General features: G+C 49.3%; 4 protein-coding genes across 4 annotated transcripts; 2 read left to right on the forward strand and 2 right to left on the reverse strand.

Moving 5' to 3' along the window:
• Positions 1–5,170: 5,170 nt before the first annotated feature.
• LRRC59 (leucine rich repeat containing 59) lies at positions 5,171–18,639 on the forward strand. Its single transcript, XM_049859867.1, has 7 exons — positions 5,171–5,498; positions 7,284–7,343; positions 9,002–9,160; positions 9,392–9,496; positions 12,674–12,746; positions 15,094–15,267; positions 16,694–18,639. The coding sequence occupies exons 1-7, from the start codon at positions 5,394–5,396 to the stop codon at positions 16,939–16,941; spliced, it is 924 nt and encodes a 307-aa protein (XP_049715824.1). The 5' UTR covers positions 5,171–5,393; the 3' UTR covers positions 16,942–18,639.
• Positions 18,640–18,742: 103 nt separating this feature from the next.
• EME1 (essential meiotic structure-specific endonuclease 1) lies at positions 18,743–26,251 on the reverse strand. The gene is made up of 9 exons (XM_049859866.1): positions 26,070–26,251; positions 23,381–24,180; positions 23,171–23,295; positions 21,263–21,352; positions 21,046–21,167; positions 20,707–20,839; positions 20,370–20,485; positions 19,368–19,557; positions 18,743–19,110 (listed from the first exon to the last, which is right to left on the reverse strand). The coding sequence occupies exons 2-9, from the start codon at positions 24,153–24,155 to the stop codon at positions 18,934–18,936; spliced, it is 1,728 nt and encodes a 575-aa protein (XP_049715823.1). The 5' UTR covers positions 24,156–24,180; positions 26,070–26,251; the 3' UTR covers positions 18,743–18,933.
• Positions 26,144–31,828, forward strand: MRPL27 (mitochondrial ribosomal protein L27). Its single transcript, XM_049859868.1, has 4 exons — positions 26,144–26,215; positions 28,654–28,785; positions 29,192–29,259; positions 31,400–31,828. Exons 1-4 carry the CDS (start codon positions 26,176–26,178, stop codon positions 31,604–31,606), a joined length of 447 nt encoding a protein of 148 aa, XP_049715825.1. The 5' UTR covers positions 26,144–26,175; the 3' UTR covers positions 31,607–31,828.
• A 3,719-nt stretch (positions 31,829–35,547) lies between these two features.
• On the reverse strand, positions 35,548–51,979 carry XYLT2 (xylosyltransferase 2). Its single transcript, XM_049860545.1, has 11 exons — positions 51,789–51,979; positions 45,605–46,097; positions 45,165–45,340; positions 44,673–44,875; positions 43,898–43,978; positions 43,475–43,691; positions 43,208–43,384; positions 42,614–42,876; positions 42,145–42,340; positions 41,255–41,588; positions 35,548–39,727 (listed from the first exon to the last, which is right to left on the reverse strand). The coding sequence occupies exons 1-11, from the start codon at positions 51,921–51,923 to the stop codon at positions 39,405–39,407; spliced, it is 2,598 nt and encodes an 865-aa protein (XP_049716502.1). The 5' UTR covers positions 51,924–51,979; the 3' UTR covers positions 35,548–39,404.
• Positions 51,980–69,245: the final 17,266 nt, after the last annotated feature.

Genomic DNA, 69,245 nt, shown 5'->3' on the forward strand with positions numbered 1-69,245 from the left:
CCTTCCCCTAGAGGCATCCTTGAATTTGGATTTCTAGTCTCCTAAACTGTGAGAAAATAAATTTTGTTTTTTAAAGTCATCCAGTTGTGATATTTCTGTTACAGCAGCACCAGGTAACTAAGACAGTGTTCAAAGTTGAAAGAGGCAAGGTTTAATCCCAAGTTTGTCTCCAACATATGGAGGTTTCATTCATTAATTCAATATCTATTTATATTAAGCTTTTTATATTATAATTTATTACAAAAGTAATACATGCTCCTTGTAACAAGTTTTCAAGATAGACAAAAGTGTGGCTCTCCTTCCATACCTTCTCCTAGGCTGATAAAAACACATAGACACAAATATAGGCATTTCTCTACCCTACTTTATATTTTTACAGAAAAATGAGGTCATGCTGGGCAGCTAATAAGACCTGAATTAAGGCAATGGATAAGATAGAAGTATTGATCAATGTTAATTTGTTGATATGAGATTCCTTGTATTTGGGAAATACACACTCATGTATTTAGGAATAAAAGGGCATCATGTCTGCAACATACCCTTACAAAGTTAAGAAAAAAAGATATGTATGTTTATATGTATACACACACATACACACAGAGAGAGAGAGAGAGAGGGGGGAAAGGATAAAGCAACTGTAGTAAAATGTTAACAGTTGAGCAACCTGGGTGAAAGTGATCCGGGAATTCTTCCTTCTTTTATTGCAACTTTTCTGTAAGTCTGAAATACTGTCATGCCGTACATCTTACTGGGTGACTTGTATTTTTCACTTGATGATATACAGCAAAGCTTTTTTCCAGGACAATACATATAGTTCCTACTCATGCTCTTTAATAGCTGTCTAATGCTCCACAAAGGGAGCCCTGCAGGCACAGTGGTTAAACTCTTGGCTGCTTGACCAAAAGGTTTGAGGTTCAAACCCACCAGCCGCTCCTCGGTAGAAAGATGCCACAGTCTGCTTCCGTACAGCCTTGGAAATCCTATGGGGCAGTTCTACTCTGTCAGATATAGGATCGCTATGAGTTGGAATTCGACTTGATGGCAATGGGTTTAGTTTTTGGTAATGCTCCACAGTTAACGCCCCATTGTAATTTCTCCAACCATTCCCATATTGATGGATTTGACTTTAAATGCAGTCTTAATTATAAATTAAGAACTCCCATACATTTGTATCTGTTTCCACACTCCATTATGATCCATTGATCTATTTGCCTACGATAATGCCATCCTGTAATTGAGCATTATTATAAGGTCTAATATCTGGTTGGGCAGGATCCTCGTTGCTATTCTTTTACTTTACGAAATTTTCATTGCAATTCCTGTACACTTCAGTTATGAACTAGAATTTTTCCTCTACATGCATCTTAAGATCGTTCTTACCTACTTTTTTAAAAAAACAAAAACAAAACAAAGACCTTGCTGGGATTTCTAATTGAAATGTCAAAATTTTACACTGTACCCTGGGAAGGACTGACTTACAGGAACATGGCGTCTATCTCTACATGGGGAGGTATTTAAAGCAAAACTAAATAAATAAATGAACTGTGTAAACAGAGATCATTTGAATTAAAACATACTTTGGGGCCTCCAATCATTAAGACTGTTTGAGTCTCTTTTCAACGCAACTTCTGCTGTGGAGACCAACAGTGAAATGACCCAGCCATCTTCAGATAGGTTGACTCCTGATGTCTGATGTTCTTTGGCTGTCTCATGTGTGTCTGTCTGTGGGTCCTTGGCACCCTTCCCTATATGTTATCCCCATTTGACAAATGGAGAAACAGAGGCTTGGAGAGGTGGAATGACTTCCCACTAGGAAGACACTAGATCTAGCAGTGCAGTGCCAGCCCAAGGTTTTCTTGGGAATCTGCCCCGGTCTGATCTTTGGCTCCTCAAAGGCTGCTGCTACCTTTCTTCTCTTTGGCAGCTCCTTAAGCAACCTTAGACATCCACGCCCATGATGGCACTTGGTTGGGGGATAAGGGGAGAAGAAAATGCTGCCTGGAGGATGGCCAGCTTCACTTTGTCACAAAGTTGTTGAGTTTCCGGTCTTAGGGATCAAAGAAAATCTTCCCCAAAGTGAATACTTGCTGTTAACTCCTCCATCTGCTGCCCTGCTTCCCAGGCTGCATCTCTGCCTGCCTGAATTGGACCCATTCTTCAAAGCCCAACCTAAATGCCGTCTCCTCCAAGGAGCCTGTTCTGATTTCTTTCTTCCTCCCAGGCTCCCTTCCCCCCGCCCCCCAAGCTGAGTATGAGCCCACTTTTTTTCTTTTCTGTTTTTTTAGCTTTATTTTTCCAAATTTTATTTTGTGCCAATTTTGAAAAAGTTAATTTAAATGCCTTCGTTTATTTTTTTTTTTTAGAATGGCTTTTTTGTTTACAGAACCTTTTGAACTCACCTTTCTTGGAAAGAATTCCCCTACTTGTTGTCACTGTCAACATTTGGGCCATCTGGGTGATAAAGTGGCTGGCCTCTAGGAGCCTTTATCTGTAAAACAGAAATATCTACCTCAGAGGGCTGTTGTGAGGACTGAGTTAAACGAAATAATGTATGTAAAGCCCAGTGTTAGGCACACAGAATGCGCTCAACACGTTAGACCAATGTTATCACCCTCAGGCATACACACAGACAGGCCTGTGGGCCCACACACAAATTTTACCTGTATATGTTAAGACACTTCTTCTTTCTACCTTATATAGTTATTATTTGTGTGTACTGTAGCTCCTTGAGATCCCTGGGTTACAGTTTGCTCTTGTCTAGTAACCTAAAGGTTGATGGTTCAAATCCACCCAACAGCATGGTGAAAGAGAGATCCGGCAATCTGCTTCTGTAAAGATCACAGCCAAGAAATCCTCTAGAGCAGTTCTACTTTGTAACACATGGGGTCACCATGAGTCAGAATCAACAGCAGTGGGTTTGTGGGTAGGCTCCTTAGTGGTAGGGAAAATAGGATGCAGTGGAAAGAAACAGGATTTAGAATCAAAAGATCTAGTTGAGCCTCTATCAGTTGTGCGACTGAAGACAAGTTACTTCTCCCTGAGCTTTGGTTTGTTCCTCCATAAAAGGGGGATAACAATAAAACGTGCCTCATAATCTCCTCAGGCACATTAACAAAATAAGATAATGGATGCTTCAGGGCTTTAGAGTTTGCCAAGTGCTAATGTATTATAGCTCAATTGCCCTGTCTATTTCCCAGAAAAAGCAACGAGCGGGAATTTTGCTCCAGTGGTGGTGGTAGGTTCACAAATGCAGATTTGTTAAATGAGTAGCCCATTGCACTGCCTTCATTTGGTCTTCACAGTTTCCCTCTGAGGTAAGCTTTAATATGTTTTGGGTTAAATTATGTCCCCCAAAATACATGCTGTAAACCATCACCTCTATGCCTGTGGTTATAATCCCATTTGGGAATGGGCTGTCTTTATTATGTTAATGAGGCAGGATTAGTGTAGGGTGTCTTGAGTCAATCTCTTTTGTGATATAAAAGAGATTAAACAAGGGGCAGAGGACAGATGGGGTAAAAAGATGTCAAGACTCAGGGAGATCTCCAAGGAACCAGGAGACAGAAGCTGAAGAGACAAGGAAGGACCTTCCTGCAGAGCTGACACAGAGAGAAAGCCTTCCCCTATGAGCTGGCACCCTGAATTCAGACTTCTAGCTTCCTAAACTGTGAGAGAATAAATTTCTGTTTGTTAAAGCCACCTACTTGTGGTATTTCTGTTATAGCAGCACTAGATAACTAAAACAATATACCATTTCAAAGATGAACCAACTGAGGTCTAAAGAGGGGGTAAAATGCTTCATTCATTCATTCAACAGTGATTTATATGATTACTATGTATATCGGACGCTCAGACAAAATCTCTGCTTTCAAGAAATTTGCATTTCAGAGTGGAGGACAGTCACATAAAGGTAAGTATAACACAAAGTGAAACATGAATTAGAGCTAATATTTACTGGGTGCTTACTAAGTGCCAGTCACTGTTATAAGTTCATGTTTTACTCACTCAATCCTCCCAAAAGTTTATGAGCTAGGTACCATTATTATCCACATTTCTCATATATCCACAGATGAGGAAACCAAGGCACGATGATTAATTCGCTCAAGTTTTCATAACTAGCAAGTGGCAGAGGCAGGATTAATACCCAGTGCCACAGGCCCCATTTTAGCACAAGGCTCTAGTATCTCTGATAATAAGGCCACATAGGGCCCTGAAATGAGACATCCAACTTATCCTGGGGTTCATGGTGGTCCGAGGAGGTTTCCTGAAGGACTAGAAATTAGCCAGGCAGAGAATGTGTGTGGGGAAGGCTGGTCATTCCAGGACGGGGTATGGTGTGGAGGCGATCAAGTCCTGGCAGGGCTTGGGCCCTGTGAGGAGGCTGCAGAAGCAAGCCAGGCCCAGCCTCGGAAAGAGTTTGGTTCCTATCCTAGAGGTAACTGGAGAGTTTAAGCAGAGGACTGAGTTGGCCACTCAGATATTTAGAAAGATCGTTCTGACAGCTAGGTGGATAGGAGGGGGGAGGAGGCTCTGAGTAATTCAGACTGGAAAAGGGCTGGGACAGAGGATAGGAGAGAAGAGAAATGTCGGAGGTGGAGTTTTCCAGATGGTGGTGATTTGGGGGGTGTTTTGTAAGAAGGAAGGGGCCCTGGTGGCGCAGTGGTTAAGCGTTTGTCTGCTAACTGAAATGTCGGTGGTCGGAACCCACCAGCAGCACGCGGATGAGAGACGTGGCAGTCGCCTACCGTAAAGATTATAGACTTGTAAATCCTATGAGGCAGTTCTGTTCTGACCTATAGGGTCGCTATGATTCGGAATCGACTCTCCCGCAATGGGTATGGTAAAAAGGAAAGGGGGCGCAATCTTGGAGGACACTCAGTTGCAAGCCCTAATTCAGGGGCGCGAGGGTAATCTGATCAAGTCAATTTTGGATGCGCACCCAGATTTTCTGGCGCCTGGTCCCGTGTGCTTTCATTTCTTCGCTCTCCCAACGACGATGCCAGCTGGAGGCCACCGGGGAACAGGTCTTTCCCGGCGCTCAAGGGAAGTGAGCGCCCCTCGGGCGGTGGCAGCGACGTGCAGTGCGCTATCCCGGGCACCAGAGGGCGCCCCCGAGCATGTTCGGGCCGCTCTGGCCCAGCTCGTTTCGATGGCCGCGGAAGGTGACGTGGACACGGAAGTGGTAGTCGTCGCGGCTGCACCGGTGGGAGCGGGGCGCGGGACTCGGTGTGCGGTCGGCGGGCGGACGGGCTGCGGCGGCCTCGCACTGGCAGCGGCGGAGGTCGCAGGCGCTGTCGGTTGGGTGCGAGTTCGCTGAACAGACGAGCGGCTTCTCAGCCCCTTTTTCTTGCCGGTTAGAGCCCCGGAGCGGGGCCCGCTTAGCCGGCGTCACAATGACCAAGGCCAGTAGCAAGGGCGGGAGCCTCCGCGACAAGCTGGACGGCAACGAGCTAGACCTGAGCCTCAACAACCTCAACGAGGTCCCCGTCAAGGAGCTGGTCAGTACAGCCCCGCGAGTCCCGGGCGCCCACGCGCGCCTGGCGTTGGCCCCTGGGTGGGCCTCGTCCCTTCCCTTCCCATATTTTCCGCGTCTTTAAAACGAAGAGGGTGGTACTAGGTCCCCGGGAAGGCCGCGTCCGTCCCCAGTGTTCTAGTCGGGATGTACACGTGTCACTTTGGCGCAGTTCCAGGAGGGGGAGGGTTTGTCTGTCCAGCACTGGGCTTTTTACGGACCAGGAGCGAGTCTAACCCCATTTGGGGGGCTCCCACAGCACCCAGCTGTGTGCCCGGCCCACGGTAGGTTCCTCTGGAGCGGTTGCTAGATGTATTCGAGAATGAATGACCAAACAAATGAATGAATCGGTCTAGCAAGTAGGCCTCCTGGTACACTCGGGTGTGGCCCAGGACTGATCTTTTCTAGGAAGTCGGCAATCCCTGCTGGCTGCCCCATCCTTGAGCGGCGTCCCTTGAAGAGTGCAGATGTCACTGCTTGGTTGGCAAGGTCTCATCCAAACTGCTGAAATTGGCGGGAATCCTCCGAGGCTGCCGCTGCCCACCCCTACATCCAGCCTCACCCCACCCCTAGGAAACAGACCTGGAGTCCCAGGAATATTATACAACTGGGTCGATGCCAAAGTGAAGCCAAATCCCACATCCCCTGCCCTCTGCTCCCCGCCCTTGGATGACCCAGACTTTTCTCACTGCAATTGGATTTGTCTTCTGCACTTGGCTCAGTCTCCCCTCTACCGTGGCAGTGTTTTATGGTGTTTAGAAAGGGATTCCTGAGTTCAAATCCCAGCAGCATTGCTTAATAGCTGAGTGCCCTTGGCAAGCCTGTTGACCTTTACACCTAGGTTTCCTCCTTTATAAAATATGTGGGTAGTGTTTCCTGACTTACAGGGATGTTGTGAGACTTGACTAAGATTGTACATATAATATGCTTGGCAGGTAGTGAATGCTGGTGCACATAGCTATCAGTATGGTGCTTCTCCCATGGTAACATGTCAAACTTGAAGTGATCAACTTCATTCTTGGCACTTTCTGACACTTGGAAAGTCCAGCTTGGCCTAGAGTCCTTAACTGAATGTTTGTCTCCTTCCCACTCCAGGAGAACGGCCACCCTTGTGTCAGCCTGGCCCTAGGATGGCTGTCTAAAACCTTGGGAAGTCCAGGCAGATGGACGGAGCAGCATTGCCCCTAGGGAGAAAGAAGCTCCGTTTTGCTGAGCCTCCCCAGCCCTGAGCACCACAGGGAGAAGGAGATGGGCCGTGAGGGCCTCATTTTCACTTTGGCACTCGCTCATTTAGTCGTTCATACAGTCATGATTCAGCCAGCACATGTATGGAGTGCCTGCTCTGAGGAAAGCCCTGAACTGGGGGACGTGGGAGTTGCAAAGCTGTAATGTAGGCAGTCCCTGCCGTGAAACCTAATAAGGGGGACGGTCCACACATACAGAATATTAAGTATGAAGTGGTAGGGGCTACTAGAGAAAATGTTTAAAGTGCTGGGGAGAATTTCTAAGAATCTAAGTTCCTTTCTTCCATGTTCCACAGCCTAAACCCCTGTCTGTCGCATCGTTCCCTAGATAGTTGTTGACTGACTCATTTCCCCCCTCTCCTATCCCCAGGAACATTATACAGTACTTTAGTGGCATCCTTTTTTTTTTTTTTTATAAAAGGCCTTTCTTAATCTCGGGAACTTTCTCAGAAAAATGCTTCATTGGCAAATGTCGCTTAATCATTCCAGGTGTTAGTTTGACCTGTTTTTCTTATCATCTTTCCTAGGCTGCTCTCCCAAAGGCCACCATTCTGGATCTGTCCTGCAATAAACTCACTACTCTACCGGTAAGATTGGCAAGCAACTGTGACTCCTTCTGGAGCCCTGGGTGCTGCCTTTTCCTATTTGGGGTTTGTGTCAGAAGGCCTACATTCTGGGTAGGTTGTACCTAAATCCAAGTGGAGGTGGGGTGAGGGGATTGGTCTCAGTGGGAAGAGTAGAGTGGGATCCCGCAGTGAGACACTGTGCCACAGAAAACCCAAGTCAATGGGATGCTAGCTGAGTCACTACTTGGGGTCATGCTATTTCTGCCTTATTTTATTCCTTTGAAAAATATATTACCTCCTTATTACATCGAGGGGACTAGAGATCATTTTGTACGTTGCTCTGCATTTCAGAGAGAAAGCTGTTAGTGAACAGTTTCATTATGCATCTTTTGAAGAGGAACAGGAAGGAATGTGTTTTTTTGGAACTACCTGGTCATTATCCTCCCAAGGAAGGACTTGAATTACTTGAGATTTGCTACTTTTTTCTTCGGCACACTCAGTTTCTGGCCAAATCCTTTTGATTTTGCTTGTATAGCTTCTCCCAGCTCTCCTTTTGCTCCACCTGCGTTGGTCTGGATTCATTCAGCCCCTCAGCCTCTCCTGGGTAGTGGCCAGTCTCTCCTCCACAGCAGTGCTCCGTCACCGTCACGCCCAAAGTGGGCCGTCAGTGTGGCCTTTCCCCTGGCTACTCTGGCCACCTCACTCCTTGCATGTACTCTGGGGTTGCTTCCTCCCAGGCTCTGGTGCAGGGACTGAGTCTCAGAAGTTGGCAGTTTCTTTACTGGCTCATTAGTCCACTCCCTTCTCCGTATCCTCCCGGGCCTCCCTCACTGTTGATCATCAAGGACTGCTTCTGCCATTCAAAAAGTGTCTGAAATCCCACTTCTTCAAGGGAATATTTTGTATGTAATTAAAGGAGAGCGGTTCCCAGCCTCATGCCTGGTGTGCACCTTGCCAGGGGGTCATCCCCCCCCCACCAGCTGTGCGTCTCCATCTGAGTCTGTCCCTTGTCCGCGCCTCCCGTCTGACTCTGCAGTGCAGATCTGCTGGCGTTTGCAGGTCCCCAGGGAGCGTGAACAGTGCCTCATTAGCTGAGAGTGTACCATCACCTGCAGATGGGAACTTAGCAGAGGTTTAATGACAAGGGGGGTGTTTTGGTCTATGCCAACAAGAGCCAGGATATGGGTGGGATGGGCCCCAGGGCATTCAGTCAGTCAGTCAGTCAGAGAACATGCACTGAGCGCCTGTGCTGAGTACTGTGCTAGGTGCTGTGGATAACAAAGAAGACTGGGGACCCAAGGTGTGCCTGGTCTCTAGGAGAATGGAACCCACAGTATGTTTGGACAGATCCTTTGAAAGGTGACCACAGGGTGCTGTGGAACGTCAAAATGGGTCCGTAATCCCTAATCACTCCACTAAAAATGTAGAGGGTGGGTTGCTGGGAGAACAGAGGAGGAAGGAACAAGCACTAGTGCGTACTCTAGGCCACCGTGCTAGGCCCTTTTACATACAGCGTCTTGTCAGTTACCACCAGGTGTGGACACTTGTATATGTTGAGTCATTCATTCAAGTGGCTGGTAAGAGGCAGAGTGAGGACTTAGGGGCCTCTGACTTGAAGGCTTCTGGGCTGTTCTACCAAAGTCAGCCCAAGGCTTAGGTGTTCTCTTTTTGGATCCTAGTCAGAGTTCTGTGGTCTCACGCACCTAGTGAAGTTGGACCTGAGTAAAAACAAGCTGCAGCAGCTGCCAGCAGACTTTGGCCGGCTGGTCAACCTCCAGCACCTGGATCTTCTCAACAACAGGCTGGTCACCCTGCCTGTCAGCTTTGCTCAGCTCAAGGTAACAATTCATGAACCAATGGTTCATGGCCAGGTGTGGCAAAGGGCTTAGGAACTGACGGGGCGTGGCTGTGAGAAAGGCTGCAGAAATACCACCTTGTTTGCAATGCCCCAGGTGGTTATTCCCTGCAGCCGGAATACAGATGGGCTTTCTTCTTCCTCATTTTGTTCCACCTTGAGGGATTGTATCTGTGAAGTCGGGCTTAACCAGCCTCTGTGCCCATCTCTTTAGAGCCTGAAGTGGCTGGACCTGAAGGATAACCCCCTGGATCCTGCCCTGGCCAAAGTGGCAGGTGATTGCCTGGATGAGAAGCAGTGCAAGCAGTGTGCAAACAAGGTAAGCCCAACACTCGCGGGTGTCTCCTTCACACGGTCCCCAGGGCCATCCTCTCCCTCGGCTTGTTTTTCCCTCCCAGGACACTTGTGACTGTGTGTTGATTAACGCACTACAGTCTCAGTGAAAAATGTCCACTGTGAGCATGTCGAGTAAAGAGACCTTTGTTTCTGCATTTACTTCACAAGTTCTAGAACAACAGCCTTCTGCTCTATTGCAGGATCTTGCATGATCCAACACTGTACTGTGTTGACTGCTGTTTTAATGAGACAAGAGGGTTAGGAGCTGAGGCATTTCCGAGTCACAGTTAATGTAGGAATTTTGATAATAAAGCTGATCAGATTTATAGTTAATAGCTGTAAACAGACACATCCTGGGCAGATCCGACATGGGAGTGAGGCACTAAGGTCAGCATGGGAGGCACACATTGGCAGTGGCCAGTTACCCTGAAGATGTCTTAGATCTCTCAGGAGGAACATTACAGTACTGTACCCATCTCTCACTCCAACTGCAGTTATTCTCCCTTCATCTTTGGGATAGATTGCTGCTGCTTCAGCTGAGCACCAGATGACTTACTGGCTTTGTTTAGAGAGCATGTTGAACAAAATGGACTTTAAATGCTAGAATTAATGTAATGTAAGTGTGTATATGATGGGTTTCTACTATGAACGCCAAGAGTAGTGGCTTTCTTACCATTAGCTCAGGGCTTCTTCCGCCAAGTAGCTGAGGCGGCAGTTTAGCCTTAACTGGGAATGGTACAAGTAGTCAGTGAAACCCTGTTTGGAAAACTTGGTGCTTTAGAAGCGATGTCTATGCCGAAGATTAAATAGCTACCATCGATCACTTTTCCTTTGTCCTACACATTTACATGCATCACTTAATAATCCTCATAAGCCTGGAAAGTAGGTATTACTCCCATTTCCCTGACGTGAGAAGCCCTTAGCATGCACATACCTTTCATTCACTCGCTCATTCCTTCATTCAGCAAGTAATATGCTGAACCATAGGAAATTGCTGATACTCCAGTTTTTGACCTACAAAAATACTTTTTTGGATGCAATGCCTTTTGTACTTGAACCTGTCTTCCAGACAACGTTCCTGACAGCACTGTGCATTGTAATGTGGAACCAAAGCCATGGTCCCTGGCACCGAAGCCCCAGAGCCTTAGCTGTTTTCTCAGCCAGTCTTTAGGCATTTTAAAGGGTGGTTTAGGCCAGTCAGAATGAGATCGCTTGGGCCTAGGAGTTGTTTAGGTCTCACCAGCTCTGACCTCGTGGTCAAGTGCATTAGGCATAGTAACTGATTAGCTTGGTGCACAGCAGAGCACCTTCTAAAAACAATTTGTAGTTCAACGGTATTCATCAAGTGCCTGTGTGCTGTGCACTGGATTGGGTCGATAAAAATCTACCCTTGAGGAGTTCATAGTTTAGGATAGTTTTCTCCCATTTCTGAAATGCCTGTGTTTTCAGGTAGTTAACTCCTGATGGTGGCAACTGTAGCAACAAGGTAAAAATGGACATTTCTTAAACACCCTAGCTCTTTAGCCAGCTACACACCCACTAAAACTAACTGAGTGGTTGTTGCGTATTTAATTTTAAAAAGTTCATAGTGAGACAGGGACTTTGCGTTGGGCTGCCTCCTGCCATCGTGCTTAACCTTCCTTCTGATCCTGCCACCCCTTGTTGAGTAGCTGTTTTTGTAGTAAGCTTGCCACCCTTCAGAGAGGTGCCAGCAGGTCAAGGCATACATAGGCTACTCAGGACAGAGCTCCTCGTGGCTGCAAACCAGGCTTTTGAGGGGAGCTGCTTTGCTGTCCTAAGTTAGACTTGTTCAGGTTCTCTTTTTAATTCCATAAAGAAGATAAAAAAATAGAGAACATATAATGCCAAGGATTATGTAAAAGTTATATTATTTAATTTTCACACCAGACCACAGCAGTATATCTTATCTCCATTTTCCAGGTGAGGGACCAGCTCAGAAAGATCAGATAACTTGCCAAGGTCACACACATGTTACAGTCAGGATTCTGTTGGGCTTCAGGCTTATACTCTGTCCCCTACAGCCGAGGAAAAAAGAGGCGTACCCCTAACCATATCCATAGTGAGATCTTTATGGCTGTTTTAGTCAGAAATCCTCATGACTGAGCTGACAAGGACTTGGGGGCTTGGGGTGCCGAGTGCATTTGTGCAGTGTTTGGACCAAATGGCTCTTTCCCTCCTTTCTCTCTGCATGTATCATAGGCCCAGCTGGAGTTAAAAGCAGCTTAGTGTAGTCGAGCAAGCTCTGATCTAGGGACTTCGAAGCCCTGCCTTTGGGTCTTAGCACTGCTACTTTCTAGGCATGTGAAATGGACAAATCACCCTAACAGAGTCTTGGTATTCTTCCTTTTGAAATGAGAAAATCTGTCCAGTCATTCATCAAGCATGTTTTAAGTGCTTCCAATTAGCTAAACTATGAGCTTAGTCACTTGGGATACCTGCCCTTAAGGAATTTAGTCTTATGACTGAGACAGGTTAAGTTGGGAGCAGGGGCCCTAAGGTATCCAAAGGAGGGGAGGTCAGAAAAGTACCTCGGAGGAAGTGCTCTCTGCCTGTCAGAAGGAGCTGCTGACAGGATTATATGAAAAAATGTGTGTAGGAGCGATTGTAAATGGTGGAACAATTCACAGTTGGCATTGTTTCCCAGACTTTCTTCTGACAGCTTTAGTGAACTGGGCTCCTGTGACTCTTCTCCAATAATGTTGGCCCAGCAAGTTAGGACACAGAGGTAGGGTTAACTCCATTAGCTCTGCATTGCCAAAGGGGCCTGTTTTCTAGCAAAGACTCCCCTGAGCAAACGTCAGCTGGGACAACTACTAGGCCGCATTTGAGTTATGATGATATGCACTTAGGACCGTCCGTGGTTGTTTCTTAACGTCTTATCGTTAGTAATATATACTACGTACAGTGTTGTAGTATGTAATTTGCTGATGCTATCATTCTCATGCCAACCCCCAAAGACAATAATGATCAGATTTATAAAGATACTGATAATAAAAGGCAATGATAATGCAAACTAAAAAAAGAGGTACCCGACTTACATGAGAACCGACTTAGGACAGAGTCATTGGAACAGAACCCTGCGTTAAGTCAGGGACTACCTGTTCTTTGAGTCCTTCAGAACCTTCCTCCCCCTTCGCAGGTGTTACAGCATATGAAGGCGGTACAGGCTGACCAGGAGCGCGAGAGGCAGCGGCGGCTGGAGGTTGAACGAGGTAGGTGGCCAACCCTCTTCTAGTCACCTTACAGGCTTTTCACCCAGCCAGCTGATCCTGATGCTTCAGGGGCTAGAATCCATAGAAGAGACTTGAAGAGCGCTGGGAAGCAGTGTGGTAGCAGACGTGCCGTCCTTCTCTGATGGACTGCTGCCTCTAGGCTTGGCTTGTCCACTGACCTCCAGTCATACCAACTGCTTGGCTCTCATCTCCAGATGTTCATAAACCAAACCAAACTTGTTGCCGTCAAGTTGGTTCCAATTCATAGCAACCCTAAAGGACCGAGTAGAACTACCCCACGGGTTTCCACGGCTGTAAGTCTTTACAGAAGCAGACTGCCACATCTTTCTCCCATGGAGTGGCTGATGGGTTTGAACTGCTGACCCTCCGGTTAGCAATTGAGCACTTAACCACTGTGCCACCAGGGTTCCCTGGAAAGTTCATAGGCATCTCAAATTTAACATGGCCCCAACAGTTCCCTATACCCCTTCAGCACCCCCCACCTCAGTGTTCCCTCATAATAGGAAATCACCATCCATACAGGTATTCAAGCCTGAAATCTAAAAGGTGTTCAGTTCCTTTCTTCTGTTCCCATATCCAGTCTGTCAGCAAGTCCTCTATCTAAGCATTTCCACCTCCACTGGCACTGCTGTAGCTAAGCCTTCCTCCTGTGGACGAGCCTGGTGTCTCTAACATGATGTCCTGTCTCCACACACATCCATTCTCCACACAGTAGCTGGGAAGAACTTTTTAAAAACTTAAATAAATGATGATGCTGTTTGCTTAAAACACTAATAGCTTCCCACTGAACTTGGGATGAAATTTAAACTCAGTAACATGGCAGGCAAGTCTCCGTATGACCTAAGGCTGCCTGCTTCTCTGGCCTTGTTCCATGAATAAGGGAAACAGTGCCATAAACTTTAGCCACAGGAGTCTCTCTGCTGTTCCTTACACACACCAAGCACTCTTGCTTTAGGGGCTTTGGTTCCAAGGTTTCTTGTCTCCTCAGATCTTCACTTGGCCGGCTTCTTGTAATCCCACATTTCTTCTCAAATATCAGATTAACCTTAACCCTTTTGAAACTGTCCAGACTAGAATTATCAACCTGCCATCCTCCATCATATCCTCTCTTACTTTGTCTTTGGCACGTATCAACTGTCTTCTGTATTTGTTCACCCGTTTATCATCTGTCTCTCTCTAGAAAGTAAATGACTTAAGAGTAGTTTACCTAGCTTCTTCACTGCTGTATCTCAAACACTGAGAGCAATGCCTGGCACACAGTAGGCAGCCCACTGTCTGGTTGGCTGGCTTCTGAGCCCTCTCACTGTACAGTACTGACTCAGGCAGTCCCTGAGGTCACAACACCTGAGCTACAAATGTCCTGTACACGTACATGGCTGCTGTGGCAAAAGACGCTATGCGTACTCTGAGCACGGCTGCTTTCACTTCTCGAGCACACGTGCTCTCTAGAAGCTGGGTGTAGTGTGTCCTTGGTATTCTTGGTGCTCAGCTGGAACTTGGCTCATGTTTATATAGGGACGCAGTGGAAAGCTACAGTACTCATACTTCGACTATTCAGCTACCTTACGACTTGAATAGGCTTTTAAGCCCTAAAAGGACATCTAACCACCGTTTGTGGCATTCTGGCTTTGGAAAAATGTATTTCAGACTTGCAAATAACTAATGTGGAGATGCATTTTAAGAACCCAGTAATTTTTAAGTTGGGTACTACATGTAAGCATACGTGAGCTATTAAGTAAATCTGAATGTGCTACATATATTCCTGAGTGGAAATCTAGAGATTACTTTCTGACAAACTTGTCTCACCTTTTCGGTGAAACGTGTAGAAAAACATTTCCATTCTCTCTACCCCGAAACTTCAGTGTGTGCTTTCTCTTCTTACTTGCTTGCCCTTGTCATGCCACATTCATTCTTAAGCTTGGGAAGCCAGGAATCCCATAGACTCAACACTTCCATTGTTTCTTCATATCTGAGTCCTACAAGGCTGTCAGTTGCCATGCCTTACGATTATTATCTGATTCTAGAGGAGCACTAGACTTAGCAGCCCTGCCTCAGCCCCCGCTTGTTGTAGGTACTCTGATAGCTCCACTGCTGGTGCAGGAGCCCATTAGTAGGAATCCAGTCAGCAAACTCTGAGAGCAGCTTATTGTGTTTTAGGGAGGGCTTACTTCCTGGAGAGCAGAAAGACAGCTTCTTTCCTTTTAATTTTTCTTATGTGACCCATGGCGTAAGGGAAAAGAAGGCTGAATCCATTCTTTCAATCACTTGGGGAAGCAAACTGGAGGGTGTGTGGGAGAGAAGTCATTTCGGGTGTGTTTTGGTGTAGAGGTGGAGAAGAAGCGTGAAGCGAAGCAGCGAGCCAAGGAAGCTCAGGAACGGGAATTGCGGAAGCGGGAGAAGGCAGAAGAGAAGGAGCGTCGGAGAAAGGAGTACGATGCCCTCAAAGCTGCCAAGCGGGAGCAGGAGAAGAAACCTAAGAAGGAAACAAATCAGGCCCCGAGTAAGTTTTCTGATAAGCATTCCAGCAGCAATACAGTCAAGAGACTTACATTTTCAGGCATAGATGAGTAAACTTGCAAGCCTTAGTCAAAATAGGCTCTTAAAGCTTGGGAATAGCCTGGGAGGGTTTGAAGACCAGGCCCTGGGAGTTTGGGCACTGGAGATGGGGACTCCTAAGGAGCAAGTGGCCGACTGGTTTGTCCCAAGGCCAGACTTGCGTGCAGGTGTTCTGTCAGATGTGGCTCCGAGCAGTCCCAGAACAGTGGCCACACTGTTTCTAAGGGTTAGGTTCTAAAATCACTGAGGAAGGCAGAGATCCCATGTGGTCAGATTACCCTTAACGTCCCTCACGCCAAGGATGGAGTGCACCGTGTGGGTTTTCAGTCTGTGGAACAGTCTCTCGCTAAGGCTAGTGCCGCCTGTGGTTTTTTTTGTGTTGGAACAAATCTATCTGCCTGAACACCAGAAGACTCACTTGGCTGCGTTTAAGAAACCATGTTGTATGAAAAACACAGTTTATGTCTAGTTATGAATATGTCCAGCTGGGTTTGCTTAAATCAAGTGCACGCAGTGATGTGGCTCCCTGTACAAGGGAGGATCGTATGCCCTCCGTGTCAAAAGGGACCGCTGAGGAGAGGCACCCGAGAGGGAAGGAGCTCTGCACAGAGGGTGGAGGCCTGAGTCCCCGGCCCTCCTCGCGCTTACCTCCACCAAGCTGCCTAACTTCACCTCCTTTTTGTTGCCTGTGTAAAGTGAGGACGTAGGTATGCCCACTTGAGGGTAGTGGTAAGGATTACATGAGAAAATCTTACGTGACAAGACCATGCAGTTCTTGGCATTGTGGACACTCAGTCAGGCTTTTAACATTTTTGCCTAAAAATCTCAAAATCAATTTTTCCTAATTTCAAACGTAATATATGTTCATTACAGAGAATTCTGAAGTTACGTAAGAAGGCTTATGTATTTCAGGAAACGGCAATCACCTGTAATTCCCCACTCCCAGCCATAATCACCTTTTTACGGGCATATTATAGTGACGTTCGCAATAACATCCATACGGCTCGAGCCCATTTCTCCAAATTGGCAGCCTGATGCCTCCTGATAGGCCTCTCCCCTGTGCCCTGGAGAGGCCTGGATCGTCACTATGATAGAGAGGAGAACTTGGGGGCCCTGGGGACTGTGTGGAGGAGCCCCAGTTTAGGATGTCCTCCCTTGGGATCTGAGGGAGAAGGTTTTTGTGTTTCAGCCTCAGGATAGTAAAGTTTTTAAGAGAGCAAGTATTCTTACAACAGATTCCTTTCAGGGCTTGGGAGTCTTGTTTGAGAAGAGGGGCGTAAGTGGATGTGCACCAAGGAGACTAGCACAGGTGAACATAATGCAGGTCTCCTCAAACAGACCTTTTTATGTCTCTGGCTTTGTCCCTCCAGAATCAAAGTCTGGCTCCCGCCCCCGCAAGCCACCACCCCGGAAACACATTCGGTCCTGGGCTGTGCTGAAGCTGCTGCTGCTGCTGCTGCTGTTCTGTGTGGCAGGCGGGCTGGTGGCCTGTCGGGTCACAGAGTTGCAGCAGCAGCCCCTCTGCACCAGCGTGAACGCCATATACGACAGTGCGCTCCAGGGTCTGCGCCGCCACGAGATCCTCCAGTGGGTCCTCCAGACCGATTCTCAGCAGTGAGCTTGACCTCGACACTTGCTGCCTCCCCAGCCTTGGAGCTTGGATTCCTATGGAATTGGGTTCTGCTGGACACAACCTCTTTTTAGCGTCAGACCTACCTGCCATCATCAAATGGCTGCCGACTGGTACTTGAGACCTCCTCTTTGTAGGACTTCTTTATTCCTTAGTCAGGGTTCCCTGCTGGAATAAGGAAAAATGGGATGTTGGGGGAGTTACCTGCATGCCTAAAGGAATAGGCCTGGGGGTGGGGAGAGGAAAAACATAGCCTTTTCTAGTTATACAAAGCTGTGTAAAGGCAAGGTTCGTTTCTACTAAATGGTCAGCTGTCACTACATTTATACTTTTGTATGTCACAAACCCTTTCTTTCGCCCCACGTTGGGTACCTGGGCAGGTCAGGAGGCAATGCGTTACTGGGGACCAGGGGGCGTCATCATACTCAGAGCAAATCTGGCCTAAATTGGGGGGAGGGCCTGTGTGCCTGTTAAGGACCTCAGACATTTCTTAGGCATTTAGTGACCTCACAAAATCCCAGGCTGTGAAAGGGACTTCAAGACCATCCAGTCCAAAGTGACACTTTCAGGCAGGGAAACTGACTTGCCTACAGTCTCACAGCTACTTTGAGGCAGAACTGGTTTCTCACTCCAGTACCCTCTTATTCCTTGCCATCATTTTTGCCTCCTTTATAACAACCTGAGAGAAGAGAACTCATCAGAATTGTGTCTCAGCCAAAGTCTGGAATCTTTCATGGTACACATCCGTGACTCACAAATAGAAATCTCATAGCCGTGAGGATCTTGGGCAGCTCCTGTGGAGTCTTGCCACAATTTACGAGGCTTCCATAAAACAGGAATTTTAGAGCATTAACTCCCTGATTGCCAGTAACAAGGAGGCAGGTCCTTGCAAAGCCACATTGTCTATGACATCTCTATTAGTTGGTGTGACTAAATACCTCAGAGGCAGCCTGAAAACCCTGCTTCACAGGGACTGAGAATTGTCTGATTCTAGACGTATAACTATACCTACTCTATGAAGGGAAACAAGTGGCATCCTGGAGCTTAAAAGCGGGACGTTACTGTAACGACTAGCACAAACAAGGGCTGGGCTGACCAGTCTCTGCCAGATTAGGCATTTTCTTGCTCTGTGACCTCCTTTGCCTCTTCTTTTTCACAACAGCTGGATGAAGGGATCAGAAATGACCACGTCATGGTGCTCATTCACTGAAAGTTCCTGACCACCACCTACTTGCCTCTCCTAGAGAGAGCAGGCCCCTGTTACAGTTCACAGAGAAGGCAGGTCCAGCTTCTTAGCCCTAGTGGCCCGTTTGGGTAGGACTGCTACTCATGATTGTCCTGATACCAGAAGAACCAACTTTGTTCTTTTCTCTCCCAAGGATTGCTCTGCTGCCTAGGCCCATGCCTTACCAGAATCACTACACATTCCTTTAGTCTTCCTCCAAGCTCCAGAGCCATTGGTACAAATGCTTTATTGAAACTAAACCACATAGGACTAAGATAATACAGAAGTCGGCATAGTTACAATCCTGCTCCTTTGCTGGTTGAGGCAGCTCAGTGGGTGAGAGGAGGGCTGTGGTACACCCAGCCTAGTCAAGCCAACCCACAGACGTCAGTTCACAACTTCTAGATTTGATGCTGAGGTTCTTTTTGATTTCTACAACTATTAAATGTGTCTGAGCGCTCTGTCTTTGTTCCTCTGTGTTCTCACGGCTGGCTGGGGCATGGATAGGGGTGCTTCCTCATGGCTGTTGATTTTTGCTAGGAGAGGAACATTAAATGCTGGCAGGGGTAAATGCAAACATCCAGTTGGTCCCAAGCTGACGGACTTTCATGGATGGTTACTCCCAGGAAGGACTGCTGTGGGCCTGATCTAGGCTTGTGCTCCTGGAGGTGCTTCTGGCCTGCATTCAGTCATGTAGTTCTGGGTGGGTGAGGTGGAAATCTCCAGCTTTTCGTCCTTGTCCCTGAGGGCAGCAATCAGTCTGCACTGTCTAAAAGGAGATTTGGCTGCAAAGTTGTCATCTGGAGGTAGATACGCCTGGAGACCTCTGGTCCAACACGGCGGGAGGTGGATGTCACACCTACCCCGCGGCGAACCTGTATATCTGCAAGCAAATTCTGGCGTTCTTGCTCCGAAAGACACCGCCGGTAAGCCTGAAATTGTAAATGACCTCTTAGTGCCACACCACCCATGGTCAAACCTCATCCATGTGCAAGGAGGGCAGTAAGCAAAGGTTGGAGGGATAAGAGCCTGCCCTCCCTCCCTGGGTCAGCGCTAACAACTCTCTATCTCGGCAGACCCACCGCTGCTGCCTGACGGCATTCCTGGGCCCTCAGCAATGCTGTCTGTGACAACAGGGCTGAAGAATACCATGGGGCACTGGCGGTGACCTCTAGGGCAGCCAGCATACCTGAGCCAGGAGCTGGGGGGATGGATAGGCATTCACAATAGCACTGGCCATTTCCAGGCCCACTCGGTTCAGCTGCTGAATCTGTCTCCTCCAGACCAGGGCGAGGCCCCTGCCAGAGCAGTCGACCTTCACCCCTCCAGCCCAGTCACTCTCCAGGCAGAAGGAAAAACCAGTTTGATCTCGGAGCTTCCTGCAGACAGCAGAGATGGGCAGCTATGAGTCACTCGTCACTCTCCTGCACCCATACCCTCAACTAGGAAAAGCCCTCCCTGACTTACCTAGAGTGAGGCAGATACAATGTTATATCTGACCTTTTATTGCCTCTGACAATTTGAGTACTCAGCTTGTTCCAAAGTACAATGCTAGTTGCTGATTGCCTTAAAAACCACATCTAGTCCTTTTCACTAGAAAAGAAGGTACTACAAAGCTCAGATTCTCTTGTTTGTGTTAAAATTGGGTTGTACTGACCAGAGAGACAGTGTGGTACAGGATTAAGCACAAGGGACTGGCACCAGGCAGTCTGGAGTCTAGCTCTGGTTGTATCTTGCTGGAAACGTAGACAAGTCAATCTCTTCAGGTCTCAGTTCCTCAAGAATAAAATGAGGGAGTTGGATGGCATTCTCTCTGAGATGCCTTATTAATTTTTAGTTGATTATGAACATTCTTTGAACTAAAAGGGCTAAAAATATGTTTTACTAGGGCTTATTACACTGTGATCTGACCTGTAAAGAATCCTGGTAACTTGGCTAATGGTAACCCAGTACCAGCCTGTAGAACACAGACTTACAGCTAATGGAAAATACTTAAAAAGGGATCGGGCTTTGGGCATTAAGGGGCTCTTCCCAAGAATTCCCAGCATGAGGTCAGCTTCTTCTGCCCCAAGCTTGACAGACCATGGGCTGACCACAGAGTTTAGAGGAAACGGACGTTTTCTCTGGCTTTCAGAACCACTGTAAAGGGCAAGGCTCAGCACTGGAGGCTGGACTTGCTCCCAGCACTCACTTGAAGGGTGCCTCGGCCACAGCCTTTGTGAATGCGCACGCAAAGTCGGCCAGCTCTTTCCAGCTCTGCAGAATTCCAACCTGGGCTTCTGTGTATAACTGCAGCTCCACCAATGCCTAGAAATCCAAAAGTAGGAATGGACTGAACAGTGGGGAGATGTTTCAATCACTGTTCACTGAGGCCACACCCCAGCCCCTTGGCTCCCTAACTGGCCCCTCTCTTGTACTCACTACCGAGGCAGAAAGTGTTCAACAGGCATTTCATTCTTCATCAGTAGCAAATCTGGTCAGATGACCAGTGGGTGTGCAGCTGGGCTCAGGCAACAGGAAGTTCTTACCTCTTCCAAGTCTACCCTGGTCACCAGAGGCATGGGCCCTGTGTTAGCCTCTGGCTGCCTCTGTTTCTTCTTCACCTTGGCCTGTTCTCTATTTGTCCCTCCCTGTTTCCTTCTCCGTGGAGGATTCTGAGCACTGCAGCAGGGGAGGAGATCAAAGAGAGACAGCAGTCCCGTCCTTAACTCAAGCAGAAGAGGAGTGAGGAGACTGGACCAGAGCATTCTACAGGGCTTGTCAGGCATGCTATCTTGTAGAATGACCCTGACCTGGGTCAATGACCTGGCCCTGTTGGTCTATGAGCTGCCCCTTTTAACACTGAAGTCTCAAGAACAAACCCATACCTGAAGCACTTCTTTTGATCCACAATCACCAGGGACAGGGCTTTCCCTGTGGTCTTTGCAGCGATGTCTGTTACAAAGTTCCGAAGTGCCTCCTTCCCCTTCTTGGTGCTGTCCAGACCTCCCTGCATGAAGGGCAGAAACTGCATTAATACTTGCTACCTTGGAAGAGTCAGCCTTGGTTCCATGCCTCAGCCCCCACCCCTCTGGGCCTGCCCACCTGCTTTAAGTTGTTGATCATGGACACAACCGCTTCTGCCAGGAGCAGCACCAAGACCATTGGTTCCTCTGCCCAGTCCTCCCCTCCATCCTGCCAAAGGACCCGGAACACAGCAGAGGGGGTAGGTCAGCAGGTGCTGGGGATCTGTGAGTGACCCAGACCTAGATGAACGAGCTCACCCCCGTCAGCCTAGCCCACCATCCGTTATCCTTTTTCTTCTAGAACGAAGTCACGGTGGCAATAAATAACCTTTGGTCCTGCCCCTCCCCAGCCGTCAATTGTTCAGCCTTGGTGTACTGCATCTAATGGTGCTGAGTAAGAAAAGGAGATCAGCATGTTGAAATGTCCTAAGAAGTAATTGCCATTTTTTCTACACATTTTGAATAGGGATTGAAGTAAAAGCAAGCTCTTTCAAAGGATTTGGTACAAATAAGTAACTCTGGATTTGAAGGTTTTTGTGTGACAAAGACAAGAGAAACTTCAGTCTATGAGAGCACCTTCTCGTCACCATAGATACGGCATAATCAATCCTAAACCAGTGGAGCATTATGGAGTAATTCAGGAGCAGGGCTTTCTCAAAGTTTTCTGATTGGGTTCCTGTAAGCAAAAGCCAAGAACCATGACACAGCAAAAGTTAACGGTGAGAGAAGCCCTGGGTTCAGCCATTACAGTAAGCTGTGATGCTGAGTAAGGTTTTTAACTTCTCTCAGTTTCCCCACCTGTGTTGTGGGGCTAAGCATTGCTGCCACACCTACCTTACAGGACCACCATGACTGAAACACAACAGAAAACATGGAAGTGCCTTGAAAGGATTAGCTACCATGTGAACACAAAGGTTTGCTAATGCCTTCAAATTGAAAAGTGGAATGAGAAAGGCATGAAATCCAAGAGAGGAAAGGCTCTTCACATTTCATGTATAGACTCTTGAAAATGAGGGGTGGAGGATGCTGGATTCACAGAGGAGAGGAGTCAAAGGCACAGGAGCTGTAGTAACCTGGGGAGTGAGGGTAGGGGAAGGAGCACTTATTGTGTGCCTAATACGTGCTCAGTGCTGGGTTATCTCATTTAGTCCCCAAAACAGGGGGCACTGAAAGGGATGCAACAAGTTTCCTCATTTATACATGAGGCAACTGAGGCTCAAAGAGATGAAATAACTTGCTCAGGGTCATAGCTGAGAATCAGAGCTGAAGCTGAGATTGAAATGCAAGCCCAGCCAATCCCAAAGCCCAGTTAGAGAAATGGGGGTCCTGTGCAGATTACCTTCCCTTTGGCCACCCACCCGCTGGCTTCCAGGTGAGTGGCCAGTGAGGAGTCCCAGTAGGAGGTGGGAGGGACCAAGAGTGAATCAGGGTATCTTCTTCCCTGGCTTCCTCTCCATGGGATGGCCTAGGGTTTGCTACACCCTTCTACTGGAGGTTGAAGCTTCTCTTAAGGAATAACGACTCCCTCCCTTCACCCCTTCAAGCTTCGGGATGGCAACAGTTATGCTGTGATTATCAACCAAGGGTGATTCCCCCCTCAAAGGATATTTGGCAATATCTGGACACATCTTTGATTGTCAGGACAGGGAGGGATGCTACTGGCATGTAGCGGTCAGAAGCCAGGGATGCTGCTAAACATCCTGACAAGCAAGGTCAGCATGGTCTGAAATGTCAGCAGTACCAGAGGTTGATAAGCCCTGAGCTATGCCGTTATCACCCTGAGGCACCGCACTGTCCCTCGTTTCCTTGTACCCTGCCTATACCCTGGAAAACAGTCCCTTTATTAAATCCTCCTCAAATTATCCTAAGGTGAGTGTGCCATCTGTTTTCCTCCTGGGGCCTGACTGATAACATAGCCTTCAAAAGGAAAACCACACTTACCCTGGCACTCGCAGGGGAGGAGAGATGTAAGCCGGAAAACACCTACCTCAGACAGCCTAGCCCTTCTCCAGGTGATGCTGCAAGGCACAGCCTGGGCCTCAATCACGCAGCTGCACTCCATGGACTGCAGTGCCCCGAGGAGCTGGCCCCCGCCTTCCATCTGTAAGAGCACTGCAACAGATGGGACAGGGGCTGTCAGTGGATGGCCCGGAAAGCAGAAAACTCAGCACAGGGTGAGGTAAGAGGCAAGGAGGACCTGGATCCAGGACAGCAACGATGTGCTTTAAGCATTCCTCTGGCCTCTGGGCTTTCAGCCTGTTTGCCTGCAAGGCCTTCTTCTTCCTCTCCTGTTGCCTCAGGGTGCTTTCCTTCTGGTTCACTTGTCCCTGATGCCCGTCTTTTGCCCGGGCCTTCTGACTGTGCCTGGTTCTTTTCTGAGGCATGGGGACCTCAGAATATGTTGTTACTGTCGAGCTGTTGTCCTGGACAGGGCAGGTAGATTGGTAGGCTGGAAGCTGACGGGATGGGTTGTCTAAGATAGGATGCTTGTTATTTGAAGCGCTCCTCTCTGAGGTATCATGGAGGGGAACACCAGGGATCTCTGGAAAGGGCTGTTTTTTCCAGTCACATAATGCTCCTTCATTATTGTGGTGATCTAAGACACTTTTAACTGGGGAACTAGAGTCCTCAGGGCTTGGCTGCTGCTTGCGGGTCAAAAATTTACACTTGAGCCTCTCAGCCAGGGGAATAAATTCCTCCTCACCCTCACTTCCACTGCTTAGCACCCTGACTGGCTCTGTTTGTGTGACAGTTTCCCATGTGTCCGAGACAGGTGGTAGATCTTTCATCCCTGGTGATGGAGGGCAGGAGGCCTTAGAATCTGAGGCATTAATCACTACAATCTTCCCCTCCCTCTGAGGCTGCCATCTCTTTGAGGAAGATGGTTTCGTTTTCAGAAAGGCAAATACTGGCAACTCCTCAGAATCACTCTCACTGGAATCCACTAAGAGTGATGTTTTCCCTAGAGCCATCGCTATGTGCTGTCAAGGTAATTACCTTAAAAAAAAAAAAAAAAAAGAGATGAGACAGACTGTGGCATTCAATTTGATCCACTAAATGTGTTCTATGGCCAAGCCTTATGGAAATAAATCTGAGATACAGAGAAACAGAGAAATAGGATGTGGCCCCAACACATTTCAATCTGGAACTCAGAACAGCTATGTCTGTAGTCTGACAGGCCTTGTTATGTGCTGTCAAGTCAATCCTGACTCATGGCGACCCTTTGTGTCAGAGCAGCACTGCCCCACTGGGTCTTCTAGGCTGTAATCTTTTGGGAGCAGATCACCAGGTCTTTGCTCCTGCAGAGTGGCTGGGGGTTTGAACTGCAGGCATTTCAGTTAGCAGCCGAGCACTTGGGCTCCTTAGTCTAACAGGAACCCTCCTCAAATCCCTTCTAGGACAAGGAGTGGGTATAAACAAAGTGGAGGTTACAATTACAAAATTTTAACGGAGGTACTAACAAGACTCAACACCACCCCCTTGTTGATTTCTGCATTTGAGATGGAGATACCAAAAGTCATTTTTTTCTTTTTAGTTGAGATAAAATTCACATACCATAAAATTCATCCTTTTAAAGTGTAGACTTCAGTGCTTTTTAGTATATTCACAAGGCTGTGCAACCATCACCACTATCTAATTCCAGAACATTTTCATCACCCCAAAAAGAAACCCTATGCCCATTAGCAGTTACTCCCCATTCCTCCCTTCCTCCAGCCCCTGGTAACCACTATTTTCGGTCTCTGTGGATTTGCCTGTTCTGGGCATTTCACATAAAGTGGAATCATATAATATATGGTCTTCTGGGACTAGCTACTTTCGCTTAGCATGATGTCTTCAAGGTTCATTCATGTCGGAGCCTGTATCAGTACTTCATTGTTTTTATGGTTGAATAATATTCCATTGTGTGGGTATACTACATTTTGTTTATCCTTTCACCAGTTGATGGACATTTGGCTTGTTTCCATTTTTTGGCTATTATGAGTAATGTTGCTATGAGTATTTGTGTACAAGTTTTTGTGTGGGCATGTTTTCTTGGGTATATGCCTAGCAGTGGAATTGCTGGGTTCTATGCAAGAGTTGGAAACCCCGGTGGCGTAGTGGTTAAGAGGTACAGCTGCTAACCAATATGTAAGCAGTTCAAATCCACCAGGCGCTCCTTGGAAACTACAGGGCAGTTCTACTCTGTCCTATAGGGTCGTTAGGAGTCGGAGTTGACTGGACGGCAACAGTTTTTTTGGAGGGGGGTTTATGCAAGAGTCAGGAGTCTTGGTGGCACAATGGTTAAACGTTCTGCTGCTGACCCAGAAATCTGTGATTCGAACCCACCAGCTGTGGGATAAAAGACCTGTAAAGATTACAGCCTTGGAAACCCTATGGGGCAGTTCTACTCTGTCCTACAGGGTCGTTATGAGTGGGAATCAACTTGAAGGCACACGACATGCAAGAGTCATCTTGTAAACATTTACTAATACTATAGATGTGACCCCAGGTGAGCCATGTAACTTAATGAGCCGATTTCTTTTTCAGTAAAATCGGGAAAATAATATCTGCATAAGGTTACGACAATTAAATGAAACAACTCATCTACAGCGCTTAGTATAGTATCTGGCACACAGCAACCGCTCCATAAAGTAACCTAAATGACGAGGGAAGAAGCCTCATCTGTGCCCTCGCTGGGCCTCGGTTCACTCCTGCAAAACGAAGGAGTAGGGCAAGAGGGCACCTGCCGGGCACGCTCCGCGCCTCATGCCAGCACCAGGCCGCGGGCGTCCGCAAGTATCATCCACATGCCCTGCAGGGACCCCTGACCGCCCTGTCACAAAGCCTTCCGTTACGGGGCCCAGTAAGGAAGCCCTGGCCAGGCCAGCGTAACACTGAGCGCTCACCTGCAACTCTTGGCGCTACCCGTTCCAGTGCGGCGCAGGACCCGGAAGTAATTCTCCTGGTAGCGGAAGCAGAAGTTTTGAGATCGGAAGCTTGTGTACAGCAAACATGGCGTTGGCGGTGGCGGCGCTGAGGGCGCGGACAGCTGGTAACGGATGCTGCAGGGGCGGTGTGCAGCCCGAGCCAGGAGGCCGGGGGGTGGGGGGGTGGAGGCCATTCCCCGCGGAGGACTCTGGCCGCGCCGGGTAGTGTGCCAGGCGCAGTGCCTTGAGCGCGAGGCTTGAGGGTCGGCTATCGCAGATCACGTGACACCGCTAGGGGCCGGTACGGGGGGGGGGGTTATCAAGGAACACGTGACCTTGTGTCTCTTTTGGTGCATGCATTGCTTCCCTGGCGCTTGGTGACAAGCGTCTCTGGGTCTGTGTGGATCCTTTCATCTATCAAATAGGCTAATAATACACTGTAGCTCAAAAAGGAAATGCATTCATTCAACAGATTGAGGGCTTCTGTTGTTGGGGATCCGAACAGAACGTGAAGACAAGGTCCCTAAGCCTTGCACAGTTTTTTCTAGTGAGTGAGCCAATAAATAAGTAAATAAATAAAATTGTTGTAAATCGTGACAAGTGAAAGAAACAAAAAAATGAAAGTGTGTATCTTTTGAGATTGGGTGGTCAGGGAAGTTCTCTAAGGAGGTAATGTTTAAGTTAAGACCTAAAGGATGACAGGAGGCCTGGGTCTGTATAGCATGAGAGCCAGGAGAGTGACTTAATCCAGTTTTACATTTTGAGAATCAAATATCGGTATTGTGTGGAATTAAAGGGGATAGGAGTGGAGATGAGGAAACCAGATGGGAAACTTGTAGTAGCTCTAGAGATGATTTAGCCAAGATGGAAGAAAAATTAAAAACCCAAACCCAGTATAGGGGAGTCGATGCTGACTCATAGTGATCCTGTAGGTTGGAGTAGAGCTGTCCCATAGCATTCCCAAGGAACGGCTGGTGGATTCAAAGCGCAGACCTTTTGGTTAGCACCTGGGCCCTTACCCACTGTGCCACAGTGAACTCAGAGGGAAATGGATGTATTTGAGATCCGTTTTGAAGGTAGAATCAACAGAGCTTGCTCCTGAACTGGATATGGGAAGTGAGCAAAGAGATGGAATTTGCAGTGATTTTGTTTCCACTTGAGTAACTGGGTAGATGGTGGCACCATTTACTTTGAGGAGGATGGGGAGTAGGGTAAAGGTTTGTGAATGAGCTCATGTAGGTAAATCATAAGCCCGGTTTTTGAGTTTAGTAAGTGAGTGAATGATCGAATTAATAGGTGTTTAAAGGTAAGTAGGAAACCCTGGTGGCTAGTGGTTAAGTGCTATGGCTGCTAATCAAAAGGTTGGCAGTTTGAATCCACCAGGCCCTCCTTAGAAACTCTGTGGGGCAGTTCTAACCAGTGCTATAGGGTCACTATGAGTTGGAATTGACTCGACAGCAACGGGTTTTTGTTAAAGGTAAGTAGGCCCCAGTGCTGGGCGTTCAGCAAGTTTTCATTTATGGTCCTTTGCCCCAACTGAAAATGCTGCCGATGTAGTGGTTAAGTGTTAGGGCTGCTTACTAAAGGTCTGAAGTTCGAATCCGCCAGGCGGTCCTTGGAAGCTCTATGGGGCAGTTCGACCGTGTCATATAGAGTGGCTATGAGTCGGAATCAACTTGAAGCAGTGGGTTTGGTTTTTTGGCTTTGGTTTGCCCCAACTAGTCTCTGGTCCTGATTATGTTGTGTCTGGAGAACTGAAGGCAGGGACTGCCAGCCCTGCACTTGTCATACAGAAAGGGGTCCCATCTTGGTTAGTATGAATTTAAGTTCATTTTCCTTTTTAAAATAAATGCCATTGAGCACTTTGGAATGAGTATGGAGATATCATATTAACAAGGGCAGGCTGTTGGTTTTCTCAGTGGGACTTCTGTTTGATGGGCTTTGGGAAGAAACAGTCCAGCTTTCTGAAAATGACCAGGAGCCTGTGGGAGCTGCCCTCAGACAAGTTCCCCATTTTGTTTACAAGTACCTGGTATGTTGGTGTGCAGTGGATGGTGGATAGCTTAAAAAGGAGCCCACAATGAGTGAGGCCAAAGAAGCAGCCTCTTTCTGGGTGTCCTGTTGCTGGGCTCTGTGGTCTGGTCTTGAGGGCATAATGGTGAGTAAGGCTGAAGCAGGCTGCTCTGTGGTGTTCTCTTGCTGGCTTCTGCTATTTTTGTGGTGTTTATTTCATCTGTGCAGAACTGAATGCGTCAGGACCCAGGGCACATGGTGTTTATTTAATTTTTTCCATTTATATTTCAGTACCCCCCACACATACTTTACCCAGTGCTTATACCATAAGGAATGAGTTGTCCCCTTGGAGAAGGCCAGGGACTTCTAGACACTCCCTGAAAGTCAACACACTCAAGTGGCATTTCTGCTCCCCCGTCACATCTCCCTTACCTCCCCTCCCACCGCCTCCCCTTTCACCTCTCAGCTTAGTAAATAGCCCATTGAGGCCAAGAAAGAGCCTGATTGAGAGCCTGTCTGTCTGAACAATGTTTCTGCTACCTCTCTGTAGTTACAGCTCTGTTGAGCCCCCCTCAGGCTACAGCTCTTGCTGTCAGATATGCTTCCAAGAAGACAGGTGGAAGCTCTAAAAACCTTGGTGGAAAGTCATCTGGCAGACGCTATGGCATCAAGAAGATGGAAGGTGAGAATATGTCTTGGCTTTTGTTTCCCAGCTGCACCTACCCTGCTGCTCCTGATGTTTCTTAGAAGAGCAGAGAGACCATGCAAGTGCCTGGGCCTGTACTCTCAGTTTAGCCCACCAGAGCGGAGCGTTTGTCTTTGGAGTAAAGGGGCAGATGAGATCTGAGGAGGAGTAGGGAGCCTTGGGGAGGGGTGGGTAGGTATGAACCTTGGCTTTGTGACTAGAGAAAAGGGGGTTGGAGGACAGGGGGTTGCTTGTGTTGGACCATGTGGAAGTTGTTTCTGGTCGGGGGTGGTATGCCGCATTTGAGCCAGGAAGGTGAGAACTGTCGTGTTTTCTTAGCAGTGTGTTGTGCTGTCCCAGTAACTGGGGACCAAGTCAGTGCACTTGTGGACTTTTCTTCCAGGTCACTATGTTCATGCTGGCAACATCCTGGCGACTCAGCGCCAGTTCCGCTGGCACCCAGGAGCCCACGTGAGTTGCTCTACGGTCTCCTTTTTTTTTTTTCTTTTCTAAGACTTCTCTGCCCTGAAGCATAATAATAACAGTGGCACTTGTTAGGCTCTTACCAAATGCCGGGCATTGTGCTGAGCCCTTTGTCTACATTATCTCATTTCATTCTTGCCCCATTTTTGTGAGATGTAGGTATCATCTCCCTTTACCCGTGAGATGTCTGAGGCACAGCTGGATCTGCAGCAGTGTTTTGCTTGGTTAGTAGAGAGTAGGCTTAGTATAGAGTTCAGCTGGTTCTCCTTTCTAACCCCCAGTTCTTGGCAGTCAGGAGATGGCTAGTGATTTAAGATTATTTTTTGAATTATGAGAAACTAATTTCAATTTATTTATTTTTCCTTATTTCTAAGAATTCCTTCTTTGCATAAACTTGTGATTAGATGGTTTAAAGATAGCTTGAATTTAATAAAATATAATTTAGTGTGTGTGCACCAGAAATTTGGCCCACACTAGGGAGGGATTTCAGGTTCAGCATGTTGGGATTACTTTATGAAGCAGGTAAGTTCTTTGTTAAGACAGAACTCTGTTCTTTACATTATTTGAAATGCTAGTTTAGTTTCCTTTGTAATGAATTTGCCTACTCCCTTTTTTAGTGATTTTAGTAGGTTACAGAAAGGCTGGTTATAACCTGTAATTATTTCAAAGATGCTAAATTTTTGGTGAATTCAATGTAAATATAATAGCTTTATTTTCTAGAACTTGAGATATTGGAGTTAACTTCCTGGACTTGCTAAAATAACAACAATAATAAAATTAATGTTTTTGGAGCAAGATAGTATTCTAAGCTCTTTGTGATTATTAAATCATTTAATCCTGAAGGTGACCCTATTAAGTAGTTAATATTATCTCCATTTTGCAGATGAAAAGTCTAAGACATAGTGAAGTGAAGTAACTTGTCCAAGATCACGCAGTGATAATAGTAGGTCTGGGATTTGAATCAGACATCCTAGTTCTAGGACCAGAGAGTAGTGCGGACGGCCTAGGTAAAAATAGCATATCTCAAGTTCTAAGAAAAATAAAGCTAAAATACACACAGTTAAAAAAAAAACTATATATACACGTGGAGAGCCCTGGTGGCACAGTGGTTGAGAGCTACGGCTGCTAATCAAACAGGTTGGTAGTTCGAATCCACTAGTCGCTCCTTGGAAACCCTATGGGGCAGTTCTACTCTGTCCTATAGGGTCACTATGAGTTGGAATCCACTCAATGGCAATGGGTTTTATATATACATGCTCAGTTTATATATGTACACACCCAGTTATTTAATCTCTCTACCTCATCTTATCTGTAAAATGGGATTGGAAATAGTACCTACCTTATGAGGTGAGAATTAAATCAGTTAACGTACATAAAAGTGCTTGGAACAGTGTTTACACATGTGAGTACCGTATAAGTATTAAAATGTAAAAAATAACATTTTAATACTTACATAGTACATTAGCTAATATTAAATAAACCCTGGTGGCATTGCGGTTAAGAGTTCAGCTGCTAACCAAAAGGTCAGCCGTTCAAATCCACCAGGTGCTCCTTGGAACCTCTATGGAGCAGCTCTGTCCTATAGGGTTGCTATGAGTCAGAATCGACTCGACGGCCGTGGATTTGGTTTCAGTTCAGTAATATTATTGTTAGTTTATCAGCATATGCATTATTCATATGGCTTTGGTCTGTACTGTCCATTCAGACTAAACTTTATAGATCGATACATAGATCAGAATGTATACCAGACTAGTGTTTAATATGACGACTCCAGTAATGAGTGAAAACAGGCTCCCAGAGGCAGTAATTTGGGGCATCTTCTTGGGCCTATGTTGGGATCCTGGGTGTCTTGTGCTCAGCTGCAAAGACATGGCTCAGCCTCTCAGTTCTCTGGGACTAAGCAGCCACCAGGATTGACTGTTGGAGTTTTCTTTTCTCTTCTCTGTCATGGAATCAGTAAAGAAGCTAAAAGCAAAGAAGTGCTTTTAGCAGTAAAGGGAACCCAAGGTGGAGCTTTTGGAACCCTCCCCTTTGGCCCCAGAGCCTAGACCCTTGGGGAAGTCTGCCCAGAAGCCCTGGGATGGACCATCTGGCTGGCTGTCCAGCTGACCTGGTCTGTCTGTTGCAGGTGGGGCTGGGGAAGAAGAAATGCCTGTATGCCTTGGAAGAGGGGGTAGTCCGCTACACTAAGGAGGTCTACGTGCCCAGTCCCAGCAATGCAGAAGCCGTGGATCTGGTCACCAAGCTGCCCAAGGGTGCTGTGCTCTATAAGACTTTTGTCCACGTGGTTCCCACGAAGCCTGAGGGCACTTTCAAACTGGTAGCTATGATTTGAGCTCCTGGTTGAGGCTGTTGGACAGAGACTGGATCCCAGGTACCAGGAGAGGGCGGTACCAGAAGAAGTCAAGGCTTGGGGATGACAACAAGGCCTCCCAGGGAAGAGCTCTGCTTGATGGTGACTCTGTAGGAGACTCTGTGAAGTGACTGGCTGGGAAACCCTTTGGGAGACCTAAGCTGAAGCCAGAAATAAAGTTAGTTGGAGTCATGAGTTTGTGCTATTTGGGGACACCTGGATGGAGCTGCTCACTGATGTGTTGGTCCTTACCCATGTTCTCTAGTGCATGTCAGGGGAGAAGCTCGAAGCGGGAAAGCAGGCCTGTCAGAGCGAGGGAGTAAGAGGGGGCTTTCTTTGGAGGAGGTGATTGTTTTGGCACCATTCCCCAGGGGGGAAGGAGGAAGAGCTTGTGCTGGAGGATGTGCTGCTACTTCCCCTCCTAGACCACACACAAGTCCAGGGGCCGAGCCCTGGGAAGACTGGGTGGGAGGAGGCCTGAAAAGGAAGTGACGGTCATGTTCCTCTCCTGGAGCCATATTCAGAGGAAGCTGGGCTGCAGCCCTGGAGATGGCCATATGGCAGACCCCTCCCTGCCTCTGGGAGTCCGGGGCAGGGAATAAGCCTGTAGAATGCAGGAGACCTTCCTGAGAGGCTTAGGCTCTATCTACTTTTGAAAACAGGTCCCTCTAAAGACGAGGCAGAATGGGTGACAAATGGGCTTCTTTCTACCCACTCAGAGAGACAAAGACACCACAGCCACATTTTCTCTGGTTCTTGATTTATCTCAAACCATCAACAGCAGCAAAGAATCTGGCTTTAAGAATACTCAGTAGGGGCCTAGAATGGGTTGGGGTCAGGCTTTCATTGTCAACTCAACCCAGGACCTTTAGAGGCTTGGCTTCAGAGCGGAAGGGCCAAGAGGAAGTCTCAGCTGGGGAGATAAGGTTGTGACTGGCCATTGGAGGTAGGCAATGTTGGTTGCAGCCTGAGAGAGGGGCTTTTGGAGTCCAGTGGGTTCCTTTCAAGGACTCTGATCTGCCATGGGTGCAGACACCCCAGGGATTGAGGGCGGAGAAGTCTCCCAATCCTGGAGGTCTGCTTTGAACTTTTCGCCATGTTCTCTCAGGGCATGACGCCAGATTACCCATCTGCAGATCTATGACAAAGGTGACTGGGAGTTTGTTGAGGTTCAGTTTGTCGTCGTTCGAGTGGGGTCACAGGTACCAAGGCCCAGCTGGGCTGATCCTTAGGCAGAGGGAGACTCCACAGGCTCAGCATTGTCCCTGCCAGCCCCCTGGAGGTGTGGGAATAGGCAAGATGGAAATGGTGGTTCCCTTCTACACAGTGGTGTTGCCTTGAGCAGGGCAGGTGGCTGCTTCCTGGGTTGGGTAAGTTGAGCCATGGATGGACGGTGGTGCAGGCAGTGACCTTAGGGTCTCTTCATTGCTTGGTGGCAGCTGGAGGGGTGGGAGAACAAAGGCATTAGCCATTCCTTTGCCCTCCCCCATACACACATGCCCTTTATTTGGACTGCTGCTCTCTGTCTCCTGTCTTTCCTGGAAACAGATTGAGTCCTAGAGCTGTTGGCTCCATGGTACTTCTCTGTGGGGGCCCATCCTGAGCTGTAGGGCAGGCCTCCTCCTTAGGTTGGGCTTTGCCATCCTTCCCTCCATCCAAATAGATGAAGTGGATTGATGGAGACCTCCAGCCAAATTTGGGGGTGGTCCATCAGTGGCCTTTCCTTGACCTGACTCCAGAGGCTCTAATCGGACGCCGTGTGTAAAAGAGTGAAAGAACTCAGTTCTCCAGGGCACATCAAGTCACCTCTCGGCAGGCCCAGAGTCCAGAGCGCTGTGTGATCAGCTTGTGAATCTGCTGCTGCCGGGCCTTCTTCCGAACGCGCTCATAGATGGGTAGGTCAGCTGGCTGCCACAGGGGCAGTTGGTAGCTGCTGGGCAGCCCCACAGAGAATACCTCGCAGCCCCGGGGATAGCCCTGTGACCAAAAAACACTAAGGAAGCCAGACAGGCATGTGCAGCCATTATCCAGCTTCCATTTCGATCCTCTCCACAAGAATGAGCCTAAGATCCGAGTACCACACTCCCTTCTCTCCTCCAGGAGGCCTCTCTAGGCCTCTTTGCATCCTTCCCCCTCCCCTGCATTGTGTTTACATAACCCTCCTAACCACATAAGGCCCCCTTGGCTGGCTTCAGGACCTCTGCACCCACTTCTTCCGCCATTTCCAGGTGGCAGCCCTAACTAAGGGTCTTCTCACCTGTATTCCCTGGGACTCTCATCTCCTTTCCACTGGCTGGACCTCAGTGGGGGACACCATGGTGCTGAAGTAGGGAGGGGGGCCATCCTAGGGATCGTGAAGAATGACTCAAGGTGAAGCTCAGGACTTAGGGTCAGCAAGCAAGAAAGCAGAGACCAAACCTTTGTTGTCGCCCCCGCCCCATCCCTTTAATCCTCTCTGCCTAGTCCAAGACACAAAGCTCAGAGCCTCAGCATTTCTGAAATTCACAGCATTTCTGAAATTCACTCGGCTGTAAAGAGATTCCACTCCTTTCTGGCTACTAGCTCATTCTCTCAGGATCCAGCAGCCAGCTCTGATGACCTTTGTGGGGAGAGTCAGAGAAAGCCTCCTCCTCCTGTCCCTACCCCTTCATCCCTGGTCTGGTGCCCAGAGCTGGGGGCCAGAGCCTAGAGAGGCTGCAGCTCAGAAGGTTGTTTTTGCTTTCTGTACCCCAACTCCATGTGGTGCCCAGTCCCTGGGGAGAGAACTGACAGTAGTGGAGTTGCCACCTCCCCCTCCCACAGAAGTGGGGCTCTTCCCCTGAGAGCTGGGGAGAGGGAGGGCCTCCAGCTGCTTGGAGAGCTGGGAAAAGACCATTGTCTTCACTGAGCTCCCCAACACAACAGTCCAGTTTTACAGTGGTCAGGGGCGGGGCTGGCCAGGATGTCATTAACCCTTTTCACACTGCTGCCATGGCCCCAAGGGAATCCAGGCTGGAAAATATGGAGTCCAGAGGCCCCTTCCACAGGGAACAATTCCTTCTCCTTGGCCAGAAAGCAGGTGTCTTTTTGGCAGGATTGGGGGGGTGGGGGACAGGGGAGCATGAGGCAAGGGATGTGTGAGGAAGGGAGGGGTGCTTACATATTGACCGGGGCTCTGGGAGAAATGGCAGGAGCGGAGGAGCTGGCAGCACTGGGGTCCCGCTGGTACAGCAGCAGCAGCAGCAGGACAGCCATGATGAACACCAGGGGCGACACTACCCTCCCCGCAAAGGCACAATCAGGGCTGCAGCCTGGACCTGCATGCACAGGCGCCTCTCTCCTCCCTAGACTGAATTCTGTTCCAAGAGTTGGTGGAGGAATGACCTGGCTGGGTCTAGTATCAGCTTGGCAAGCAGGGGAAACTGAGGTACAGGCAGCAGCAGGCTGAGCCCTGGGCTCTCTTCTTACTGCTGCATTAACTCTCTGTGGCAGATTTGTGAGGGAGAACAGAGGACCCTTATTCCATTCCTCCCGTCAGCCTAGGGAAGGAGTGATGTGTGGAAGGGAGATTTTACAGAGAAAGAAACTTAGGGAAGGGAAGGGACTTGTGGCGGGGGCACACCCCCTTGGAAACAGTGGTTCTAGGAAGGCAGGAGAGGACCCAAGGGCCTGGTGCCCATCATACTCCTGCCATCATGGACTGTGGCATCAGAGAACTCAGCACCAACAGGGAAGGGACCTCAGGGGTCACAGGCCAACCACACAGCATTCTTCCTCAGGGCTCAGGGAGGGATGTTGCTCTAGGTGACCCTGTAGATGAGAGGCTGGGCTTCTGGCCTATGGTGAGGGGCCAAGGGTGCTTCTGCCCCAACCCTGGGACTCCACAGTAGGTACTCACCAGTGGCCACAACTATGCCTAGGAGGTTGTTGTCCATGGTGATGTCTGTATGCGAACAGCAGCAGCAGGGGGGGTGCCAAGAAAGGGCATTGGCCTTGAGGAGCAACAGGGCCACAGGACTGGCCCCTTCTTGGGGGTCACACCTCAACCCAGGAACCGTGACCCAGAGGGGTAACTTCATTCAGAGCCAAGCAAATCTGTGAGCAGCTCTCAGCCTCTCCTGCCCCTGCTTGTTTTGGTCAATACTCAGCCATGACCTCAAGTCCCATAGATGGCCCTTCTCACTGCATGGGTTGCAGCCACCCGAGGGTCCGTCTACGACTTTCAGGAGAAGGGGTTGGTGGGATCAGGCTTGACTTCTGCTGAGCCTTAAGCACAGCCAGGAGAGCTCTAACTTGCCCAGGTCTCTGCACTTCTCCGTCCCAAATCCCTCTTGCCCGACTCTGCCCACCTTCACTTCCCATTGGCCCAGGTAACTGGGTTCAGGGAGCCAATTGGCTGTCCTCTGACCTTGGCTCCCACCTCTAATGGAGCGGTGGGGTCCATGGTTGCCCTGGAAACTGGGCACCCGGGCCACAAAATACAATAGCCTCTGTGCCCAGGCTCTCTCTCCCTCTCTCCAAAAGGATTATTGTGGGGGCCCCAGGGGCCCAGCCTGCCTGTGAAGGCCCCCCACCAGCTCTACCCCCATGTCCTGCTGGGCCCTGCCTGAATCCTGATCTTGACCCCAGGGGCCCAGCCAGGGAAGGATTTCAAAGAAGCCTCAAAAAACCTAAACCCTCAGGCTGCGCTAACTCTACAAAAAGATGGGGGTGGGGAACACTGCTGGGAACGCAGGCAGAGAAACGTCCTGAAGCTGCACTCCCACTTGCCTCAAGGACCTGAAGAGGGGAGAGGGCGGGCGAGGGCTCCCCCCACCCCCCTGCACCCTCAAAACCTGCCCTCTGAACCTGTCAGAAGTGGAGCCGGCCCGCAGTGCTTCTAACTCAGTGGGACCAGACTTGCGGCCAGAGCAGCGGGGGTCAGCTGGAATTCAGCAGTTCTGAGCCTGCCCGCAAATTAGAATCACCCGGGGAGGTTTGGAAACAGACCAAGGCTGGGCTGCCTCTCAGACCAGTTCAATCAGAACCCTCAGTCAGGATCATGATCCACTGGCTAATAAGAATGTGAAGGCAAAATGATCACAGCAGGTAACAGTAATGAGTAACCAGGGCCTAGCTTAATATGCTAGGGAGTGGGAGCGGATGAACAGGGTACACATTCCACCTAAGTTCAAAAAACTCTTTAAAAATGTGCTAGCCTTACACAGCCTAGCTGCAGACTGGGTTCAGCCCACAGGCTGGTCTGTGATCCCTTGATCACAAAGCCTACATGTTCTAATGTTTACCGTCTGTGCCTGATACGGGGTCCTGGTGGAGCAGTGGTTAAGCACTTGGCTGCTATCAAAAAGGTCAGCAGTTTGAATTCCACCAGCTGCTCCGTAGAAACCCTATGGGGCGGTTCTACTCTGTCCTAGAGGGTCACTATGAGTCGGAATCGACTCAATGGCAACAGGTTACAGTGCCTAACATGCTGAACCCAGTAATTGTTTTATTGACCTAAGAGTTGATGTATAAAAAAAAAAATTCTATAAAACCAGAGAACTTCAGACATTTCCTCAAATGTTGTGTGCCGTCGAGTTGATTCCAACTCATGGAGACCTTGTATGACAGAGTAGATCTGCTCCACAGGATTTCCCAGACTGTTGTAATCTTTACGGTAGCAGATCCAAGATTCTCCCATAGAGCAGCTGGGTGGGTGGGTTCGAACTGCTGACATTCAGTTAGCAGTTGAGCGCTTAACCAGTGTGCCACCTGGGCTCTTTTTCCTCAAATGGGAACCAGAAAATAATCATCTTAGTCCCAGGACCCCAAAACCATTTCCTTTGAATTCTTGCTGTTAACCCCTTCCCGGCTACGTGCCCAGCCAGGCCCCTGTGAAAGCAGAATGTGGTGAGTTGGGCTCCAGAGTCTACCTGCCTGGGTCTGAAGCACGCTTCCATCACCTACTCGCTAGACTTTGGGCTCAAGTCACTTCGCAGCTCTAAGCCTCAGCTTCCTGATCTGCTGAAGGAGAACAAAAGCACCCTGAAGGGCTGTAAGGGTTAAGAGAGATTCCAAGGGCACAGAAGGGCAGCGAAGTGGCTGGCGCCAGGAGAGCAGTCAAAAACCAAATGAAAACACCCAACCCTGTTATTGGTGGTCAGGGGTGCCCCCTCCTGGCAACTAGGAGAACTGGCCATGCGGCAGCCTGGGCAGGATGAGTCCCTTGTCCCCCAAGCTGAGCTGAGCAGACTGGGTGATTTTAATGGTCTCCGGAAACCTTCACCCTCACCCCGCGTTAAGGTATGCATGACTGATACAGAGCCCTTGCTGACACTCGGAGAGCCGGAGGGGGAGAAGGGCTCAGGAAAGAGAAGGAGCCTGGGCAAACCTTTCCAACATACCCTCCCAGGTCCTAGGGCCGTGGCCAGGGACCCAAGCCCCTGCTGCTTCCCATCCCTAATGGACAAGCCCCTATGGTAACCACCAGGCTGTGGCTGGGGGCACCTCAGCTCTTGAGGATGCCCCCTAAGTCAGGGCTGGGCAGGAACTGAGAGCAGGGAGAGCTGAGATCACAGGCTGGGGTGGCCCTGGCCCTGGCGACATTGGAGGCAGAGAAGCTGGCATTGGCCCCGGCCTGGTGGCAGAGAGCCAGTGCTGGGCTAGGGCTCTAAAGAACTGTGCTTGAGCCTCGGCTTTCCTGCTGGCCTGCTGGGTGGCAACAAGGATGTCTCCTAGCCTCTGTGGTACCATTTACTCCTCAGAAAGTGGGAGCTAAGTTAGATGAGTCCTTGGGCCCCTTCTGGTTCTTGGATAAATTCTAAACTATGTTCCCACTCAGCAGGAATGAGACCTCCACCTTATCCTGGCCGCCAAAGTCCCAGCTTCTAAGACTTCTAAGAGAAGGCCCAACAGTGATGGCGCCCCAACACCCGGGAGGGAAAACACAGAAGCTCAGCTTAGAGAGATAGAGATATATTTCTTCTGTTGCATATTTCAGACTTCACACTGAGCTTCAGGCACAATTCTCCTCCAGGTTCTTCTGAGACCCCTGACAGAGTGGTCTTCCCAGCTGCTCCCAAGGACTCACCCCACCAGGCTGGGAGCCCAGGCCCTGCTTGCAGTTCTAGGGCACCTGGGAGACTCCGCCTCTCCCTCAATAGGGCCTGGTGTCCTGCCTTTCCCATCAAGGGGCAGTGTACACTGGAAAGCCCTAGAGCCAGCCCCACCCACTCCTCTAGGGTCCCCTGGCTGTGCGAGGAGGGGCTGTCCCGCCAGAGTCCAGCTCTGCAGAGCTCCCTAGTAACACCTGGGCTCCCAGCCTGGCAGGGCACTTGGCGAACCTGCTGCATCTCCACCGTGAATACCACAGGCCCAGGCTGGGGGAGGGGACTCTGGAGACCGAGGAGGCCCAGCCCCATCCAGAGCAACAGCAGATGGGCTCATCAGGCCCCTGCTCCCCAGAGCCATGGCCCACTTCCTGGGCTGCTCAGAGCCCTATTGCACATCTTTTATTTCCAGTTCCTCCCCCCACCACCCATTTTCTTTTTTAAATAAAAAAATACAAACTAGAAGAGGAAGTGAGGAAGTGCCAGGCGTGGAATGCTGCAGCCCTTCTCCCCACGATCTCGCCAATCCTCTGGTCCTAGCAGAGCCATCGGCAGTAGTTAAGTACTGCGTCCGCCTTCCCTGCGGTACTGCGGGCTCCTGATGGCTGGAATGGGTGCTACCTGGGCTTGGTTCTTGCCTGTGGGAGGGAACATCCCTCCATTGTCTGTAAGGTGCAATTCCCCGGGTCCTCCGGGCGCTGGCTGAGGCCCTGCTACCTGAGTCGTCCGTCTGCTTTGACGGGCCCCAGCTCTGATTTGGGGTCGGGGGACAGAGAGCTCCAGCTGGTCAGTCTGCAGGGCTCCAGGGAGGGGCATATGGAGGGGCCCATGGCACACAGTCCAGCCACAGACCAGAAGCCACTCAGTTCCCCATCCGTCCAGGCTTCCAGTGCGGGGCCTGTGAGCTGCGCATGCCGCCGCGCGGCCTCCTCCGCAGGCTCTGGCTGGGGCAGGTTCAGGATGCTGCTCAGGCCCTGGAAACTCTGCTCCATGTACTCATTGTGGGGCGGGCCGGCGTGCAGCCAGCTGGCATCATCTAGGGGTGCAGAGCAGGCAGTGAGCATGCCCTGCCCAGCATGCGGGCCAGAGCCCCAGGCCAGGCCTGGGGACCACCCACTCCTGTCCCAACCCTACCACTGAATCCCATCTTGCTGAGTGATCCCGGGCTACTCCACAGAGCTTCCTGTGCCTTTGTTTTATAAAACCAAGACTATGATCCCTGAGCACCTAACCTCAGGATTAAATAAATCGGTGGGTTCAAGGCACTTTAGAAAATAAGGTCTCTTTCCTATAATGGACTGGTTGTCACCCATGCTTCTTCTCACCCATCTCCAGGGGCTCATCAGAAGCCTCATACCTGGCTCTCCAGCTCTGGGGTCCCGTCTGCTTCACCAGCCTTCTCTTCCACAAGTACCCCACTCCAACCCTGGCACCCTCCACCCCTGACTCCAGCCTGCCTCACCCTCTGTACCTCTCATGTATCAGACCCCTCCCATTTTGTTCCCTCAGCTCAGAATACCCTCCTCTGTCTATAAAAACCTGCTCAGTTCTTAAGGCTCAGCTCGGCTACCTGCCTGCTGTAGAGCTTGCCTCCGTTCTTCCCCCGTCTGGCACCTTCACTACTGTGTTGACTGAGTTCCAGGGGAATGCCCTGGATTGCCCCAAGCTGTGCCCGGTTGGAGTGACATGAATTGAGTCATACCACTAGCACCCCTGTCCTCTGGGCTACGCTTGCTCTGAACCAGTCTCTGTGAGAGGGTGCAGTGTGGGGAAGGAACAGCTACATGTTGAGCACCTACTGTGTACCAGCTACTAATACACTCCCAGGGGTTGTATCGGGCCCCCATTGCGGGAACCTGCCCAGCCTAACTATACCTCTGCTCAGAGTCTGCTCCTTCAGCCTCAGCCAAGTGGGTGGAGGGCCACGTGACCTACCCACCCAGCCAACTGGTGGACTGAGATGGCCAATCAGATTTGTCCTCCCAGGAATGAGGCACTTGGGAGCCAAGGCCCAGCCCTGGTCAGCTCTGTTGCACGGAGAGGCCACGTATCGCGAAGCAGACAAAGTCCAAGAGGCAGAGCCTGAGGCCCATAGGCAGAGGCCAGGATGAGGGACGAGAGGGCCCAGGGACAGAGGGGGCACCTCTGGTTCCCAGTGCGACCTGTAGTCCTGCCCCTGGCTCTGGAAGAGAGGCTTGCAGTCTTCCAGAAATGTCTCCTTTTTCACTGGAGCTAGCTGAGTAGGTTTGTGTTACACATACTCTGGTGATCTCTGATAGTGTTACTCCTACTTTATGAGTGATGAGACTGAGGCTCAGGAAGGCCAAGTGATTTGCCAAGGATAACACTCTTGTTAAATGGCAGAGCTATGTTCCAAACCTGGGTCTGCCTGACTCCAAGGTTTCCCCTTCTACCACACCATAGTGCTGGGCCCTGGGATGTGAGGGGACAGAAGGTCACAGGCCCTAGCCTTCCCTCTCTCTCCAATACGGATGGGGGTCACCTGCCTAGCAAATTCTATTCTGTCTCGCTTCTGGGCATCATTTGGGAACTAGGTTGGTACCTTTCCTGAGAGGTAGTTTGCGGTTGAAGGTCAAAGGCAGCACGAGGAAGCGGGTCTCGCCCAGGGGCTCCCAGAACTGAAGCAGTCGGACGGTCCAGGCTCCTGGCCGCAGAGGCCGGCTCAGTGGGGGCTTGTACTGCGTGACCTCGGTCTCCACGTCTACCGTGATGTCATAAGATGTGGCTACCACATAGGTCGGGTCAATCCAGACCACGGTGGCTGTGAGGTTGGGGCCCCGGGCCCAGCGCTGTATGGCCACAGGCTCGTCCAGTGGCCCTATCAACCCCCCAAAGTTCCGGAACAGACGTTCTTTGGGGTCCCACTCGGTGCCAACCTGTAGGGAGGGAGGCAGCTGGGCAGGAGCCTGGGAAAAGTCCTCTCTATTCTGGTGTTGCCTCTAACTCACTGTGTGAGCTCAGGCCAGTCATTGTGTCTTTCTGGGTCTCAGTTTCCCCATCTGAAAAATGAAGGGGTCAGACTAGGAGAGCTCTAAGGTCTCCGCCTATTCTGATCTGCCCTGCAATGGTGGGGACCCTAAGGTCGAGAGGAGGTTTTCAGCTCTGCCAGAGACCATCCCCACATGAAGCTAAAGCCTCCAAGGAGCAGGACAAGGAGACCCTCAGAGTTTAACCTGATGGCCCAACCAGAATGTTCCAAGTCCCTCCAGAAGAAAATCCCTGTGGTTGAGAAGACAGGGCTTGCATTGTAGTGGTACCGACAATGCCCTCTACCCATACCAGCCATACTGGGAAAGCAAGGGTCTGTGAACCCACCCCATAAAGGCATAGCCAAGTCCTTACTGCTCCCTCCCGTGGTTTCTGTCCCTCTCTTCCCGCTACCCTGAGTCCTACTGGGGGTCAGGAAAAATCAAGGGGGAGGACCTGTCCCACCTCCAAACTCTGGAGCCGGCTCGCTTGGTCACTGCGCCCCACCAGCTTCAGCAACCCCTGGGGCATCAGCCACATCTCAAGTGTCTCTGCCAGCCCCTGGGCTGAGGGCTGCACCGCCTGCGTCACCAGGTAGCCCTGGAAATGGTCGTCATAGAAATACAGGTGCACACTGGACGGCAAGCCCCTGGGCTCAAACCTAAGAAGGTTCCAGCAGGGAGAAAGGGAGATGCCATCAGCATACCTAACTTGGCCTGGAGAACCAGGGAGGGGTTCTGGGGAGTCCCACCCCAGGTACTTCCTTTGCCCTAAATCTCATACCCACAGCATCTATCTGCCTGGGTCAAGCTTTTTTTAAGTTTGCATTTTTCCCTGCCTCAGACAGGAGAATCCCTGTGGGCAGAGGCTGTCTCTTTCTGATTGGTCCCCCACATAGGGCCCCATAGCCTGAGGTATCAGAAGGGGGTCTCACCTGCAGAGTGTGGTGGCTGGAGGGGGTGCAGCGGTGGCAGCATGGCGCAGGCTGAGGCGGGCAAAGGCAGTGTAGGCGGTGAGCATGATGTCACTGAGCCCACTGGGGCCATCAGCCACATCATACGTGTTCTCCCAGTAGGCCTTGAGGGCTGGCGTGCCTGGGGGGTAGCTGCCATACAGGTGAAAATCTAGGATTTCCAGAACCTCCTGGTTCACAGTCGACTCAAACTTCCGGGCGAAGAAGGTGGGTCTAGAGACTTGCTGGAGTGAAAGAGGGTGAAGTCTTGCTGGAGTCTGGAGGGTGAAGGGGTCTGGAGATCCAGAAAGCATGGCGAGGAGGGTGACCCAGCTTCCGGGCCCCTCCCAGGACTGCCTAGAGATGAGGACTGGGCACCCCACTAGGGCTTTTCCTGCTGCCACGGTAGCTCACTGCCCAGGGCTATGGGCTGCTCGAGGTGAAGCCCCCCAGGTTCTCTGACTGGCCCGCCCTGGATCCTTTCCAACCCCGGGAAAGCTCATGGGGGAAGCTCACAGGGAAAGCTTGGGGTGAAGCGCTAGCAAGAGGCAGCCTCCCAGGCCATGGGGTAGGCACCTGCAGCCGCAGGAAGTCCGAGGGCTTGAAGTCGTTGGGGGAGCAGCCGCACCAGTCCACGATGTGCTTGTATTGGCACTTGCAGCCCAGCTTGCGATTCCAGTTTGTGACCCGCAGGTTGTTATCTATGAGGCTTTCGCAGGCCGGGCTGTTTTCCAGCACCGTGTGGAAGAAGGACTGCAGGCAGCCAGGGGAGGGTGAAGGGTAAGCTGTGGGCACCTCAGTAGGCACCCGCCCTAGCCTCCAGGCCTTCCTGCAGTCACCCACCTCAGCTGGGAGCAGTGTATACATGTAGAACTGGCGGAGCTGGGCTACCAGCGGGTCGTCCGTGTACACCACGTACTCCACAAAGTTGCGTGTCAGCACGAACCAGTCGGAGCCACCGTCTACCACAATGCCCGCTGGAATCTGCCGCTCACCCAGGCGCCACATATGTGAGTCACACTCGTGGAAAAGTCGGTCCAGGCCCTGTTTTTTGATGAACCTGTGGATGGCAGACAGGTCATGGCTGAAGGTCCCACAGGGTGAGGTCCAAGCTCTCTCATTGTGCCCAGGCATCACCACTCCTACGTCTGCGGTTGGTTGGAGCTCTACAACCCTGGGCCAGGGACAGGCGAGCTCCACCGAGCAGAAAGGGTTGTGACAAAACCCCAAGGCCAAAGCCTCCCCTATTCCCATCTCCACCCTCACCTAGAGTTGTCCCGGCCGTGCGACTTGAGGAAATTCTTGTCCCGGTTCTTGGACAGGAAAGCCACCAGCTCCTCATTGGTCCTGGAGACGGTATGGTGGGTGGGGTGGGCAGCAGTGTGACGGGGAGGCGCTCAGACACATCGCAGAGCAGACTCTGTCCAGCACCCCTTCCCTTTGCCCCGTGGTCCCTTCCTTTCTCACTGAGAGCTGTCCTGGCCACGTGTCTCATGTTCAGCTGATGGTCAGGGGTGGTGGTGGGCACCTGAGGCCCCAACGAAAGCTAACCCCATTCTTCCTCCACCCTTGCTGTCTGATCCTGCACCCCCAGGGCCTCTTCCCCATCTCTTGTTGATGTCTATCCTCAGATCAGGGGGTCCTGGTGGTACAGTGGTTATGTGTTTGGCTGCTAATTGCAAGGTCAGCAGTTTGAATCCACCAGCGACTCCATGGGAGAACAGACCTGGCAATCAGCTCCGGTAAAGACTACAGCCTAGGAAACACTATGGAGTAGTTCTGTTCTGTTCTCATAGGGTTACTATGAGTCAGAATGACTCGATGGCACACAACACTCTCAGGGCATCCTTTACCAACCCTTCCCCTAAAGCCTGGTTGGGGCCAAGGGGGCCCTGTCTAGGCTGTGTGATCCCAAAATGAGGTATGGGAGACGTGAAGGAGTCCATCAGGGCCCTCCAAACCCAAGGTCCTCTCCATCCGAGGCCCCAGGCCCAAGTGACGGTCTCCTCCTATCCTGAGTGGTCAAGCACTGGCCCCTCACCTGGTTGGGTAGTCGGTGGCACTGAGGTTGATGAAGAAGTCCCAGGCCCAGCCAGGGACCTCCAGAAGGTCTCGCATGCTCCTCAGGTACATCCTCAGCAGGCTGGCCCCGCCCCAAATGGTGACCATGCGCCAGGGCGTCACCTGCACGTTGTCATACTGCCGGGCCAGCTCTACCACCTCGCGGTGCAGGTAGTTGGAACGCTGGCAGGGAGGAAGGGGCCGCTCAGCAGCTGTGCCTGGACCCCCAGCATCGCAGTCCCCCTGACCCAGAGTACAGGTAATGTGCAATGAAGGCGGCACGGGGCAAGGCTCCAGCTCCTAACCCGCTGTGTGACCTTGTGCCAGCTCCTCTCCTACTCTGGGCCTCAGTTTCCCTATCTGCAAAATAAGGAGGCTGCCTGAGCCAGGTCAAAGGCCCTGTCTGTCTGTGACCTTCTGGGCCTCCACTCTGTTCACCTCAGGTCACTTGGCTTCCACCCTGCCACAGTACCTTGTCCACGTGGATATAGAAGAAGTGCTGCTTATGGTACACCGCCTTGAGGAGCCTCTTCAGCTGACGGATAGCACGGCCGTGAACCACCAGCATGTAGGCGATGCGCACTGGAGGGCTGTCCACGGGCCGCTGGGCCTGGATCTCATCCCACTGGATGCCAGGGCTCATCTTCCCTGAGAGCAGAGAACAGGTCACAGGGTGGGTTACATGGGAAGAAGGGCTGCCTGCCTCCTAAGAAAGGAAGAGCCCCAACCTAGAGCCTGACACTCCCAGGGCACAGCTTCACCTCTGCCACTCAGCACACTTAGTGTAAACTTGGGGAGGGGGGGTGGGCCTCTCTGGGCCGCTTCTTCCTGTGAGAATCCCTCCCATGTGTCTCCTGGGGCTCCACCTCTCCACCCCACGCCTAGGAAGGACCCGACCTCCGTGTTCCTCACCAGCCAGCTGGCAGTGCCGGGGCACAGCCTTGGGCATGAGGTTCCCGGCCTGGTGCAGGCACACCACGTTGGCGATCTCCTGCTGGCACTGTTTGGTGCTGGCCCGGGCCAGTGCAGACAGCGCATCCTTGCCTGTGATCTCACACTTGGGGGTGAAGCTGTTGTCTGTGGGCTGGGGGGCGCCCTCCACACTCCCTGTGTCTCCGTGTGGTGGGAAGCCAGCTGCCCCCACCAGTGCTTCCCCGGCTGCTGCCCCGCTCAAGTTCTGGCGGCCTGGGGCCTCTGGGGGTGGGGCAGGTGGGACTCGCCGGCTGGCTCTGTGCCGGCTGGTTACTGCCCGCACAACCTTGGCTACTGGCACACCCGGGCTCTCAGCACGGCCCCGCCAGCGCCCATGCCTTCGGCCTGCGCTGCCCCGCCGCCCTGCCGAACTGTCTGTGTCTTTGGAGCCCTCGCCAGGGTCGAGCGGCCGTGGCTTCCTCTGCCTTCCTTTCTGTAAAAGACAGACAGACACAGACCACTGGAGCAGTCACTCGCCTCCTGCTCCTTTAACTCCATCTTGGCCGAGGGCACCCTCACCTTTAGAAGCCTCCGCCCTCCTTTACCTGGAAGTTCTGTTCACCTGAACACTGCACAAACAGCGCTTCTACTGGGAAGACACTCTGACCAGCTGGTCCAGGCAGGGCCAGCCCCCGCATTGTGCCACCAGATCTCCACGTCCCCCTTTACCTCACAAATCACAAGGCACTTCTTTTCTTGCGTTGGACTCCGAAACCACTTTCTTTTTCAGCAGATATTAAAGTGAGCCCCAGCCCCCCAGTCCTATTCTTCTGCCCCCCTTCCCTGCCTGACTGAATTCATCCTTCAAGATCCAGCTCCAAAGCCCGTCTGTTCCACTAGCAGACAGTGAGTTCCTCAAAGGCAGCCTATGTCAGTTCCACCTGCCCTGTGCCCAGCAGAGTACCTGGCACACAGGGGGCCTCTGGCTGCTGTCTGGAAGGGACGGAGGACAAAAGGTCCTGTGTGAATGCTGCAGACTGCAGACTCGAGTCACCAGGGCCCCAAGCCTAGCTCTGCCCTTACCAGCAGTTATCAACAATTACTGTTATCTGAGCTTATTTCCTCAGCTGTAAAATACAGTAGGGAAGAGTGAGTATAAAAAGAGCTAAAGCATGAGATAATGCAGCTAGAAAGAGCTGTCTAAACCAGCTGTCTGTCACTCCTCTCTGCCACTCCAAACTTGAAGGCCACGTCCCTAAGTCCTCTTCTAACTTGACCTTTCAGCAGGACCGCTGTACTGGATCACTTCCTCACTTGGCTTCCAGGATACCATGCTCTCCTGGCTTTCCCCTATCTTCAAGGCCACTCCTTAACAGTCTCCTCAGATGATTCTTTATCTTCCAAGTCTACCCTTGGGCCTTTCACAGTCCTACTTCTTTACTCCCTACGTGATCTCATTCATTTCCTTGGTTTTAAGCTCCATCTACATGCTTTTCACTCCCAAATTTATCTCTGGCCTGGATTGCTTCCTTGATCCTACTCATCTGTCTGCCTCCTGGACATCTGCTTTGGGAGTCTGATTGACCTCTCAACCCTGCAAAGGCCTGAAGTAACAACTCCAAAAGTAAACTCCTGCTCTCTTCCCCAAAGGGCTCCTGCTTCAGTCTTTCCCATCTCAGGCAAGGACAATTCCATCCTTGAACTTGGTCAGGCCAGAAACTTTTGGGCATCATCTTTGACCCTTCTCTTCCTCTCATACCCCACATCCAATCCATCAGCGAATCCTGTTGGTACTGCCTTCAAAATACCCCCATCACCACCACCCTTGTCTGGGATTCCCTGCTCTCCTTGGTCCTAATCTTGTTCCCCTTTGGCCTGTTCTCATAACTGTAACATTGTTCCTGTGAGCACTTATATCCCACCTCACCACTCCTCTGCTTGAAAATGCCAATGGCTTCCCATCTTAGGATAAAAGCCAAAGTCCTTTCACTAGCCTGCAAAGGCTAAGTGAGCTGTGTCCTTCTGACCCCTATCACCACCCCTTTCCTCTCTGACTTCATCTCCTAACTCTACTTCAGCCGCAACGGCCTTCTCAGTGTCCCTCATCCCACCTGCCACACTCCTGACTCAGGCCTTTGCAGGCGCTACTCCCTGTGCCTGGAAGGTCTCCCCACAGATCATTCCTTACCTCCTTCAATTCTTTGCTCGGGTGGTGTCTTCTCCGAAGGCCCACCCTGACCACTGGATTTGGAACTCCAGCCCTCCTCCATCTCCTGCTTCATTTTCCCCACAGCACGTATCACCTTATAACATCCTATCATTTATCGTTCATATTGTATTACTGTGTGCATCTCTCCTTGCAAGAATGTAAGCTCCATGAGGATGTAATCCCAGAGCCCAGGAGAGTATCTGGCAACAGTAAACACTCAATATTTGTTGAAGGAATGAATGATGAACATAAAGCTCTTGGCACAGGCTCAGCATTCAATAAACGCTGTTATCCTTATTACTATTACTGCATAAAAAAAAAAGTTGTTTTTTTTTTTTTTTTTTTCCTGCATAGGGAGTAGGAAATAGTCAAATGTTAAGTCAGGAAAGGGGTCCAAGGCCCTCAGATGTCTTGGGCTCCACTGGGTTGGGTTCTGCCTTTCCCTCACCTTCAGGGTCCTCCCCACCCCTCTCCAAACATGATAAGAACCTCATGCTGTCAGGCCAACAGCCACCTTTGGGCCAGGGCCCCACCCCTACACCCTAGCACCAATGTCCTCTATGTCCAGAAGCCCTACAGCTTCCTTATCTTTTGAAAAGTGCCCAAAAAGAGCTGGGGTATCCACCTTCATCTGAGAAGAGATGCCTTCTATACCCACACTGGGGAGAGCACCCTGGGCTGGGCAGCCCCCAGGAAAGGCTAATACAGCCCCGCTGAGCTGAGTTTGCATTCACCTGGCAACATCTGACCCGGCCACACAGCAGGCAGAGAAAGACAGTCCCAGGCCTACATGGATAGAGATGGTAGAAGAGCTGTGGGCTCTTTGGGGTGGAAGCAAGGATCAGCAAGTCAGGAAGCTGGTCAGGAGGGCAGAGTGCGGGGCATAGGGCCAGGCTGGCTGCGGTGGGGGACAGGATGTGGGAGGAGACAAGCATGTTGGTGCTCTGCCCTGCAGCAGGGAGTTGGCTGACCCTGAGAAGGACAATCCCAGAGGAGGCTGGGGGACCAGGAGGCAGCAGTGGGGAGTCAAGAGAGTCCCACCCCACCCCTCCCAGGCCTCAGTCCATATGGGCATCAGCAGGCCCCCATGGTTGTGCCCCTAGAAAGGCTGCCACCAGTAGTCCCTCAGGTCAAGGTTCCCTCTGATTCCTGAGGGTGGGGACTTGCCTCTGAGGCCCACCAAGGAGGCATTTAAAGTTCTCTGCCATTCTTGGCTCTGCAGCTCCCCTTCAGAATCCTCCTTTGAGCCACAGAGACTGAACACAAAAACATTACCTAAACCCCACCTTCTCTGGCCTTCTCAGACTGCGATTAAAACAAGTGGTGAGACAGCGCTGGTAAAAGCTTTGAAAACTATAAAGTGGCTCTCTGGATGGTAATGATCATTCCCCGGCATCCACTCTAGGCCCTCTATAGACGGGCAGAGTGTGCATCTTAAACACACATCTGATCACGTCGCTGCTAAAAACCCTTCGCTGCCTCGCACCACACACAGAATAATGAACCCAAGCCCCTTACCATGTATTTTGACCAGCCGTGCAGGATCTGCCCTAGACTACTTTAAGCTTATTCACCATACCCTCCTTTCCACTCCTCAAAGGAACCCAGCTAAGCCCATTCTCCTCAAGGCTTTTTGCTGGAACGCTCTGGCCCACCTCTTCCCAAGGCTGGCTGGCTTCTTCAGCTCACATGCCACTTCCTGGGAGAAGCCTTCCCTGACCACCTGATCTAAACTCCCTCCACCCTGTTCTTCCAGCAGAGCAGCCCCCATTCTCAATTTGGAATTATATATTTGAGTTTCCTTTTCACTGTCTATCTCTCCCTGTAGACTATCAGCTCCATGAGGGCAGGGACCACATTTATTGTCTACTTCTGTATCCCCGCTGTTAGCATAGTGCCTTGTATAAAGCAGGACTTAATAAATATTTGTTGAATGAATGAGTGAATGAATGAATGAATCTCTATTATCTCTAGTCCCACTGGGCAATGATGGTGATGAGTCATAATAACAGGTGTCATTTACTGAGGGCTTAGAATGTGCCAGGACCCCGGTGTGTGCTTCATAGTAATCTTTACAATCACCCAATGAGAGAGGTGCTATTCTTATCCTCGTCTGTAAGATGGGACACTGAAGACAGAGATTTGCCAGTGGTAACACAACTACTTAGGAGCAAGAGCTGGGATGGGATGCTAGAGCAGGCAGTCCAACTTTCACACTTACCTTCCTAATGTTAAGCGCCTGGCCACCCCAAGGTCTGCTGAGGTGGGTCCAACTACCGACAACTGCCTACATTGCATAACCTTTAGGTCATCCGGGGTCTCTTCCCACTGCAGTTCAGGAGTTCCCCTATCACTTTCAGTCTAGGAAGCCAGAGGAGGGGTGGGGCAGAATCCTAAACACTCCACTGCCCCAGTGCTCTACCCCAGGCTGGGCAATCTCTCAGCCCATCCAGCCCCACGAAGTTCAGGGCCAATTGTGTCTAAGAAACCTCTCAATGACGTGCCCCTTCCCAGAGTGGTCGCCAGCCTCTGCTCACATCATAGTCCAGGGCCAGAAGGCTCCCTGACTGCTCAGCAGACCATTCCATCTTAGGACATCCCTCCCATCTGCCAAAACAGTCTTCTTCTAAAAAACTATTTTTTTTTTTTTTTTTAATGAGCCCCAAATGATCTCCTCCTCCTTGCCGGTCCACAAAGAACCACCCCGCTCCCTTGGGATGTCAGAGCCAGCCTCCTCCACCCCACCCTCAGCCTGCCCTGCAAAAGGCCAAGTACCCTCAGCTCCTTTTGAGTTATGGTCTTACATGACTGTTCCCACTTTCCTCACAATCCCAGCCTCTCGGTTCTCCCAAAAATAGGTGGGTCAGTTCTTCTCCTTGTCTCCATACCAGGCCTTCCACACTGCTGAGAAGCATGAAGGGGAAGTGGACATTGGGTTCTCTTGGCCTTTGCCCTACCAGGCAGAGAAGCCCAAGAGGACAGGCAAGCAGAGCCTCTGGAGGCTCAGAACCAAGAGGGAAGCCTGTCCCTGTGACACAGGGAACCGCTTTGGGCCACAGCTTGGAGCCCTGGTTTGACCTATTCTCCCTGCCCTTCCAGATGGGTCCAGACCCTACTAGATCCTTCCTGCCCACACTCAAGGAGGATGGGTCTGAACCTCCAGCTGAAACCACCATAGGCAAGAGTGAGGGAGGCCCTTCCCGCAGGGACTTTGGGGACGGAGCAGGATGGGGGTTGCACCCTCCAAGATGCTGGGCCTGGGGCTCTGCTAACCCTGCTGCTGCTGTGCCCATTCCCTTAGAGCCAGAGAGCCCCCTCTCAAATCCCTAATGTCCTGAGGCCAACTCACCAGCTTACCTCCTGTCACGTCCTCTTCTGAAGACCCACCTAGGTTCTTCAGACCCCTCTGGCTGAGGAAGCCACGCCTCGGGGACACTCCAGTTCTCTCCCTCATCGGTCACTCCCTGTTCCCTCAGTTCCTGGCACACACTTTGCCCCGGGCCCGAGTTCCACCCCCGGGTTCCACTTTCCCACCGGCTGCTGCTTCTCAGGTACAGCTGGTCCCTCAGCCCTGCTCTACCGCCCACAGCGCACACCCCCACCCCCTCCCAACTTCAGAAAGTTTGGCCCGGGTCTCCCCGCCCGGGAGCAGGCTCGGGCCCAGCCCCACTCCCCACGCCTGACCTTCACCGCTCCCGGAGCCAGAGACTCTCCCTGGACACGCTCCTCCCGCCTCCGCCCCCAGCCTGCCCTCGGCCCGGGCCTCCGGGTCATGCACCGCCCCTGCGGACAAGCCCCAGGCCCGCCGCTGGCTGGGGCGCCAGAGCCCCGATGCCCCGCTGCAGGCAGCCGCCCGCGCCCCGCACGCACGCGCCCGTGCCCCACGCCCCCGGCCGGGGCCGCCCGCAGCCCCGCCAGGACCCCGCGCGCCCCCGCGCCCGGCCTGCCCGCCTGCCCGCCCGGCCGACGGCGTACCTCGCCCGGCTCGTCCTCCTCCAGGCCGCTGAAGCTCCACACCACTAGGCCCTGCAGCAGCAGGATGGCCAACGCAGTGGCGATCGCTAGCTTGTAGCGCCGCACCAGCTTCTGCACCCGCGCGCTCGCCACCATCTTCCTGCCCGGGACGCGGGGCGCGCGCCCAGCCCTGCAACCCGGCCGCGGGCGCGCGCACGGTCGCGGGGCCGAGCCAGCACACCCCCCCCCCCCGTCCGGAGAGGCTGGCCGGGCGCGCGCCGGGGCGGGGCCGGGGGCGGGGCCAGCGGGGCTAACGCCACGCCCCGAAGGCCAGGGTGGACCTTGGGCCTCAGAGCTGCCTGCAGGGGCCGCAGGTGGGCGTGGGGCGGAGAGCGTCCGGGGCAGTGTCCTTCTGGCCTCGGTCGGTGCCCCACCTTTCACCTCCTCTTGGACAACAAACCCCTTGTGCCAGGTTGCGGAGAAGTCTGCGGCCCGACCTCTCGCTCGCTGCCTGGGCTCGCGGGGATTCGGCCTCGCGCGGATAAACTCTAGACCCGAGGGTGCCTTAGAGCCCCCAGAAGCGCCGAGTTGGAATAGATTGTACAGGTGCCAGAGGCCTCTGCTTAAAAACTCTGGAAACCTCACCTACGGGGCAAAGTTTAACCCCCCCTTGACTGGCATCCGAGGCCCTCACGAAGCCTTATCGCCTCTCCCCTCTCGCTCTCATCCTAAGCATCCTCAGGCCTGTACTGGGGCAGTGGGTCTCAAACTCAAGCGTATGTCAGAATCACCTCCAGAACTTGCTAAAACCAATTGCTGGGCTCCACCCCCAGAATTATTGCTTGGGTAGATCCGACGAGGCCTGAGAATGACAATTTTCGTTGATGCTGCTGGTCGGGGGACCACACTAGACTTTTGCATAAGCTGCTCTCTCTGCCAGGTCTTAGCAACAGCCTTCTCCTGCCTCCTGTCAATCGCGTCCTCCCCTGTGCTTCCCCAGCACTGTAAAATCAGCCCTGATCACACAGCCCGTCGTGATTTTTCTGGGATCATACCTTATTCACCTTTGAATCCTTGACCCGGCCCTTGACACCCTGCAATGTGCAGTAAAAGCCGGGGCCCTGATGGTGCAAACGGCTAAGCTCTCGGCTGCCGAGAGGTTGGTGGTTCAAATCCACCCTGCGGCTCCTCGGGAGAAAAGACCTGGCGATCTGTTTCTGTAAAGATTACAGCCTAGAAAATCCTATGGGGCAGTGTCATATGGGGTCGCTATGAGTTGAACTCTACTTAGATGGTACGCAGCAACAATGCTCAATAAATGCTGTGAAAGAAAGAGCGGTTGAAACCCAACTTCCTCTTTAGCCAGCAGGCTGGAACATATTTTGAGTGTCTGGCGTGCTCACGCCGCGCATCAGACAAGTCTAAACACGTGTGGCTCTCTGAGCCCGACAAGTCCGGGGAGAGAGGGAGGTAAGAGGTGGCAAGCCGGCATCCACCAAAGCACCGTGTACCCCCAGCCGGTGAGGCGAAACGCTTAAGAGAAGGAGGAAATAAAAATAGCAAAACCAAGACAGAAGATTTAAGATGAAAACTTTAAGAACCCCACAGAGATCTGCAAAGAGAAATGGTTAAACAAACAAACAAAGGGTGTAACAGTTCGAAGGGGTTTCAAAGTTGCCGGGAGATTAGCTTGGTGCGGAAATTTTAAACTGTGATGAGATGCGGGAGACCCAGTCATTTGATGGCACATAGATGGAACCTCATGTAATCATCTCACGCTCCTTCGGCATTTGTAATCATTCCATTCCTCAGCGTTTGTTAAATGGGAGCATTATAAACAATGCTTCCAATGACAGTTTGGCTACTTAAGAGAACCTACACTTCAAGGATTTTGGAAAACATCAGTTGACATGGCAGCAATTGATATGCTAATTAATATCGATCTTGTGCACTCATTAAATCAGGTTCCCTAGAGACCTTTACTTGCCAATACTCTCCCCCACCCACAATGAAAATAGCTTTATTTTGCATAGATTATATAAATAATACATACTCATATAACATTTAAAACATAGAAAATATGTAAGTAAAAGTTGCTTTCAATCCCACCCCACTGAGCTCATCATTACCATTTTGGTGACCACTTTTTTTTTTTTTTTTTCCTTTACCTCTTTATGGTACACATGTAAAAAATTTTGCATTACTAAAAGCGCATCATGCAGGTGGTTTTTAAATATAGAAACTTATTTGTAAGCACCCCCCCCGACCAGTGTTAAAAGCCTGGCCTTCTTTCTCTTCCTTTCTTCCTTCTTTACACTCTGCTCCACAATTAACACACACGCTAATGCGGTTGTTTCTTCATTTTTCTAAATTTTATTTATTTTTGTGGTGGTTGTTCAGAATATGCACAAAACATACACCAATTCAACAGTTTCTACGTGTACAATTCAGTGACATTGATTACATTCTTCGAGTTGTACAACCATGCTCACCCTCCATTTTTGAGTTGTTCCTCCCACATTAACATAAGCTCATTGTTCCCTAAGGTTCCTAGCTCATCTTTCGAGTTGCTAAGTTCAGTATGATCCCACATAGGTAATCCTCACACTCAGGTTGTTGCTGTTGGTTTTTGTTTTTTTTTCAGGGGAGTCATTATATCTAGAAGATTGACTCATATTACACACACTTCTCTGCATCTTATTTTTCTCACTTAACTATAAATACATACTGGTACAGGTCTAATTCAGCCTTTTTAAAGGCTGCCAAAAAAAAAACTTCTTTTTTTTTTTTTTTTAAGAAGTTGTTTTTTTTTTAATACTCCATTCCCGGCTTCACTGGGCATTCATTCGGTTTTTGCCACTGCTACAGGCCTGTAATAACCATGCTTGTACGCGGGCACTGATGCTTGTATCTATGCAGTGATGCTTTTATTTCCATGGTAGACTTTCCCAGGAATGGGATCACTGAGGAAAAGGGAATTTTAAATTGTTAATAGATTTTGTCTGATTGCTTTCCCCCAATACTGTGACACTTCACAATTCCAACAGCAAAGTATGAGAGTACGGTTTCCTGCATCCCTTCTAGCAACAGGTGTTACCACTGCTCTTTAGTTTTTCCTAATCTGATAGGGAGCAGTGATCTCACTGTCATTTTAATTTGCAGTTCTCTGCTGGGGAGGTCTTGAGACTGTCTCTCTTGTTTACACTGTATGTGAACAACACAAGTTGTTAAAACATTTGCGGTACAAACATGGTCACATCTCTTTCATTTTTCTATTTAGCCACCTGAGAACCTCTGGTCCTCTGATTCATCTTTGGTACTCTGAGTTGTCTAAAAGACCTGTGGTGTGGGGGTTAGCTATGCTGCTACCACCCCCAAGCAGGAGAGCACTGAGGGTGAGACATTTAGCTGGTATAAATGCATCTTATTGTCACATGGGGTGGCTATGGGAAGCTGGTCTGCAATTAGAAGTTACTCAGAGGGGATTTCACTGGTCTGGTCCACAGCTCTGCCCAGGCCACTAAAAAAAAAAAGTGAAGACAAGGCACCCATTATTTAGACTCCGAGGGTTGCAGTTCTCAGTCATTCATTCCCAAACTGTATCAGCAAGTATGTTTCCATTGTGAGAAGTAGAAATTCCATCTCCAAGTGACCTAAACTTTAATGGGGGGAAGGCTGGAACGTTCATGCTTTGATATGCTCCTAATATACAACGAGAGCCAATGTTTTAAAAGACACTAATAAGGCGTAAAGGCATAAAAAGCCCGTTGCTGTCAAGTCGATGCTACTCATCGTGGCCCTATAGGACAGAGTAGAACTGCCCCATAGGGTTTCCAAGGAGCGGTTGTTGGATTCGGACTGCTGAACTGCTGACCTTTTGGTTAACAGCCTTAGCTCTTAACTACTGTACCACCAGGGCACCAATAAAACATAGGCAGGCTGAAAAAACAGGATAAACATCAGGCAAGAAAGGTAATGAGTAGGGCCAAAACAAAAGGCCTGTGGAGTTATGGGAGCTAAAATGTTCCTCATGGAATGGACAATGGGGCCAGACTCCATCACCCCAGGGACTGGGGTGAAGCTACCTCACTCATGAAAGGAGGCTGAAAAAATGACAGCCAACCTGTGTCAAAGAAAAAATTGCACCAGACAATTGTAAACAGGCAAGGACAACTTTATTCAAAAAGATTATTGCAAGAAGGAGAGGAGGAGGATGACTGGAAGCGGGGACTGCATAGAGGAAGGGGGACTATGGCAATAAAACAGACCCAAGTCTAAGTTCAACTCCCTGAAGCAAAGTACTGCAAGGTTTTTAAAATGGCGCAGCCACTGTGGAAAGTGGAAAACAGTTTGGTGGTTCCTCAAAAAGTTAAACATAGAATTACCGTATGACCCAGCAATTCCGCTCCTATCTATATACCCAAAAGAATTGAAAACGGACTCAAGCACCATTATTCACAGTAGCCAAAAAGCGGAAACAACCCAGGTATCTACCAACAAATGAATGGATAAGAAAAATATGGTAGATACATACAATGGACTATCATTTAGTCATAAAGAGAAATGAAGTTCTAATATATGCTACAACATACATTAGCCTTAAAAACATTTGTTGTTGTTAGTTGCCATCAAGTTGACTCCAACTCATGGTGACCCCATGTACAACAGAATGAAATGTCGCCTGATCCTGGACCATTTTCATAGTTATTGATGTGTTTGAGCCCATTGTTGCAGCCATTGTGTCAATCCATCTCATGGAGGGTGTCCCTGGCCTTGGCACATTATGCTGAGTGAAATAAGTCACACATAAAAGGACAAATATTATATGATCCCACTTATATGAAATATCTAGAATAGGTAAATGCATAGAGACAAAAGTTAATTAGTGGCTACCGGGGGCTGGGAGTACCGGTGAATGAAGTTACTGCTTTAAGGGGTACTGAGTTTCTGTTTGGGGTGAGGAAAAGCTTTTAGAAATAGTGGCGATCCTTGTGCAACACAGTGAATGCAATTAATGTCACTGAATTGTACACTTAAAAATAGTTAAAATGGTGAATTTTTGGTTATATGTATTTTCCCACAATAAATTTTTTTTAATAAAAAAATCTCAAAAGGCAGATTTATTGCAGCAATAAGTCATTCAGTTCAAATCTCTTTCTCTCTCCACTGTTCCCACTCTTTAAAGTAAGTAGCTTTGACAGTTTGCTTTATTTCCTTCCACAGCGTTCCCTGTGCTCATACAAATACACGCAGATGGAAACCCTTGAATAGGTTCTCCCTCAGTGTTTTACACAAACAGGGTAGTACAGAAATTATTCAACTACTTGCTTTTTTTTTAAATCACCGTTTTATCATAGACATTCTTGAGGGTATTAAAGGTATATAAGCCATTTATTATTGGACATTCAGGAAATGGCTAGTTGTTTTGCCACTACAAATCTTGCTGCAAAATCATCCGAGTTTGTATATCCTTATATACTGGTGTCTATATTTTTGTATGATAGATTTCCAAAAGTGAAATGGGTGTGTACATTTCGATTTTAATAGCAATTGCCAGAAGACTGCAAAAGGCACTAGCATTGAGAATACATGAAGTTTCTCCTTCCTTTAAACCTCTAAGTAGGTGACTCAAGCTGGAATTTTTCTCATATTTGAGTTTTTGCATCTGATTTTTTTTCCCCCAGTGTCCTGGCATACATCTTCAAATGATTTATTCAAGAAGAGTGCTGGAGAGGAATGATTTTTTAAACAACTTCCACATCTGTGACGATCTTTTGGTTGCCTTCATACATAAACAACAACCTAGCTTTTCCTTTAGATTTTTCTATCTGTGTATTTCAAACCACAGGTCACAACCCATTCAATACAATGGATTGTGACTACACTTTCAAAACCACAGCATAGTATAGACAAGAACAGAAAATATTAGAGGGCATTGAATGGAGTGAGGGTAATTATTGTATCACAAATGTCTGAAGATCTGGGTATGAGGGAGATTTCAATTTTCTTTTTATATCTTCCATGCTGTTCATAGCTGTTGTTTTTTAAACAAGATAAATGGGTTACAAAATGCTTTTTTTTTTTAATGTTTTTTAACGATGAGTTGAAGTAAAAAAAAAAAAAAGGACATACACTGCTTTGGACGTTGTAAGAAATCTGAGATCATTTTAATTTAGGCTCTTTGTTATTTTTTTCCCCATGTCCCTTTAAGATCCTTATTTTATTTATCACCACCATCCCAATTTCAACTTTTTTTTTTAATTTTAAAGAAATATCCGCACGTGGTATTAAAAAAACAACAGGACAAAGGATATAAAAAGAAAAATAAAATCAATTCTCTCTCCAGAATTTCAGCCCTCCTTCAAAGGTCTGTGGGTGGGGAAGGGGCGTTTCCAGAAAACTAATTTTTTTTTTTTTTTTGCTCTAAGAATTCCACCATAGTCTAAGCGTGGTCTTCTTTTCATTAACTTTGCTTGAAACTCCCAACACGGTCTGAGTTTCCAACTAAGCTCTTTCTTTACACCAAAAGAGTTTTCTCCCCCGGTCTCTTTGTAACTGCTTTCTCTACATCTGCTCTTTTCTCTTCAGCATTCGTGTAATTTCCAGGTTATAGCCCCTGCATCTCATGACCTGTCTCTTTCCTTTCATGTTTATTTTATTTTCTTCAGTGTCGGGTCTGCTATTTACAACCTACACTGTAATTTTCAACTTAGCTATTGTGGTTTCTCTCTCTCTGCCGTACTTCCTGCTCTCACGTTTCTCCTTTATAAGGATCTTTTCTGTTTTCAGAGATACAGTGCTCCTGGAATCTCACTGAGAATTTGAATCAGTTATTGAGATTATTGTAAAAAACGTGTGTTTTTGGTCATTTTTTCCCACTAGAGAGGCAGCTTCCTCAGAGCTTCCAGGGGATGTTTATCTTTTGAGCCGCAGAGTTCCTTCCCAGATTCTGTTAGCTGCCCTTTGCTTCATCCTCACAGAGGAAATGTAAGCGCGGCCAATATGGCTGTTGGGGTGGAATCTTTATTTCCCTTGATTCTTGTTTCCACGAGGTAGTGAGATTTGGGGTGTAGGGTGCTGACTTAGGGTACGGTTATGCTGGAAGGTTCTCTGTCGTTCTCTCTGTTTACCCTGCCACACCGCTCAGAGGAATGTAATATCTGATTCTTGAATGTGGATCAGCCTGAGAGAGGATGTTTTCTGGGCTGCTCTTTGGCGCAAATTGTTTGTGCTCGGTGACTATGGAAATGCTGGTGGTTGGAACCTACCCAGTGGCACCACGGGAGAAAGGCAATCTAACTTCCTTAAGATTGTTGTTGTTAGCTGTCATAGAGTCGATTCCAACTCATGGCGACCCCACGTGTGCAGAGTAGAACTGCTTGATAGGGTTTTCAAGGCTGTGACCTCTCAGAAGCAGATCACCAGGCCTGTCTTCGTTCGATACCTATGACCTGACCTCTTGCCGTCAAGTTGATTGCGAATCACAGCAACCCTACAGGACAGAGTAGAACTGCCCCACCAGGTTTCTAAGGAGCGGCTGGTGGATTTGAACTGCCGACCTTTTTGTTAGCACCTGGACTCTTAACCACTGCACCACCAGGCCTCCAGACGTCTATGGGTTTGTGCAAATCACCCTTTTGGCTAGTAGTCCAGCGCTTAACCTTTTGGCTAGTAGTCTAGTAGTTAAGCATGTGCACCACCGATTGGCTCCTCTGTAAGGTTACCAAAAAACAAAACAAAACCCATTGCCACCGAGTTGATTCTGACTCATAGCGACCCTATAGGACAGAGTAGAACTGCCCCATAAAGTTTCCAAGGAGAGCCTGGCGGATTCGAACTGCCGACCTCTATGGTTAGCAGCCGCAGCACTTAACCACTAGGCCACATTACAGCCACTGCAAACCTTAGGGACTGCAGTTCTATTCTGACACACATGGCGTCTCCATGAGTCGGAATCAACTTGAAGGCAACGGGTTTGGTCTCTGCCTGGCAATGAACAGCTTGGCCCTGCAGGGGGCAGTGTGTCCGAGCTGATCACAAAAAAAAAAAAAACTAATTTAGGGGTGAGAAACCCTGGTGGCATAGTGGTTAAGTGCTACAGCTGTTAACCAAGAGGTTGGCAGTTTGAATCCACCAGGCGCTCCTTGGAAACTGTACGGGGCAGTTCTACTCTGTCCTATAGGGTCACTATGAGTCTGAATCGACTGGATGGGAGTGGGTTTGTTTTTTTTTTTAATTAGGATGCCTGCTTGTCTAAGGAGCTACAGACACATTCTCCAGTGAAAAACCTGACATTTTGATCTCCAGTTGCCTGATTCTTGTGACCTATTTCTCAAATGGCCTTGCGCTTAGGAAGGGAGAAAAGAGACATCATTTTGTGCATATCCAAGAACGACTTAGAGCCAAGAACGGACTGAACTACATGCAGGGGAAAGCCCTAAGAGTTCCAGCCTGAATCTTTCTCAGATGGACATTCAGGTTCAAACCAAAGGAATCAAGGGAAACTGACCAGAAACATAGCAGGGAATGACCATTTCAGGCCCTGCGCCGCCCAGAGGAGCAGCGGGAGGAACCCCCAGCCGGGCAGCCTGGCTGGGAGATTTAGTGCCACCTCCACGGATGAACTTTGAGAAAAGGAAAAAAAACTGGAGCATTATTATTTTCAAATTCTCAAGAAGATATACCAATTGCAAATAAGTTAATAAAGGATTTGAGGGGGATTCCTGGCAGAATGGTAACATGTTTCTGCTTCACGCAGCCACCAGCCGCACCAGGTAAACCTCTATGCTTCTCCCAGCTGTGCCCAGGTGTGATTGGCCAGGCATCCAGAGTGCACAGCACGGGGGTGTTCTAAAAGCAGTAGGTTTGTAGAAATGGGAGGCAAAGTTAGGGGTGCACTGTCACCCCACCATCCCTCCAGTCCCCCTGGCTTCCTGTCCTTGCTTGCTGAGGGAGGAAGACTCCTACTCGGTCCTGAACACCTGGCCCTGTCAGATGGGTGGTGGCTTGCCTTCTCTCTATGACTGCCTTCAGCTTGCCTCACAGCACAGCCTGGTGGAGCTTCCTCACGTTTCCTTGTCGTGGATGGCCTGTTTCCAGTGCTGTGGCAAGCCTTCCCCTTTTCTGATGGCCATGTCAGTGTTGTTTTGCTGGGACAGGAGAGAGGGGAGGCTGAAAACGATATTGAGAGACCAGCGTTTATGCCATCCTCCCGCCAGAAACTCCCAGCCAAGTCTTATTAACGTAATCACAATTATCATGTCCACTTGGGAATTTGAAAATAATACAACTCCAGTTTTTCCTATTCTAAACATCTACAGTCCAGGCTTTTGGGATCCCCTTGCCCCTAATTACTGTGATATGATTTTCTGATGATTAAAGGCTCTGAAGACAGAGGCTTCTGGATGAAAATAGTCTGGGGTTGAAGAGACATAGGCCTGGGTAACCTCTGAAACGCCCTCTAGCTGTTCCCTAATCAACAACTACTCATCTTTTAAATGAGGTTAGGGTCCTCCTAGGAGTCCCTGGGTGGCCCAAACGGTTAAGTGTCCGAAAGGTAGGTGGTTTGAACCCACCAGAGGCGCCTCAGAAAAGAGGCCTGGCCATCTGCTTCTGAAAGGTCACAGCCTTGAAAACCCTACGGACCAGTTCTACTCTGCACACATGGGGTCACCATGAGTCAGAATCTATTCAACAACTAACAACAAGGTTCCCCTCTGTCTGCCCTCCCTCCAACCTTCCCCACTGGATCTTTCCTTGGCCCTGCCCCCTCCAGGCAGAACTGATCACGTGGTGCACCTCCCTGTGCACCCACCACCCCATCAGCGTGCACTCACGCATTTGTTGAGCATTCCTTCCCTCTTGTTCTATTCTGATTTTTTAAAAGGTTTACTCCCCCCCAGATTTCTGATGGTAAGACCACTTAGAGTCATCTTTTGTGTGCTTTTAACATTTTAAAAATTATCATAGAGAGGCTGAACAGTTATAAAGCCATTCCAGTTAATAAAAGCTCCCCAGGTGTTGGTGCACACGGAGGAGATAATGCAGGGGAAAAGTACTTCACAAGCTGGAAGCCTAGGCTGTGCAGTAATGGGGCGTCGCAGAGACCTGAAGGCTTTTGGAAACCTGGATGGCTGGACCCCGCCCTTTGTAAGGTGGAAGCCGTTGTGGTGGACACTTGGATTAGCCTTTGCACCAAGGCTGGTTCTGATTCTGGGCCAAACACCAGTAGGGGAACATGCATTACACAGATGACCAGCAAGTCCCCACTCATCCTTCCTGGGGAGGACCCTTGACTCACAGCCTGCCCTGTGCCAGGAGATGAAGTGGTCTGTTCCAAATGGTGATGAGTGTATGCTTGTGCAAAGCTGGACCTTGGTCTACAGACTCAGGGGCTTAGAATGGAGTTTGATTGTCTATGTCCTGTGGGGGCCTTGTGGGGGCAGAGGCTCTGAGGAAGCACACGCAGGCCTAAGCCTTTCTTGACCTTGACTGACTAAAAAGGAACTGGCCTGGATTTGGCAGAAGGTACCTCATGCACAGCCACCACCCGTCTGTCAGTGGAGGCTTGCATTTTGCTAGGATACTGAACAGGCTTCAGCGAAGCTTCTAGGCTAAGATGGACAAGGAAGAAAGGCCTAGTGATCTACTTCTGAAAATCAGACAGTGAAAACCCTATGGACTGCAACGGTCTGATCCCCAATGATTATGGGGACAGCACAGGACTAGGCAGCGATTTGTTTCATTGGGCACAGGGTCGCCATGAGTCAGGGGCTGACTAATAGCAACTATCAGCAACAACTTTTACTAGACCACTGGTTTCTCCTACATGGTAGTTTTCAACCTTAAATAACCAAGTCCTGATGGTGGGGAGGAGCCCTGATGGCATAGTGGTTAAGGGCTTGGCTGCAAACCATAAAGGCTGGCAGTTCAAATCCACCAGCTGTTCCTTGGAAACCCTGTGGGGCAGTTCTGCTCTGTCCTATAAAGCCGCTGTGAATTGGAATCAACTCAATGGCAATGGGTTTGGGTTTTTTTTTTTTTTTTTGGATGTTGGGGAATTATATCTGGATTGATCGGGGCAAAAGGCTAGATCACATCTCTGTAGGGAGTTGTAGGGTTTCCCTTGAGGAAGGTCAACAGTTGCACCGTCAGGCATACTGGGAAGAGGCAGATCCCATCATAAAATATTAGAGCCTGGGAGGTGGACCTCAAGCTGAGAGAAGGAAAGAACTTCCTCTCTCAGGGCTTAGTATTTATTGGACCAGGACTCCATGTAAAGAGGCGTCATGGATTGAATTGTGTCCCCCCAAAATATGTATTAACTTGGCTAGGCCATGATTCACAGTATTGTGTGGTTGTCTTCCATTTTGAGGTCTGATGTAATTTTCCTATGTGTTGTAAATCCTAATCTCTGCCTGTGGTTAATGAGTCAAGAGTAGGTTATATTAAAGAGGGTTAAGGTGGGATGTAAGGTGAGTTTCCTTGGGGTGTGGCCTGCATCACCTTTTATTTTACAAGATACAAAAGTGAGCAAAGAGATAGGGACCTCATGACACCAAGAAAGAAGCACCAGGAGCTGAGTGTGTCCTTTGGACTACAGGGGTCCCTGAGCTGAGAAGCTCCTAGACCAGGGGAAGATTGATGAGAAGGACCTTCCCCCAGAACTGACAGAGAGAGAAAGCCTTTCCCCAGGAGCTGGTGCCCTGAATTTGGACATTTAACCTCCTAGACTGTGAAAGAATAAATTTCTGTTTGCTGAAGCCATCCACTTGAGGTATTTCTGTTATAGCAGCAATAGATAACTAAGACAGGAGAATACTCAACGTTCCACAGTCAGCGGATTTTAATTGAATGCCAACTGAATGCAAGGCACCGTTCTAAGCACGGGGATACAGTGGTAAACAGAAAAAAGTTGTTGCTGTCATAGGGTTTACAATCTACCAAAGAGACAGAGACAGTAAACAGCACAAATGAATAAATAAGCATAATTCAAATAGTGGTAGGTGCTATGGGGATCATAAAACAGGCTGAGGTGACAGAGAGAGGCTGGGTGGCTATTGTAGACGGTGTGCTCAGAGAAGGCCTCCTGGAGTGACATTAAGATAGGAACTAATGGCCAGTGCTAACTGAAAGACTGGAGGTTCGAGTCCACCCAGAAGTGACTCGGAAGAAAGGTCTGGGGACCTCTTCCAAAAAACCAACCATTGAAAACCCTATGGAGCACAGTTCTACTCTGCCACTTGAGGGGTTGCCATGAGTCAGAGTCGACTTGATGGCAACTAGATTTAAAAACCAGAAGAAGTCAATCAGGCAAAGGTGCTGGGGGTAAGCATCCCAGGACGAGCACGAGTCTCGCGGCAGAGTGAGCTGGGCACAATCTTGGAACAGAAAGAAGCCTTGTGGGGCTGCAGACTGACAAGCTGGGGGTGATAGGAAACGGGGTGACAGGGATGGTGGCAACGGCCAGATCAGGCCCCTGAGGGCATCCCAAGGAGGGAGGCCACTGTCCTGCCCCCACAGCAGGTGGCCAAGGAGACACACCTTCAGAAGCGCTGAAGGATGGGTCCAGGGTCATTCAGGAGCAGAAGAAAGTGTTTTTCCAACCTTTGCCTTATTTCTTGGTCCTCAAACTTTCAGTAAGGTCTTTAGTTGTTGGAAACTAACCAGTTGCAGTCAAGTCGATTTCAGCTCATGGTGGCCACATGTGTGTCAGAGTAGAACTGTGCTCCAGAGGGTTTTCAATGGCTGATTTTTCAGAAGCAGATCACCAGGACTTTCTTTCAAAGTGCCTCTGGGTGAGCTCGAACCTCAAATCTTTCAGTTAGTAGCCAAGTGCCTTAATTGTTTCCAGCATAATCCAGGGACTCCAGTTGGAACCTGTCCTCCTACTATTGTGGTGAACTTCAGAAAGGATCTGGTCCAGTGCCAAGGATTGAACAGGTTCAGCGTGAAAGGAGCTGGGCGTGGGGTAGGGCAGAGAGAGCAGTGGGTGGATGGAAGGCTTCAAGAGGCAACAAGGGGCACAGGGATGGCCTACAGGAATATGTTCACATTTCCCTGTGAATTCCAGAAATACCTGGGGGAAGGAGACCTGGGAAGACTGGACTTTTCCTAGTAAGTGGGATGGGTCCTGTGCCATCCTCACAATTGTTGCTATGCTTGAGCCCATTGTTGCAGCCACGGTGTCAATCCATCTTGTTGAGGGTCTTCCTCTTTTTCGCTGACCCTCTACTTTACCAAGTGTGATGTCCTTCTCCAGGGACCGATCTCTCCTGATAACATGTCCTAAGTATGTGAGACGTAGTCTCACCATCCTTGCTTCTAAGGAGCATTCTGGTTTATATTCAATATTCTTCACCAACACCACAATTCAAAGGCGTCAATTCTTTTTCAGTCTTTTCTTTACATTGTCCAGCTTTCACATGCGTATGAGGTGATTGAAAACACCATGGCTTGGGTCAGGTGCACCTTAGTCCTCGAGGTGACTTCTTTGGTTTTTAACACTTTAAAGAGGTCTTTTGCAGCAGATTTGCCCAATGCAGTGCATCTTTTGATTTCTTGACTGCTGCTTCCATGGCTGTTGATTGTGGATCCAAGTAAAATGAAATCCTGACAGCCTCCATCTTTTCTCTGTTTATCATGATGTTGCTTATTGGACCAGTTGTGAGGATTTTTGTTTTCTTTATGTTGAGGTGTAATCCATACTGAAGGCTGTGGTCTTTGATCTTCATTAGTAAGTGCTTCAAGTCCTCTTCACTTCCAGCAAGCAAGGTTGTGTCATCTGCATATCGCAGGTTGTTAATGAATCTTCTTCCAATCCTGATGCCCCGTTCTTCTTCATATAGTCCATCTTCTCGGATTATTTGCTTGGCATACAGGTTGAACAGGTATGGTGAAAGGATACAACCCTGATGCACACCTTTCCTGGCTTTAAACCACACAGTATCCCCTTTTCATATTCAAATGACTTCCTCTTGATCCATGTACAGATTTCTCATGAGCACGATTAACCGTTCTGGAATTCCCATTCTCCACAATGTTATCCATAATTTGTTATGATCCACACAGTTGAATGCCTTAGCATAGTCAATAAAACACAGGTAAACATCTTTCTGGTATTCTCTGCTTTCAGCCAGGATCCATCTGACATCAGCAATGATATCCCTAGTTCTGCATCCTCTTCTAAATCCAGTTTGAATTTCTGGCAGTTCACTGTTGATTTACTGCTGCAGCCACTTTTGAATGATCTTCAGCAAAATTTTGTTTGCATGTGCTATTAATGATACTGTTCGATAATTTCCTCATTCAGTTGGATCACCTTTCTTGGGAATAGGCAAAAATATAGACCTCTTCCAGTTGGTTGGCCAGGAAGCTATTTCTCAAATTTCTCGGCATAGATGAGTGAGCACTTCCAGTGCTGCATCTGTTTGTTGAAACATCTCAATTGGTACTTAGTCATCTAGTGCTGCTATAATAGAAATACTACAAGGGGATGGGTTTAATGTAGAGAAATTTATTTCTTCGCAGTAAAGTAGGCTAAAAGTCCAAATTCAGGGTGACAGCTTCAGGGGGAGGCTTTCTCTCTGTGTCGGCCCTCATCAGTCTTCCCCTGGACTAGGAGCTTCTCCACACAGAGACCCCAGGTACAAAGGACATGCTGTGCTCCCAGGACTGCTTTCTTGGTGGTATGAGGTCTCCCCTCTCTGCTTGCTTTCATTTCCTTTTCAACTCTTGAGAGATAAAAGGTGGTGTAGGACACACCCCAGGGAAACTCACTTTACATTGGATCAGGAATGTGACCTGGATAAGGGTGTTACAATCCCAACCGAATTCACTTTATCATAAAATTATAATCGCAAAATGGAAGACAACCACACAATACTGGGAATCATGGCCCAGCCAAATTGACATACACATTTCAGGGGGCACATAATTCATGACAGTATTCCATCCGTTCCTGGAGCCTTGTTTTTTGCCAATGCCTTCAGTGTAGCTTGGACTTCTTCCTTCAGTACCATCAGTTCCCGATCATATGTTACCTCCTGAAATGAATGAATGTTGACTAATTCTTTTGGTATAGTGACTCTGTGTATTCCTTCCATCTTCTTTTGATGCTTCCTGTGTCTTTAAATATTTTCCCCATAGAATCCTTCAGTATTGCAACTTGAGGCTTGCGTTTTTTTCTTCAGTTCTTTCAGCTTGAGAAATGCTGAGCGTGTTCTTCCCTTTTGGTTTTCTATCTCCAGGTCTTTGCACATGTCATTATAATACTTTGTCTTCTGGAGCCGTGCTTTGAATAGTTGACGTTTATTAGTGAAGAGACACAATTTTCTATAGACATCTTAACAAATGTGGTTTCCTCTGACAAACATTCTAGACACAGGTTACATGCCAACAGTCCTAGAAACTATCAAAACAAAACTTTCAATATTTTAAGAAAGTCATTTGCCTTTCTTAGCAAACAACTTAGGCAGAAACTCAACTTTTTGAACGCAAGGTACAATATAATAAGGGGTTTGTTTTAAACTTTATAGTAATAGCAATATAAATATATTCCAACCTTTTCGTTCTATGTCTGACTCATCCGTCATCAACTTTGGCTTTGATCCAGCTGCCCTTGGGAGCTTTCTAAAATCAGTCCCCTGTTTTGGAAGTTTCTTCATTAAAAAGCGTTCATCAGAGCTGAGTGTTCTGACTTCAGAGATACTTTTCTAGTCAGGTCAGGGTTAAAGAATTTGAGTTTATAATTCTGTTTTCTGCAAAAGTCAATAGATAATGTCTACAATTGATGAACAAGGAGATTACAAAATAAGCATATTATCTAAGTACAAGATCGCCTTTGAAGAGTGATGTTGGGACCAGCATGAGGAGGGAGACTCCTGCCCATTTTGCAGGCTCAGACTGGTGAGCCAGGGTGTGCTGATAACATGACTGTGACAACAGTGTCCTCATATAGCTGGGATTCTTAGCTTAGCCCAAGCTGTAGAACCAGTAGACTAGGGACCCCATGAGCTTTATTTGTATGAAATGATACGCAGAGGGGCTTGGCCTTTATGCTGAAGGAGGAGGCAAGAGGATTCCTTTTATTTATTCTTTTTTTCCCATTCATTCTATAAAATTTATTTAATACCTATTATGTGCTAGGAATCCCTGGGTGGTCCAAATGGTTAACAAGCTCGGCTGCTAACCAAAAGGTTGAAGGTTCGAGTCTACTCAGAGACACCTCGGAAGAAAGGCCTGGTGGTCTACGTCTGAAAAATCAGCCATTGAATATCCTGTGGAGCATAGCTCTACCCTGACACACGTGGGGTTGCCACGAGTTCGAATCAACTCAACAGCAACTGGTTTATTATGTACTAGGCACTGTTCTGGGCACTAAAGATGTAACAGTGAATCAAAAAGACAAAAATTCTTGCCTTCATGGAGCTTACATTCTAGTTTTGTGTAGTAATACCAGGAAGGTAGGAAAACCCAGGAGAAGGAGGAATTAAGAAAGGAGGAGAAGGGAGGGAATGGAATGGCCAGTGTCTCCTAGCTTAGGCTGAGGAACTGGCTTAGAACGTTGATGGAAAGAGATGTAGGGCCAGAAGCTGAAGGATGTGGGGAGACTCTGGGTAACCCACTGCCTCTTTGAAGTCCAGGTGACGAAGTGTGGCATGGACCTGTGGGGGCCACTCTCTCTCTGCTCTTCCACCTTCAGGTCTTCACAGACCATGGGGTGCTGTTATGGCCTGAGGTCTCACTAGCAAAGACCATGTGGCCCTGTGGAGTCAGAATTCTCAGTCGCTGCACAGCTCCAGAAGCAGACCCGTGCTGGGCTCCCTCTGAGGAGGCACATGGGCCATGGCTGGCTGAGGAGTAGGCTCAGACAGGGAGGCTGATCCTTGGGCACAGGGAGGCACCCTGTGTGAGACCCCAGGGACAGGTTGGCCAAGTGCCTGGGGATGCTATAGGTCAACACACAGAGCTTTTGGGGTTTGGGTGTTAGTGATAACAACCTCATTTGTATGCACAGGTTACTGAGACCCAGGACCAGAGGGACAGAGATGTGGGTGCCCCATCAAACCGACATTCTTTACATGCTTATTAAGAGGGTCTGGGGAGCAACAAGTGTTCTGTCAACAAAAACTGTGTGTATATTCCTTTATGCTAAAAATGAGGGATTTATTGCATGTGTTTGTTACATGGTCTTTTCTGAACCAGAAAATTTATTGGGAGGCCTGTTAAACTGTTTAAATACCAGACAATAAAATAAATCTCTCCTTCCGGGTAAGCAGTATTCCCCCTTGTGTGTTTTGGTTTCATAATTTCAACTGACTGCAGCTGCTGACTTCAGGGAACTGTTTCTGAGTTGCCTGCTGATTCTAGAACTGGTGCCACGGCCAGTGGCTGCAGCTTGGGTCTTACATTATGGGAAAAATACTCAACAGAAATAGTTTGTCAACGTCACCGAATTGTGCATGTAGAAACTATTGA

Source organism: Elephas maximus, chromosome 19 (genome assembly GCF_024166365.1).
Source record: "Elephas maximus indicus isolate mEleMax1 chromosome 19, mEleMax1 primary haplotype, whole genome shotgun sequence".
In the NCBI taxonomy this organism is placed as follows: domain Eukaryota; kingdom Metazoa; phylum Chordata; class Mammalia; order Proboscidea; family Elephantidae; genus Elephas; species Elephas maximus.

Coding starts and splice junctions, on each gene's coding strand:
- XYLT2 (XM_049860545.1), bottom strand. CDS start 51,923: ATGGTGGCGAGCGCGCGGGTGCAGAAGCTGGTGCGGCGCTACAAGCTA. Junction 44,876..45,164: donor TCTATATCCACGTGGACAAG/GTACTGTGGCAG, acceptor CCTCCCTGCCAG/CGTTCCAACTACCTGCACCG. Junction 39,728..41,254: donor CAAACTACCTCTCAGGAAAG/GTACCAACCTAG, acceptor CTGCACCCCTAG/ATGATGCCAGCTGGCTGCAC.
- MRPL27 (XM_049859868.1), top strand. CDS start 26,176: ATGGCGTTGGCGGTGGCGGCGCTGAGGGCGCGGACAGCTG. Junction 28,786..29,191: donor TGGCATCAAGAAGATGGAAG/GTGAGAATATGT, acceptor CTTTTCTTCCAG/GTCACTATGTTCATGCTGGC. Junction 29,260..31,399: donor GCTGGCACCCAGGAGCCCAC/GTGAGTTGCTCT, acceptor TGTCTGTTGCAG/GTGGGGCTGGGGAAGAAGAA.
- LRRC59 (XM_049859867.1), top strand. CDS start 5,394: ATGACCAAGGCCAGTAGCAAGGGCGGGAGCCTCCGCGACAAGCTGGAC. Junction 7,344..9,001: donor ATAAACTCACTACTCTACCG/GTAAGATTGGCA, acceptor TTTGGATCCTAG/TCAGAGTTCTGTGGTCTCAC. Junction 15,268..16,693: donor GGAAACAAATCAGGCCCCGA/GTAAGTTTTCTG, acceptor TTGTCCCTCCAG/AATCAAAGTCTGGCTCCCGC.
- EME1 (XM_049859866.1), bottom strand. CDS start 24,155: ATGGCTCTAGGGAAAACATCACTCTTAGTGGATTCCAGTGAGAGTGAT. Junction 19,558..20,369: donor GTGGCCGAGGCACCCTTCAA/GTGAGTGCTGGG, acceptor TGCTGTCTGCAG/GAAGCTCCGAGATCAAACTG. Junction 19,111..19,367: donor CCCCCCAGCTCCTGGCTCAG/GTATGCTGGCTG, acceptor TTACAATTTCAG/GCTTACCGGCGGTGTCTTTC.